This window comes from Herpailurus yagouaroundi, unplaced genomic scaffold (genome assembly GCF_014898765.1).
Source record: "Herpailurus yagouaroundi ecotype Mexico unplaced genomic scaffold, PumYag 139, whole genome shotgun sequence".
Classification (NCBI taxonomy): domain Eukaryota; kingdom Metazoa; phylum Chordata; class Mammalia; order Carnivora; family Felidae; genus Herpailurus; species Herpailurus yagouaroundi.
In genome coordinates this window covers 53,933,632-54,005,720 of record NW_024412394.1, presented here as the reverse complement: position 1 = coordinate 54,005,720, position 72,089 = coordinate 53,933,632, and positions in this window count along the sequence as shown.

Sequence of the window (72,089 nt, the reverse complement as noted above, 5' to 3'; positions counted from 1 at the left end):
TCAAATTATAACCATCATGAAAAATTATTTTGTATTCATTAGATATAAAACTTATATTTATTTATTTTATTTTATTTTTTTAATGTTTATTTTTGAGAGAGAGAGAGAGAGAGAGAGAGAGAGAGAGAGAGTGAATGGGGGAGGAGCAGAGAGATGGAGACACAGTATCTGAAGCACTCTCCAGGCTCTGAGCTGTCAGCACAGAGCCCGATACAGGATTCGAACTCCCAAACTGAGATCATGACCTGAGCCGAAGTCAGAAGCTTAACTTACTGAGCCACCCACATGCCCCATAGATATAAAATATTTTAAGTTTGATATATTTGGCATATATTTGCATACAACGTGAGGTTTGATTTAGTTTCTTAAACACACACACAGGAGATATTAGAAGCTGTATGAAAGAAGACTAAGAAATCAAGCATTATGAAAAAGTAGTGGATAGAGTCTTGGTACAATGAGGCACTCTGCCTAGGTGCGCTTTGCATTAATGTGAAAAGTATGGATGGGTGTAGAAGCAGGTAGAGAACTGAAGGTAAGTTTTGCCAGAAGAAGTAGATATTTCCTGGAGAATTTTAAGCAAGGCTATCAACTTAAGAAAAGAAGTTAGGACTGGAGAGACAATTAAAATTTTGGATAGCTGCTGATTATTTTCTCCCAGGTGGAATTTTCTCACTCATTTTGGTATGTAAAATGAAATATGAAATTAAACTTAGCCCATTGCTTTCATTATGGGATGTGAACTCATCATCAGTGTATACCGTAAAACCTTGGATTATGAGTAACTTGCTCTGTAAGTGTTCCACAAGACGAGCAAACATTTCTAATAATTTTTAAATTGATAAATGAGCAATGTCTTGCAATACAAGTAGTATGGGATGACAAATGTCACATGATCACAACTGAACCAATGGTTCTTTTCTCTCTCTCTCCCTTGCTGCAAGATTGTGGGTAATCATCTCCCATGCTCAGAAACTCAGTATCAGGCCATGGTTTTTGGCAGAAATCAGTGATTTTTCAGAATGTTGGGAGATCCCCACAACTGGCACTAGTGTATTTTTTTTTTTTTTTTTTTTTTTGGTCATTTCAAAGCACCTGTGGACAGTTCTTTGCTTTTCCATACAAGAATAAGCTTAGGAATGCTTTGCTTCATTCTAGGTCAGGCTGCCTGCAGATGTGGACCCTTTCCTCTGCTGCCTTGTTGCCAGTTACATTAAATACAGTATATGACAAGAGTTTATTACTACTGTACTGTAGTCAACATCCGTGCAAGCATATACAATAGCCCCCATACAGAAAAACATTGAAAAGAAAGGTGGTAAACAAAAGGAGATGATTAAGAAGGAAATCATTGAGAAGTGCAAAGGAGGTATGTGAGTGGCAAAAATTGCAAGATTTAAAAAATATATAAAAATAAAATATAAATAAATAAATAAATAAATAAATAAAATTGCAAGATTTTTTTTTAATGTTTATTTTTGACAGAGACAGAGCGTGAGCAGGGGAGGGGCAAAGAGAGAGGGAGACACAGAATCTGAAACAGGCTCCAGGCTCTGAGCTGTCAGCACAGAGTCTGATACCGGGCTCAAACTCACAAACCATGAGATCATGACCCGAGCCAAAGTCGGATGCTCAACCGGCTGAGCCACCCAGGCACCCCCCAAAACTGCAAGATTTTATAAGAAGTGTATGTCTGCATCTTGTCTAAAGAGGAAAAGGAGAAAATGACTGAGGAATCCCTCACTTGAAAAGAGATTAGGGAGATTTGTAAAATGTGGGAAACCGTCCAAAATTGTATAGAAAACACCACCCAAATAAGGCTGTAGCAGTGTGAGTGATGAATCTGTTTAATGATGGTGCAATGTCACATTGCTTCAAAATCCTCAAAACAAGGCAAAAGCAAGTGTCGTCAGATAGGTTCCTTGTTCAAGCTGTACAAAAAGAAAAAGATTCCGTCGAGCCAATAGATAGCAGTGATTCCATCAGTGACAGTGAAAGTCATCCTACACAATAACCCTCCTCTCTTGTCTCCCTCACACCAGCCGCAAAGGTTTTCAAAGGTAAGTGCAGGTTAAATTTCTTATTTTTCTTTATATTTTGTATTTTCTTTATTATTTTGTATAATGTACAGTATTGTAATTCATTTTATATGAATATTTTTTGGATTGTGGAATGAATCATCAGAGTTTCCATTATTTCTTATGGGGAAATTTGCTTTGATATACATGTACTTTGGATTACAAGCATGTTTCTGGAACGAATTATGCTCACGAATCAAGGTTTTTACTGTATATGCATATTGTATGATGCATTGTTACTTTATAGAGTACTATGAACAAGAATAATATAACTTACTTATCATTCAATACTATCATTATTTTAAGGGTACCTGGAATTTGTTTTATTCAGGTATTTTAAGACAGGCAGAGTGGAAATAATTATTATGAAGAAAGATTTTTTTTTTTATATTCACAGGTCCCTGTAAACAAGAGGCACAAAATACTAAAGAGGGACAAACAAGGAAGCACTGAGGCAGGGTGGGTGGACAGAGAGAGAGAAACTATAGGTTGGAGTCTTTTTTGTGGTTATGGCAGGAGAGGGAGAAAAGCAGAAGTTTATTATTGTTGTATGCAAGAAATGAAGATACCTTTAAAGGGGATTGGTTATTGCATAATATGAATTGTGTGACTCTCTGCAAAAGGGCAATGAAACAGTTATAGTTAGGGTGGTAAACAACCTAATGTTGGAGTGGGGTCCATAGTAGGATGCCAAATCATCATCTACAGAAACCATAAACGTGATTACTATAATTGTCTTCTAGGAGAATCCAATCTCTCCCATTAAGAGTTAAAAATCTATTTCTACCTTATCCTTAAAAAAAAAAAAAGGAAGGAAGGAAGGAGTAATAAGCTATTTCTGATTGTGTATTTTTCTACTACTCACATTTATCCTCTAATCCTTTAATCTTACTCTTTTTTCTTTAGGTATATTGACCTCTTTGGATTTTTTTCAGTGGAAGTTTTTCTCTGGGTCAAGAGTTCAAAACTGGATCTCTGCAAATTTACTGTGGTTCTATTCACTTTGCAAAATAAACTCTTCATCTCTTCCTCCTGAATAACACCGAGTTTAGAAACAAAGTCAATATAGGCCATTAAAAATAAAGTCATTGATAGGCCAATATCTCTGCACAATATTTAATGTGCATGCTACATAAAAGAGAATTTAACAAGCAGCTCTATTTGGAGGTTATTGACTTTTAAGGGGAAAAAAGGTTCAGCAGAAGTTGTTGGTATGATTAATTGTAAACATTAGCACTGTGTTAGCAGAAAGAATAATAATCAGAATAGAACATTTCATCATAAAGGTACATTAAATGATAGAGCAAATATGATAATGAACTCAGTACAACAGCTTTCTATATTTTAGATTTATGTTCAGGATTATTTATTCCTAAAAAAGAAATGTATGAAATTTCTATTTTACAAACTGCAATTATCAGAAATGTCCAGGCGCACCTGGGCGGCTCAGTCAGTGAAGCGTCCTACTTCGGCTCAGGTCATGATCTCAAAGTTCATGAGTTCCAGCCCCGTGTCAGCCTCTGGATTTCAGAGCCCAGTTCAGAGCCTGCTTCAGATTCTGTGCCTCTCTCTCTGTTCCTTCCCTGGAGGAACATGCTCTCTCTTTCTCTCTCTCAAAAATCAATAAACATTAAAAAAATTAAAGAAATGTCCAATATATTCTACTTCTTGGCTGGATGACTTCTCCCATGACTGACATGCTGACCTCCCAGACTCACACCAAGCTTAAACACTTTCTCCCTGTAGGCTACCTTCCAGAGCCTCCTAACTTGCTCTTGGTTTTATCTCTATTTTGTGTTCTCAGACTCTTATATTCTTGATTTTTTTCCCAACACTCTGAACTTCTTATCTCATCTCCTTATCTCTCTCTCTCTCTCTCTCTCTCTCTCTCTCTCTCTCTGTGTGTGTGTGTGTGTATAGTACTTTTAGCAAGGACCCTCTTAATCTGCTAGTGTGGAAATATTATTTGACTGTGTCTCCATCAAAAAACTCTTACTAAATGGTTATTGGTTTTTTAACTTCACAATTTCCCTTCAAATGTCTTTTCTTTATCATCCTTGAGGCTCTTCATGCAACATGCTTTAATGTATCTTCTCTTTCTCACCAGTGCTTCCTAAGGAGATTCATAGAGATGGTAACATAATGACTAAGGACAGAAATATAAACTGTGTTGAGGCTATATGAGATTGTTTTAGGTCTTGGATAAGTAAATAAAGGAGGGTTATTTCATTCTCGGTAGGCATTGGGAGCCATAAAGGGACCTTCTGTATTTCATTGGCACTAATAAACACATAGTGGGAAATGTGTAAACAGTGGGTTTCTATACAGAACACATTCCTAAAGGTCATCAAAATCATTATCATTATACAACCACTGTTTTGGTAGCAAAATCTGGGAAATCTTCCCTGGCATTCTCTAGTGATCAGCATCATACACCTTATTATATAAGTCTATCTAATAATAACATTGTATAGTATTAGAACAACTAAGAGTTGGGACACAGGGCAAGAGTATATTTAATGAAGATGTCAAGATACGTAAAACACCAAACTCAGGGTATATGAGAATGTAGGAGGATTGGGGCCTACTTATTAGGAGGGTGAGTTTAGGTAGTCCATTGGGATAAAAGTGAGTGATAAGCCCTGAGTGATAATTTCAGACAGAAGCTACAGTGGTGGCACCCAGACATATCAACATCTCATGCTTCAATTGTGTCACAATTTTCCAAAGTGTTTCAGACCACTTGAGCATGGCCAGGTAATGCTTTTCCAGGCTGTGACATCATGGAATAAATTATTTTATACTGACACTTATAGAATATTTACATTATTTTCTAATAATGTCTTCTTAATTTTTATAGTGATTATAAAAGTTGAAAAGATAAAGTAAATTAAAAATGAATGAGAAGAGAGCACTTAAAGGTAAAAAAGTAAGGTGGCCCTGCAATCCTGCAATTGAAAACAATTCTAACAGTAAAATAAAATTAAAAGAACATTAAAAAAACACTGAGAAGTATCCAAAAGTAGAAAGACAGAAGAAAGTTTGATCTTAAATAACTTAAAATAGTAAGGGTAAGAAATGAATCCTCTTTTCTCCAGGACATTGATCAGCCCCCAGTGCTACGTCTAGAGAAATCACGGACTGGAGGTTACAGCCATTATTGCTGAAGATGTTGGAAATAAAACTTGAGGGCTGGGAAAGCAACTGGTTATATAAAGGGAAAATGTGGTACTGCAACAGTCACAGAAAGAATGAGACCCAATACCCTATAAGAGAAGAAATTTATAAGTCAATATTCCTGATGAACGTAGATAAAAAAATATCCTCAACAAAATATTTGCAAACCGACTTTAGTTAAAAGTGTCACACACCATGATCAAGAGGGATTTCTCGCTGAGATGCAAGGATGGTTCAACATATGCAAATCAATAAGTGTGATATGCTGCATTAACAAAATAAAGGATAAAAATCATATGATCATCGTAATAGATGCAGACAGAGCATTTGGCAAAATTCAATATTGTTTCAAGATAAAAACTCTCAACAAACTGAGCATAGGAAGAACATAACCAAACATAAGAAAGACCATTTCTCATAAATGGAATAGTAATAATAGACTGGGAAAAGGATACTATACAGAGAACAGAGAATAATAAGAAAGCTTGAATTATCCAAAAATTATTTGGGAAAAGTAGTTTAAAATCAAGAATTACATAAGATTATTTTCACAATGGTAATAAATCAGTATAAAATGGCAATATAACATGAATCATATTAAGACTAGTGAGAAAGCTATGTAGATTCAGCTATAGAAATTTAGATATTTACAATTAAGCCAAGATTAAAACAAACTATATGGTACCTCAAATAGTAATAAAATTGTGTTTCTGTGTGTGTGTGTGTGTGTGTGTGTGTGTGAGATTACATATGTAATTTTTCTATGCCTTTTACTGAAATATCATCTCACAAACTATATGTCAATATAGTTTGGAAAATCAAATATAAAAAATATAAAGAGCACAATTTTTTGAAGTTGTGTGAATCCTACTTTTAACTTTGTAGGTGACCAAACTTCAGAACATTTATTAACTCTCTGCATCTCAGTATCATCAAAGATAAACCATGAAAAGTGACACCTGCCTCACATGGAAAAGGTGCAAAAAATAGGTAAAACACCTAGCATGAGACCTGACATATCATCACTTAATGAATGCCAGGTTTCTCTTCTCCACATGCCCCCAATACATACTAAAAATGCTAACACACTCATTCTTTACAATGATTGTTATGTTTCACATATTTTGCACATACATCCTCAAAATATCTCTACAATTTGTTATAAAATTGTTTGCCACGAGGTCTAATCCCAGTTTCTATAAATGCAAATAATTTCAATTGACAGTTCCAGAAGAATAGCAGAGTTCCAGTAAAATCAAATCTTCTTCAAGAGTATAATTGCTAAGATCTATTTTTTAACTGGATCTTAGGCAATGATATCACAATTAACCTCAGGAAGGAAATATTAATTAATGAGCAAAATAATTTCAGGTCTAAATCCTCAGATTTGGCAATGGCCAATTAGGGTAACAGGCAAAATCTCTTAGAAATGCTGTGAAAAAGCAAAGTATAATTATTCTAATTAGGAAATTGCACTGTTCAGGAAAAGAAAATATCACAATATTTTATCTCAGCACTTAGAATGTTGATGTCATGTTATTTACGACAGTAAACTAAGTGCAAAAAGAGAAAAACTCAATTTTTGCTGTTTGATCATTGACAGCTTTCAAGCCCCCTACATTTTCCCCTTCCCCTTTCACCCCACATCTGAACTAGCCTGCAAGAAAGCTGCCTCACATCCTAGCCAAAGTAACCAACCTCCAACTCTCTTGATTTACTCCAGACCTAATCTGAGTCCTTCTCTTTGGAGAATGTTTTTGTTGTTTTATTATGTAATAACTTTTTTTCCCCACCCTCATTGGTGTCTATGTGTCACTTGTCTAACATCTGTATAAACTCTTCGTCTAGAAATGGTTAAAAGGCTCCAAATAAAACAATAAGACAAGCAATACACCAGCTGGAAAACTAATTTGTAATTTCTTCATCTTCTTTGGCCATTTATTTTTCTCTCTACCCCAAGAGTGTAAGAGTGGCTTCCCTATTTAATAGTCATTTTGGTCACTTCAAAAAAACTGAAGTCATTAGATATATAATGCCAATACAAAGAAAGACACAATACTAAAAAAAAAAAAAAAAATGAAGCATGATTATTTTACACATGCTATGTGACATCGTACTTCACAGACCAGTCTCCTCATTTGTATACAGGGAAGAGACTAGTTCCAATGTATACAAAACACACACACACACAAAGCTAAACACTCTGTCTCAGTTATTTCTATCATCTTGAAAGGCAAATCTGTGGACATGTTTGTGTACTGAACTAAAACTGTCCCTGAGGTTTTAACAGGAGACATATGGGAGCCAGATTGTACCTGTCAAAAGTCACTATTGAGAAAGCATTGGTGTGGGAGAATGTATTAATGTTCTTAATTGTTAATGTTTGTTTTGTGACCTTCCCATCAGCAGATATGTGTGCCTCTACTTACTGATACATTCATCCATCTCTCTAATGGCTCTGCCTCTGTAGCTGCTGTTAGCACCAGTTATTCATCACTGCGAGTAGAATGTGTTCTACTCCTGACATGGCCTTCAATTCAGCTGAATGTGGGGTGGGACACGTATCCATCCAGGCAAATTTCTCATTTTTTATTTTCTATGGGGTTTAATACTACTGCAAATTTGAAATTAAGAAACAGAGACTTCTTCTGCCTGGGGAATTTAAGACAAAAGATCTTTTCTGAACTAAAATATAAAGTGACATGGAAGACAAACTTCAGTGACAGATGATTATTTATTGGAATCTATAACTATACAATTTAAATCAAGACTTACTACACTTAGGTAATACTAGAAATTAAACTTAAAAAATACAAAAATAGAGCATTTTTATTCTTAGGAAAGTATAATCACATGGCAGTCCTCTTACTTACACCTTTCACGTGATTTTTTCTATCTATTCCATTCATTTATAGTTTCTTAGAATGAGCTGGCTTTGCAATATTCTCTTTTCCTCACCTGTGTATATTTTTATTCCATTTCTCATGCCTAGAGCTTTATTGTATAAATCTTTTCATTCAATTTCTTAATAATTTCTCTATGAGACCTGTTTCAAGAAGCATAATCTGACCAAGATGTTCAAAAATATGTATATTCATCTCAGTAAAATATATATACAACAATTGATTTTATTGATTTTTAGAAAATTTCTTTTTTGAATGTATTTTAAAAAGAATGTGCAAGGGAACCTGGGTGGCTCAGGCGGTTGAGCATCTGACTTTGGCTCAGGTCACTATGTCACGGTTTGTGAGTTCAAGCCCCAGACTGGGCTTGCTGCTGTCACTGCAGGGCCTGCTCTGGATCTTCTGTGCCCCCCTCTCTCTGCCTCTCCCCTGTTCATGCTCTCTCTCAAAAATAAACATTAAAAAAAAAGGAGGTTGTGTGAAACCATACATAAAAGATAAATTTTGAAAAAAAAAAATGATTCCAGTGTTGTTGAGATTTTAAAGAGAGGACAATTATCTATGCAAAAATGCAAAAATGCAAAGTATATGACTTTACAGGTTCTTTTTTTGACCAGATTCAAATTATATGTGTGTATTTTGAAAAAAAAAAATAATGTTTATTTATTTTTGAGAGAGAGACAGACAGACTGTGAGAGAGGAAGGGGCAGAGAAAGAGGGAGACACAGAATCTGAAGCAGGCTCCAGGCTCCAAGCTCTCAGCACAAAGCCCAACGCTGGACTCAAACTCACAAACCTGTGAGATCATGACTTGAGTCAAAGTTGGATGCCCAACCGACTGAGCCACCCAGGTGCCTCTATATGTGTGTATTTTAATGGCCTGACTGATATCCATAGTTTGTAAGAATGATTGAAGGAATAGATGTTTCTGTTGCATTCCTGAAAGTTAATTTTCCATTGGTATATATTCTACCACAACCAAGTCTGATCTGGATCTGAGGCATAATGAAAACTCTGTCATACTGAATACTGAAGATTTGGGTATGAATTGAAATCTGAGTGGGTCAGAAACACAGTTTAATATAGTGCATCCTGTGTAAGGGACTCTAGTGTGCCAATGAAGCATGGGAGCAGAATGTTTTAGGCATAAGTGACATGACACTTTAGGTGGATGGCATTGCATTTAGTCTATGTCATTGATCTGTTTAGAACAGGATTTTATCCCACTGGGTTAGTGTAGAGCTAGGTCATAACATTGGTTCATCTCCTAAAAATTAGATGTCAAAGTGAACAGGGCTTCAGCAAATTTATAAGCCATCTTTGGGAACAGGACATATATAAAGGAAAGAAAAGCGTACACAACTAGCAGAATGGCAAAGGTTAAGGGGCACCTGACGCCTGGCAGAGCACACATCTAGGATTCATCTTGTATCTATTGGAAATCTGACCAAATCCAACCTAAGCCGAAGTCGGACGCCTAACCAACTGAGCCACCCAGGCACCCCTTAAAAATTTTATTTACTTCTTAGATGGTGGTTCTGCCTGCCCTGTTACTGAAGAAGTGAGTTTATGGATTGGAGACTTTATTTCGCCAGCAGGTCTGTTGCCTATATTTCAAAGCCACCTGTGTGTTTTTGAAAAATGATTAAATCCAAAAGTAACTGGAGGAGAAGAAACATATCCCAAAGGGTATGGAGGATGTTGGGCAGATCAAAATATGGTGCTTTGTTAAATTTTAGCACTTTCGTTACCATATCATCATTCAAAAAATTTGATGCTTTTAAAACAATTATTTTGTGTGTGTGTAAATTTACTATTTTACTTGTGAAAAAAACTACGAGCAGAATTCATAAATGGACATTTGTATTTAAAGCAGGAAAATTATAAAGTGGATTCTAATAACAGTTGTGCACTTGCCAGTGATAGGAGTATGCTAAAATCTTTTATCTGTTAGACAAAGACCAGTGTCCAATACAAATTTCCCCAAAATATGTAAGACCTGTGAATTTCTGATCAGTTCACAAAACCTCCAACTGACACTTTGGCATGGAGTAAAAAACCAAACCTAACAGATTGTCAGCTCTTAAAGACATTACAGGGTAGAAACTTCCGAAAGTATTATATTAAAAAAAAGTATTTAAAAAATTTGATTTACTATTTTTTTAATTTGTTTTTTAACATTTTTATTGATTTTTGAGAGACAGAGAGAGACAGAGTGTGAGTGGAGGAAGGGCAGAGAGAGAGGGAGACATGGAATCCGAAGCAGGCTCCAGGCTCCAGGCTCCAGGTTCTGAGCTGTCAGCACAGAGTCCAACACGGGGCTCGAACCCATCAACTGTGAGATCATGACCTAAGCCGAAGTCGGACACCTAACCAACTGAGCCACCCAGGCACCCCTTAAAAATGTATTTACTATTAAATAAATTTTATTTGATTCTCATCCTAAATATATAATAATTCAATTGCAATGTTGTTCACTGAGATGATAAATAATTTTTAATAAATAACATTGCCAAAATATGATCTAATTTTTTATGGCTTATAAGTAACGAAACTATTTACTTTCATACATAAGAAAAGTCTGGAGTTAAATGTCTAACTATTATATTGAAAAATAAATAATTTTACTACTCAAGAAAAATCTCTGAAATATATTTCTTTCATAAATGACTCCTTCGTCAAAACTGTGATGAGTTCCCAATTATCACTGAGTCCTTTATAAAATTAAAGTTAATGGGAAATCAAATTCAATAGTGTGTGTATAAGTGAGATTATGCATTCATGTTAAGATCTAATCTGGGGTTACTGAGTTTATATTTTTTGCAAATAAATTAAATGAATTTATATAAATACTGAAATTTACCAAAGTAAGACTTTCAAAATGTAATGTACGTAAAATTTAAACATGAATCTATTGAGACAGGGGTTATAATTTCCAATTTGGGGATTTACAATGAACACATACACACACACACACAATTGTCAAATTACATGTGGAAACAAAATGCACTTGAAAGAACAGTGTAATGGTTGAAGTATGGTCTTTGGAACTGACGGACAATGAATGCTGGTTTCACCACTTACTGTGTGACTTGCTATTTACTTAGCTTCGTGGCTAGTTTCCCGTAATCAAAATAGGGGATGATAACAATAACTCCATCATATAGACTTTTTGATGATTAAATTCATTAATTATAGTGAGTGCCAAACATCTCATACGTACCATGGTTAGTTTGCTATCATTGTTGAGCTGTTAAACAGCAAAAACAACACAAAACTAGTAAATCATTTGACAAAACCATATCTTTCTCTCCATTTTTAAACAATATTCCACACAGAAACCAAGGTTATGAAGAAATTAAATGACTTTTAAAAGACCCCCAGTTGTAACAAGAACCAATGTCTCTATTATTTTATGTGCTAATGTTCCCTACTCAAAAAAATCAATAGTATCCAAGGTGAACCAAGACACTAAGTTCATATATTTGGCAATAATAATAAAGCTTCCACTGGTTGGATGCATATGCTTGACAGCATACCTATCTTGGTTTCTCTCTTATTCTTTTTATTTACTCTTTTATTCCCCACAACAACACTTCAGTGTAGGAATTATCAACCCACCTTGATAAGAAAGAAGGCATCAACTCACCTTGAACAAGAAAGAAGGCATAAAGATGTTATTTGCACAAGGTTATCCAACTAATAAGTGGGTGAACAGGGATTCAAACTAAGGATTATCTTTCTCCAAAGTCTATTTTTCCCCACTACATCACTTTTGATGTGGTTTTATAAAATGTAGGCACAAGAAGAACACAAGATAACTTCACAAAACTTTTTTTTTTTGGTATTTTAAAATTCATAATGTCATTACCTGCCAGATAGAATTTATTTCTTAAGATAAATTTATATTTTGTTCTGTTCTAGTTTATATAGTGGTAGGTCCAGAACTGGCCTGCACAATATTCAAGACTGTACTCCCAATTCCATAGATTCCTGTCAGTTAACACTTTCCAGGAACTTTCTGATAGTTTGACAGGGCTATTGATTGTGCAATGTACTGCAAAACCATTGACTCAAGTATTTTAAAATACAGAATATAACCTATTAAGTGTTTGCTATCTTTATGAGGTAGTGAAACGAATCTGTTTAATAAGTCAGGATGTTTCTCATTCGTGATGGTTTATAAACTTTGCTTGTATACCTGTTTTAACCATCCATGCATGTTTAATAGCTCTTTATATAAAGTCTATCTGAAGGTTAATCTAATGTCTGTATTAGGTCAATAGATTCTGTAACAGAAATCTATTCAGATGGGCTATTAAATGATTTCAAAATTACTCAAGCAAGTGATAGGAGTCATTTATTTTACCTTAATTCCCTTAGATTATGGAGAAGATCTTGAAAGAGTGTACAAAAATGTTACAGAGAAGGTTGAAATCTAGGAACCACTGTATGAGTTCATCTCCTTTTTCCCAAGTGAGAAAAGAATATGGTTAATTATAAGTATATAAAATGTTGAAAATGAAGCTTTTCTTTTGTTATAATAATTTTTTAAACAGCAGAATCAATATCTTTTCCATTTGTCTTTAATCCACACTATACATTTATTGAGAAATGTGTATGCCATGTGTGATTAACACTGAATAATTTAGGGGCGCCTGGGTGGCTTAGTCGGTTGAGTGCCCGACTTCGGCTCAGGTCATGATCTCAGGGTTCGTGAGTTCGAGACCCCGTGTCGCACTCTGTGCTGACAGCTCAGAGCCTGGAGCCTGCTTCAGATTCTGTGTGTCTCACTCTCTGCCCCTTCCCCGCTCATGCTCTCTCTCTGTCTCTCAAAAATGAACAAAAGTTAAAAAAATAATAAATAAATACTGAATAATTTAGTGCAATAACAAAAAAGTCACAAGTCTTGCCTTCCAGAGTCTAACAGGTGAATTGTGAAATGGATTACAGAGGTATACTTATCAATAAACTCGAGACATTTATTGAAGATTCAATATGTATAGGCATTACACTATAAAAAATAGGCTTAAATAAGTAAAACAAAACATTACAAATGGTAAGGAAAAATGAAAACAAGCACAAGTAAGTGTTCTATAGTGCTATGTATCTGGTATTATCAGATAAGAAGGATTTGGATATAAATCTGGTGGGGTTGGAGGAGGAATGGAAAGTTGAAAAAGAAGTCTTCTCATTCCCTATCTAATAAGTTCTAAGCTAAGTGATCTGGCTTCCAAAGGTCTCCATGAACGGAACTATATCTACCTTTCCAGCCTCAGTAAATGTCAATCCCCTGCCTCATCCCTTATGTGTGTATATATATATATATATAAAACCTGCCTGAGGTTCAACAACTCACCCCCCTTCATACTTCACCCTGCACATGTAGTGTCATCCATCACTTGCTTTCTTGGATTGACACTACCCTCCACATATTATCACAGAACTGAGGCTCAATTTTGGTTCATTTTATTTTGGGAGATTTCCTTGATGTTATTCAAAGTCTGGTTAGCAGCTATTGGCTCTCATAAAATCCAATGCACGCCCATAATTCTTTTCACGTACTTTGTATTAAGATCGTTTTCCTACATGGATAGAAACTCACATGGTAACCATCTTGAACACAAAGATTATATCTCATTATCTTCACAAGTCTAGCACCTAGCACAGTTTAGGGTTACGAATAGTTATTCAATAGATATTTCAAAACTGAATTCAGATGACATTTATTTGAAACTTCAAGGATGAATAAAAATTAAGCAGGCAAATAAAAGCAATAAGAACATTCCAGAGAGAAGAAACAGAATGTAAAAAATGCAGAGTTGTGAGAAAATACAGTGTTTGATCATCTTATAAAATGATTCAGAAATCAGTTTCATTTTTGGAAATTTGGCTAGTTTGTTATGTTCCTCATAAAAGACAACAATGGTGGGGCGCCTGGGTGGCACAGTCGGTTAAGTGTCCGACTTCAGCCAGGTCACGATCTCGCGGTCCGTGAGTTTGAGCCCCGCGTCGGGCTCTGGGCTGATGGCTCAGAGCCTGGAACCTGTTTCCGATTCTGTGTCTCCCTCTCTCTCTGCCCCTCCCCCGTTCATGCTCTGTCTCTCTCTGTCCCAAAAATAAATAAACGTTTGAAAATAAAAAAAAAAATAAAAGACAACAATGGTTACATGGAAGAGGTATGCGAAATTTATAAGTCTGAGGTTATGAAATTCAGAGACCATGATTTCCCCCTGAATGGCTTTCAATATCCTCATTTTTCCTGTCATCAGTGTGGGAAAGTAAGCCTAGTGAAGAGACTAGGACAGAGAGAAAACATAAAGGAAAAGAAACAAGGTAAAACCCAGCAAATATAAGTAAGAAAGAGCTAGAGATTTTCTAGATATCTATTTGAGCTTAAATATCTTCCCCTAGACTTGAATTTTTAATTGTCTACTGAGCAGCATCATTTCACAGATCCACAGGCATTTTTGTTCTTCCCCAAATCTTCTCCTACCTGAATTAATGTCTTCAGTTGATACATTTATTTCTTACTTTCATAAATATTTATTGATGACTTAGATTGTATCATGTAGTATGCTAGGGATTTGGTATATTCTAGTGAACAAAATACACATAATTTACATATTTGAGGAAATATTCAATCTATGTAGCCCAGAAACCCTGCTAGGTCCCTTCTTATCTCATTTTCCATTTCCATTCAACTACTAGGTCACTAGTTCCTTTCTTTTATTTCTTAGATACTACGTCCCTCAAATAGATCTCTTCTTTATTTCTACAATTACTTTGATTTGGACCCCTAGTCTATTCTCATTTGAATTATAATAGCTTTTTAACAATAGCTTCTCTGCCTTGCACTCAACATGTATCTTCGATATTTCTCTATAAACAGATTTAATCATGTCACTAACCTGCTTAAAATCTTTCAATGTTTCCACTTTGACTATAGGAGGAAGTTATTTACAAAACACCTGTTCCTTCCCTTCTATCTCAACAGAACACCTACTTTTCAAGTTTTCAACCTAACTCTATATGACTTAGGGGATGCTGACCCCAAGCTGAGCTTCTGTAAATGATGTTGATTATCTAAGCAATCACGGTAATCTCTTTTTCCATTGTCAATAATTGTGTTAGGGATAGGCATGTGGTCCAGTTATGGCAAATGAAACACAGTGTGTTTTGAGGGAATTCTTAGATAAATATGTTTTACTCCTAAGAAAGATTTATGAAAGGAAATGACACCTCTTGATGTAGTGCTTGGAACAGCAGCACCCATTAAGCTACCAGCCTGATTATGAAGTGAACACAAATTGCAGTGAAACTCCACTCATCTCCTGAAGTTACCATCTCTATAGGTCACCTTGACTCTGAACATTGAACAAATGTCTTTACTGTTAAAGTCCACCAAGTGAGGATTTCTCTTGCATACATCTTTATGCATGCCAGACAAGGCCTTCCATGACCTGCTCCTGATTTTCAACCTTAGTTCTTGTGAGCTCTGCGTTGAGGATTATGGTTTCAACTAAGTTGACTGAAACAACAAGGTGTGTATACAATGCATCTGGGACCTTGTTAAAATATAGATTCTGCTTCAGTAGATTTGGAGTAGGGTTTGGGATTCTGTTATAGGTTGCACAACGGTGCAAGTCCATGAATCACACTTCCATTAAGGAGGGGTTAGATGACCTGTAAGTACCTTTCTTAAACCATCAATCAGGGAAATGACAAAACCAGCACTGAAGCTGGGTATATCATGAATTATATTTCCAATTCTCTGCCTTATCAATCATTTCTTTATTAAATACTAGCTCCTTTTGAAGTCAGTTAAGTTCTCTAACAGAATGAAAAAAAAAGAGGGGCCATATTGTTAACATTCAGAATCAGAAGCTATATATATATATAATATATATCATATATATATTATATATACATATATTTATAAATACACATAGACAAATATACTTAAATAATTTTTATTTCATGATTATTGTCATGTTTCCTTGTTTGCTCTGTATGTTTCCTCTGAATTAACTTTAATAATCATCTAACTCAGAGATCTAAATGTTATATTTTTCCTAAATTGGGTTATTAATTTTTAAACTCTATGCCTTTTAGGAAGAACTCCTTAAGCAGGAGTTCCAGATAAAGTTTAAAGCAATATTAATTACTAAAAACTAGTTTCCTGTGGTTAAGGAAAGCAAATTACTTAGGGTAATTGAAAATAACTACCTAGTGTTATTAGCATAAAATTCTGTTTTCTAAATTACTGTTAAAAATTGTCTGGCTTTTACAATGTCTTTGTACTCATTGGTTCCAGGGTGCTCTTTTCCTCTGGAGCTGGAAAAATTTGAAATATTGATAATTAGTTTCCACAGAATTCTAACATTTGAAATATTTAAAACATAGGAAAGTTTTCTCTGTCTTCTATTATGTACTTTTCTCTTATGTGAGGAAATGTAATTACAGATAAAACATCAGGAATATCATATATGACAATTGTTACTCAAATCAAGACATTAATAAGTAATGTCATGTAAATATTTAATAATTCATACTTAGAATAACTATAAAAGAACAAATTACTTAAACTTTAATAAGAATGTTAGTGCTTTTCACTGGGACAAGAGTCCCAGAAGTGTCTCAATGTAAATATTTTCTAATTACTTCTTTGTCAAAAGGAGTATGCATTTACTTTTATGATTTTTTTTAATATTTAGTTGACTATAGTTTATTTTTCCTGAAAATATAATTTAAAATTAACCACACATAAATAATTTTAGTTATAAAGGAAAATCTTCATGAGTGAGTGTGGCCATTTTTCCCATTCCATTTTAATTTTTTTTAATGTTTATTTATTTTTGAGAGAGAGAGAAAGAGCATGGGAGAGGGTGGAGAGACAGGGAGACACAGAATCTGAGGCAGGTTCCAGGCTCTGAGATGTCAGTGCAGAGCCTGACGCAGGGCTCAAACCCATGAACCATGAGATCATGACCACAGCCAAAGTCAGACACTCAACCGACTGAGCCAACCAGGCACCCCATTCATTCCATTTGAATTTAATTGAAGACTTACATGCTTAAAAAGAAAATCATGGGAGAAATCTTTTCATATTAAATTTGTCCTAAATTCTTATGCTTATATTACAGTAAATTAACCTGGGAAAATTCTCTTTGTAAATTCCCTTTTTACTAGGAACATCCAAATGTCCCATACTCATAATCATGTGTGAGTATTAACATAACATTATTTTTGTTTATTCAATTATGGCAAGATTGTTTAAAATTATTATATGTAATGGACCATAGGAGATGTTTATAGTTTCTAGAAGAATTATTAAACTCTTCAATGATTTTAATCAACCAGATTAACAATTAAAATAATAATAATAATTGCAAAAATAATAGGAACATCTATTAAATGTGTACCTAACTATTCTACTCTTCACAGCGGGTTTGGTATCATTGTTTTCTTCATACTGTTCTACTATAGAGTACAATAAATTTACCTGAGCAAATTGTTCTTTAAAATTCCCTTCCTCTAGAAACATCCCAAAGTCTAATATTCAGAGTCATACATGAATTTGAATAAAATGTTACCTTGCAACAAAATATCTATTACATTTCTTTTGTCAATTTTGATGTTTTTTCAATTATGATCCAATTATGAAAATATTGCTTTATAATTATTATATGAAGTGGATTCAAGAGATATTAGTGGCTCCTTCAAAGATTAACTTATATAGGGATTTTAATGAATCAGCTTAGCAATTGAAAACAATTATTTTTTATTTATTTATTTATTTATTTTTTTGGGGGACAGAGAGAGACAGAGCATGAACGGGGGAGGGGCAGAGAGAGAGGGAGACACAGAATCGGAAACAGGCTCCAGGCTCTGAGCCATCAGCCCAGAGCCTGACGCGGGGCTCGAACTCACGGACCGCGAGATCGTGACCTGGCCGAAGTCGGACGCTTAACCGACTGCGCCACCCAGGCGCCCCTGAAAACAATTATTAATAGCAGTAACAAAAAAATAATAGACACTTTTACTATATGCTAACCTAACAAGTTTGGTATCATTATTAAATCATGTTTTTCTCCATACCGTTCTACTACAGAGCTATTCCCTTCCTCTGTAACACAGGGTAACTCATAAAAGTATAATTTCACTTCAATATGGTTAAATCTTTAGTTGGTCTCTTCAGACTCAGATGCCTTTTCTCTCTTTACCTGCTATACAAAGAAAATTGGGTTCCATTGTGATTTTTATAGCATTTTTGTAAGAATGCTTATTTATTTCCTTGTATTTTAAACATGCCCAGAGGCTCCATGCTCTATATCTGCAAATTTAAATTTAGGTCTAGTTATTTAGAAATAAATGAGAAAATAAATAAAATATGTAGGATGGATGCAAGCAGATATACAGCAGAGCACAACGCATTTTGATTCTTGACTAGAAAACATGGGAAATTTTGTCATCTTCAATTTACCTTGCTTCATTCTGACCCAAAGTTTCTTGACACAAATAATGATGTATAGAATGGAGATGTGGTTTGTGGAACAGTTTAGATTCTTGTGTGTGTGGTTTTTTTCCCCCTGAAGCAGGATATAAACACAGATGCCATTCTGTTGGAACACTGACTATAAGTTGAACACAAAGGGTCCTGACCTCATTGAAACAGTTATTTATGGTGAGACAGTGTCTGCAAATAGCATCCATTAGGACTAAATGCCTAGTGTATAAGACAGGGAAAAGGCACCTTCACACAAAAATGTAATATCCAGATTAGGTGCCTGCTCCTGAAATTATTGAGTTTAGTAGAAAAAAAAGTTCCATTTGCTCTCAGCCCTGAGAGCTATACAATGTATTCTCCTATCTCCAAAAATCAGCTCTGGGTAGAAAAGATACAATTTTAGTACTAGAAGGAATGCTAATATTGAATGGATTTATTTCAAATTTTTCTCCACAGGGCATTTTCCTCTGAAATCCTTTCATATTCTGAGACATGTCTTGGCAACACATGTGCACCTTTATATGTGCAAGTAATCCTGATACAAATGTTAGAACCTGCAGAATCAAAAAATATATTGAGCAATTAATTTTACTAAATCTGCCAAAATGTTAACACAAATGTCAAAATTCAGGCTGAGGAACATATTCTTCTTCAATACCATCAGCTCTTGAAATTTGATAGTAGTGTTAAGCTTTCAGTAAAGAGTTCAGTTGAGGAGGAAAGGATACATGTTCCAGGCACAATTCAGGGGAATGTTAGATGCATTTCTGATTAAATACCTAAAATATATACATGTTAATATTAAAGTTCTATTTTGTTCATACAGAAATTAAAACTCTTAAGTCAAATGTCTTGTTCAAAAATATTTTGCCCATGAAAATCTATGTTTTGAAATAAGTTCTATCTGAGGAGGCAAAGTTTTAAGAACAGATATACAGATAAGAGAAATTTATGAAATACCTATTATGGTCAAGACCTGCTATCAGATGAGACAGAATTTACCAATATATTTTAAAAATCAATATCTACTGAAATATTAGGACTCAAAGTCCTAATATCTTATCAGAAAGATAAGATCTTCAATACTATGACTTCCAGAGCAGGGAGTATGTTTCTGTTTATTCCCTTTCCAATTGTTCTCTCTTTCCTACCAACTTATTTATTATAATCAACTTCTAATATGCAGAATAAATTCAGCCCTGAACCATGGCAATGGAAATTCATTACTCTTTCTTGGGACACTATTACAATATTGACCCCATTATACTATTTATCTAATTACCCCCAAATCTATAAAGATTACAAGGGTACGAACTTTAGAGATAGTATTCACCACTGGATTCTTATACAACACAAAGAGCAGATAATCATTAGATTAATATATGAATGTAATTTTATACATTGTTTATTATAATTACTTCTTATGTACACATACTATTGATAAAATATTTTTTAATATTTTTATTTTATTAATAAAACTTTTTACATGTTTCTTTATGTTTGAAAGAAAGACAGCATGAGCAGAGGAGGGCAGAGAGGGAGACACAAAATCTGAAGCAGGCTCCAGGCTCTGAGCTGTCAGTACAGAGCCTGACGCAGGACTCAACACAGGGCTCAAACTCACCATCCGTGAGATGACCTGAGCCAAACTTGGATGCTTAACTTACTGAGCCACCTCGGCACCCCTTAATGTCATTAAAGAAGAGAACTATGTCCTGCATTTCTTTGTATCCCTTGTAGAGTGATTTTCACATAGTAGGTTCTCAACATACATATATTTTTCGATCTTTTTTTCTAATCAAGGCGATCTGGAGAGTGATTTTAGGTAGATATCTTGCTATATTAGAAACATAGCCAGATAAGCAAAAAAAGCACAAAAATTTGCTTAAATATGTCCAAATTGTCAACTAGGAGTACTTTGTTTGGGGTTTTACATATCATCTATCCTAATATATTTTAAACATAATGAAATGACTGAATTTCTGAAATTCAGTTACCAAGTTAGGTAATATAAAACTAATCTCTCTGTTTATACATTAAAGTTTTAGTATTTATCAACAACTTGATTTTTCATTTTTAATACTGTTGTGTAGAACAAGGTGCTTCAGATCCTGGAACAAATTGGAACTGTCCCTGCAATGAAAAGCACAATATTTTGATCTTCATATCCAGTTGCTCAAAGCTTGATTCTGTATGCTTTGCTTCTTATCTTTTTTATTGAAAGCAGTTGGTTCTTCCACTACTGTGCATAACACCTAGCTAGTGCTCTGAAATAGGGATTAAGACACTGGTTCAAGTCCCTCCCTTTGGTAATCTATGTTACCTGGAGGGATTTGTTACATTTCTATGTCTCCAGCTCAGCAGTACATAAGAAATCCTTTTACATTGGCATGATTTTGTGAAGCAATAGCTTGAGTTTTTCCTATTTTTTGTCTCTTTATAGTTAATAATGAGGCAAAGAGTGATATTTAAATTTCCAAATGCAAAATAAAATTTATCAATGGAGTTGTAAGTAACTGTTCATATACTATAGAATATTCAATCAATTATAATATTCCAGAGTATGAGTATTAATAATTTGATGTTAGAAACTTGTTTGACTTTATTCATAAAACACAATTTCTAGATTTAGTATTATTATTTATTATTAGTTTTACTTCTATTTTTTTCTCTTCTTCCATATCCTCTTGATATGATTCTTAAGAGTTTGAATCTTTGAAGTTTTCATCTTGATGTAGGACAACTGCACTTGATTTGCTCAGCACTTTAAACAGCTTGTCTATTCTGACTTTTGGTCAGAAAAATACATCTAACTTTTGTGACATTTGTAAATTATCTGTATCACATGCTATCACCAACTCTGATTTAAATATGCAGTTTTAACATATGCCAAGTAAAGGCAGTACCTGATAAAATAGTTTCTCTTTCAGAAAAAAAAATGTAATGTTTTGAGAGGTTTAAAAGACAGGAATTATTCAAATAAAAAATACATTGTGGTACTGCTAGGAATAGTAAACTTTCACTAGAATTAAAACACAAGTTATCAATATCACACAGCAACTTTCCATCATCCTATGGCTAGGCTAAAACATGTCGCTACTAGATATAAACAGAGGGAACTTCTTTTAAGGACATTGACATTTAATTCTATTTGAGGCTTGTTAAAGGTCATTCAATTTCTTTGCTTGCATTTTGCTTTCATTATCTTGCAAGCTACTTTGGTGAATTAATTCATTTAATACTGTGAAGATGAAAATTGATTTGTATCAGATCATCTCATTCTGTAGATAACTTGCTAATTTCAGAAACATTTCATTCTTATTTGTAATGAGGAAGAGGGGGATGGAAAAATCTATGAGAAAGAGAAGATCAAGGAAATTGGATATTATACTAAAGATATTATCTTCCTGAGTTTCTTTTAAAAAGTAATCATGTTTTTATTTTGTTGTAATAGTAAATCTAAGAAGGAGATGAGTACTGTAAAAAACTGCTTATCAAAAAACAAGAGAAAGAAATAAATGTATAAACACGACTAGAAATATCATACTCAGACCCAAATAAAAATATCAGGGTAGATCTGAAGTACGTGTTCAAGCTGAGAACAGCATAGCAAACATGGAGGAGGCAAAATTATCTCTACAGAACCTTATAGTTACAAATGCAAACAAAAGAGGAGTGTAAAATTGATAAGAGAATAGAATGAGCATGATTAGATCAATTCTATTAAAAGCTTTGAAAGACAATAAGTGACTCAATAAAAGTAATCTGCATCCAGGTTTGTTCAGTAATCCACTGGAGGTCTTTGTCAAAATCTTTTGACAAGCTAATTAAAAGCAGACAGTTATGCAGCATTTGGTGTTTACCTTTGTGAAATGAATCAACTCATCTTCAAGTTCCTATATTCATATTTTCTCTATTGCCCTGTCATGATGACCTTTATGGTACAATACTATGAATAAACTGAATATTCATCAAGACAGACTCTGAGTCACATGAAAATAAGATTGCAGGAAAAAAAATTTAACCAGGATTTAACTCAATGAAATAAACATTCACTAAACAATGAAAGTGTCCTGGACAGTGCATGGAGTGAGAGAGCACACAAATAAAAGTCAAAGTCACTGTCCTTGAGGAACCCGTGATACACCACGTGTTTTAAAAATAGATTGAGATTTTCATTGTATTTTCTTCTTTAAAGGTTTTTTTTCTGAGTTAATTAGAAATATTTTCCTCAGGATAATGATGCTCCTTTTATGATACTGAATTCCTCATAGCAATATATATTCACAACAAACAAATTCCAAAAAGGTTACTGGAATAAGGAAAAGATAGGAAAAGGGTTTATTTTGTTTTGTTGCTAGTTTTAATACATATTGTGGAATAATTTTTCAGTGGTTCCATAGGATAATCTGATGCCTCAGGGCTAATATAATTCATATTTTCCCTAGTGCCTGACAAATAAGTGGAAACTGGAATGAACTACTCTTTGTACCAGTAATGTCCTTCAGGGGCATTTTTGCTTTAACAAACACCTCCTATTGAAAGATTCAAAGTAGGCCAACTTTTCTTCTGATAATCCATCTCAGACTCAAGCTCACAACTAGGCCAGGAAACTTGGCCAGGCCAGCTGTTTCTCCACACTGCCGTTTTTGAAAACTCATTTTGCAAGATTTTCAGTGCTTCGAAAAAAATTTTGGAATGAGTATATTTTGAATAAAATGGGCAATCAGAATCTGACTTATGTGCAAGTAAAAAAAAATTTAAGCCAATCAAAGAGCATCAAAATAACTTTTATTCTCTTTAATCTTTGAATATTTTAAATCTAGAAAGAATCAATGCAAATGTTTAAGGTAGAGTGATGTTTCCATGTTCTTGGCATTGGTTCCTGAGTAAAGATTTTAAAACGAAGCCAAGGTAACATTTCTACCACATCAATGTTCTTTCTTTGTTTTTGCTATAATAGACAAGATAGCACTTACGAGGTACCAGTCTCAATACTAAGCACTTCGCAAATGTTACCTTATTGGATTCCCTTAAGGGAATCTGAGGCAGATATAGCTACTATTTCCATTTTGCAGATTACAAAATTGAAGCATCAGTAGATGAAGTAACACATTCAAATGTAACTCAATCATTAGAGGGTCTGATTCTTTTTTTTTTTTTTTTTTTAATTTTTAAGTATCTATTTTTGAGAGAAAGAGACAAAGAGCATGAGGGGGAGAGGGGCAGAGACACAGGGAGACACAGAATGTGAAGTAGGCTCCAGGCTCTGAGCTGTCAGCACTGAGCCCGATGCAGGGCTCAAACCCATGAACTTTGAGAACCTGAGCCAAAATCAGAAACCTAACCGATTGAGTCACCCAGACATCCTGAAGGATCTGAGATTCTAAACTAGGTAGTTTGTCTACAGATTCTTAGCTCTACAACCAGACCCATTGAAGCTGCTAAGTGTAAGTTTTGATACTGAGATAAGTTTTTTATGGTTTATTTTTACTTTAATCAAAGTAATACATGTACGGAAACTTACAAATGCAATAATAATAAACAGCAGCCTTCTGCTGACTACTACTCACCTGATTCCTAATGACTCAAAGCAACCTCTTCTAATTTTCTCTTTTTTTCTGTCATTTACCTATGTAATTCTAAAAATAAAACAAAGCCTACCCATACCATTTTTAAAAAAATTTTCATGTATATGGTGTTTTCTACCTGCTTTAAGAGAAGAGAATCAGTGCCTTCATACCACACACACACACACACACACACACACACACACACATGCATACGTTCCAGCGCTCCCACCAATGGTATTTCATTTTTTTTGTTAGATCAGTATTCATATTGACATCATACTATGTAAATCTTGCTTCTCATTAAGTGACCACAGAGATTACATTTTCATTCCTGTACGACTTTTAATTTTCCCTGAAGTTGCTAATTGCCTCATTTCATTTGCTTAGATTTCTGAGTACCCACCATTAATTTATTCCCAAGTATCCTGACAAAGTATAAATTTTCTTATAATCCAGTAAAACACATAGTTAATCTGTCAAGTGCTTTTATTTCCCATCTCTGGTGACCTCCTTTTCTTGGAGTCCTCTGCCTTCCTGCCCTGATCTGCACTGAAGGGATGGATCCCAGTCCCAGGAAGTCTTTTTCTCGATGATTCTGAGCAGCCATCTCTTGTTTTTCTGGGTTGGATCATTGCACTTTACAGGAGTTTTCAATGACTTCTCCAGTGTTAACACCACCCTCAAAAGCAACCCACCTTCAAAAGCATCTGGTTTCACCAAATCCCTAATCTTTCTAGAAATGATAATGTAAGCAAGTAATAATAGCCCTGATTATCTCTCACACACGCCTACTCCCATTTTCATAAGCATAGACTTTTAGCTTTCTCTCCTCTGCTGAATTTTATCATATATGTTCCAGAGAGTTTCAAAACAGATGAGCCAGGTTCACCTCTAAGTTGAGGAGACAGAGCTGAGAATCTGAGGAACCAAAGTGACTAAAATTCACAGAAGAAAGTAACAGGGACAGTTATATAAAAATGCAATATCAACACAAAAATCAATCCTGTTTCTATATAATACCAACAATCAAACAAAAATTGAAAAGAAAGCAATGACACATGTATAATAGAATCAAAAACATGAAGTACAGACAAATCTGACAAAAGACATGAAAGATCAGTACACTGAAAACTACCAAATCTAAAAATACCTAAATGCATGGAGAGTTTTACCTTGTTCATGGCCAGAAGATCCAATATTGTTGAGATATGAAATCTCCCAGATTGATCTGTCCATTAACTATATATCTCAAATTAAAACTCATTACGCTTTTTTGTTTTTGTGTTGGTTTTAATAGAAACTGACTTGCTGATTCTAAAATTCACACAGGGGGGCGCCTGGGTGAGTCAGTCAGTTAACCGTCCAACTTAGGCTCAGGTCATGATCTCACAGTTGGTGGGTTTGAGCCCTGCAAGGGGTTCTGTGCTGACAGCTCAGAACCTGCAGCTTGCTTCGGATTCTGTGTCTCCCTCTCTCTCTCTGCCCCTCCTTTGCTCATGCTTTGTGTGTGTCTCTCTCTCAAAAGTAAATAAATATTATTTTTTAAATAAAAAATAAATAAAAATAAAATTCATACAGAAAAGCAAAAGGTTTAGAATAGCCAAAGCATCTCTGAAAAAAAGCCAGAGTAGACAGGCTAGTAATAACTGATTTCAATACTTATTATAAAGCTACAGGTAATAAAAACTTCATGGTAAAGACAAAAGGAGAGACACTATGTCATTGGAACAGAATAGATACTATAGGAATAAATCCACACATGTACAAACAATTATATTTGATACAATTACAAAGATGATAGTGGAGAGAGAATATTTTTAATATGATGCTGAAATTTTTAAATATACACATGCAAAAAAAGATTAACTTTTTTACCTACCTTGCACCATATAAAATATTCAAAATAGATATTAGACCTAAAGTTAAAATATATTATAAAAATAATGGAAGTTAACAAAAGAGACTTGGGTTAGACGAGTTCTTGCAGATGACACCAAAAGTATGATCCATAAAAGAAAAATATTGATAAAATGGACTTTATCAAAATTAAAAACCTCTGTTTATATAATATCAGATATAATGAGGTATGTATAAATAAAGAATATATATGGAGACAGAGAGAGAAAGAAAGAGAGAATCCCTAATTCAATAATAACACAAGCAATCTAAAAGAAAACTGGGAAAAGTTTTGAGCCAACACTTCATAAAAAATATGGAAGGCACATAAACACATGAAATGATACTTGACATCATTAGTCACTAGGGAAATGCAAGTTAAAATCATAATCAGATACAAGTATATATTTATTAAAATGAGTTGAATGTAATGTCTGATTCTGCTAAGTGCTGTCAAGGATGGAGAACAACTCGAGCCTTCATATACTACTGATGAGAATGGAAATGGTCCAGTCACTTTAGAAAAGTTTGGCATCTTCTTTTTTTATTTTTTATTTTTTATTTTTTTTTTAAAATTTTTTTTTTCAACGTTTATTTATTTTTGGGACAGAGAGAGACAGAGCATGAACGGGGGAGGGGCAGAGAGAGAGGGAGACACACAGAATCGGAAACAGGCTCCAGGCTCTGAGCCATCAGCCCAGAGCCTGAAGCGGGGCTCGAACTCACGGACCGCGAGATCGTGACCTGGCTGAAGTCGGACGCTTAACCGACTGCGCCACCCAGGCGCCCCAAGTTTGGCATCTTCTTAAATTGTTAATCATTCATCTGCCAGATAACCCAGCCATTCTATCCCTAGGTATCTATTCAAGCACATGTCTATACTAAACCCCATGCATCAATGTTCATAGCTGCTTAATTTGTAAAAGCCTGAATTTAGAAACTGAAATACCTATCAAATAGTCAAGGGATAAATTGTGTTAGATCTACACATTGGAATACTACTTAGCAATTAAAAAAAACTAACTATTGACATAGCAACAACGTGGGTGAATTTCTTATGTGGATTAAAAAAACCATGAAAAAACAGTATATTATATGATTCAATGTATATTTAAATTTCTAGAAAATGCAAACTAATCTAAGGACAGAAAGCAGAGCAATGGCCGTCTGAAGATAGGCAGACATTGTTGGTAACAGGGAGATGAGGAAGAGAGGGATTACAAAGGCACACAAGGGATAGAATTCATTATCTAGATTGTGTTTATGACGTCAAAATATTTCAAATTATACACATAGTGTTAAACAGGTCAATAAAAATAAGGAAAAAAACTCAGGGAAAAAAAGCATTTACTCTCTTATTTGTTGTCTCTATAGGATTATGCTTTTTGAAATTCCAAAATTTTAATTTTTTTTTTTTTTTTTTTTTTTTTTGCAGGGAGGGGTGGAGAAGGGAGAAAGCCTATGGGAGCAATAAAGTGAGGTGAATAATACAGGCATTGTGACCTAGAGTTAGGCCACTGTTGATCTTCTGATGATTTAATTCATCATAAAGAAGATTATCTGCTTACACACCATGGATAGCTGTGCACAACTAAAATCATGGAAAGCGAAGCCCTGGATAAGGGGCAACTATTGTATAGTCTATCTCTTAGTGAGAAATGCTCTGCAGGACAATGGGGAAACTTAAGAAAAGTTGCTTTTTGATACCCTCTAAATTACTTTCCTCCACACCTTCAAAACTTGTGGATGTGGAAGGAAATGAGATTGTGCAAACAAACAAACAAACAAAACAACACTGTAATTTGCAATGCATTATAACAAAGCAAGGTGAACTTCCCATTTAGCCAACTGAAGGAAGGCTACGATTCAGAACCAGGTTGTTATGGTCAGATTCATAAGCATTCTACATAAACAATAGCAGAAGGATTCCTGGAAAAGAGGTTCAGTTTTATATTTGCATTCTTAGATATTTGACAGGAACAGAAAGGGGCCCTAGATGCCACTGGCCCTATCTCCTCAAAGTATATAGGACAAAGATGAAACCCTGTGAGGTGAGGCCATTTGTCCATGGTACCCAGTCACAAAAAAATTACCAGGTTTCCATCAGGTGGGCAACACCTACTGACTCCTTGTTTGAATCTCATTTCACTCTACCCAGTGCCTAGGCTTAGTGGTTAAAAGTTCTAACTTTGCAGCCAGGCTGCCTAACTTTGCATCCTTGCCTCCACTATTTACCTGCTGTAGCCTTTAGATATTAAGGTCTTTCATAAGAATTCATGTCTCTTCCTTTCAGTTACATGGCAAGGTAGCACCTCTTTAAAAGTTGGTGTGACCCTGTGACGTGCTTTAATCCAAAATGTGAAAAGAGCAACACATATCACTTCTGAGGAAGTTTCAGGATCCAGTGCCTGATTTGTCATGTTTATTTCCTCCGGTCAACATGAGAGGGGGAGCTGTTGTCAAAATGAAGACTTGGTCAGTTTGGGTCCTTGAGCAACAATAGTTAGCATAAATCCCTCCCTGTAAACCTACTAATTTGCAGTCCTAGGAAGAAACCTGTTTTGTCAAGCCCCTGAAATTTGTGTTTACTGCAGCTTAAACTAGTTCATCCACACCAATATTGAGTGTGATCTTGGGCAATAGCTTACCTCTTAGTTATTCTGTTACCCTGACTGTAAAATGGGAGTGAGAATAGTATTGGGTTATTATGTGAACTAAATGAGAAAATGCCTGTAAAGCTCTATGAATATGCCAACACATAGTAATGTTTATTAGTAATAAATTATTATAAGCATATCCTTTGAAAGATTGAAAAGCCCAATGATTCCCATTCATATTAAGCTACTATTTAATGAATACTAACTAAAGTCTGGTAACATAATGATACTTTACATAAAATATGAAAAATAATCATCACAACAACATTGTAAAGGTTTATTTGCATTTTAGGCATTATTCAGATCTACAGATACCATTTATGAGCACTGAAAAATATTTGTGTGGCTTTGTTCTTGGCAGCAAATGTACTATTTTGATTGTAGCAAATGTTTTAATTTTCAAGTTTTCATTACTAGGACTTATGTGAATCAAAATATATGAAAGTAGGTTATTCTCAACATGATTAGAGTAGATTTCCAACTTCTTTAGATTTATTCTGGCCACACTAACGAATTGACTCAAATCTGTGTAAAGGTTTACATGCAGTAGATGTTAATTTTTTCCTCATAGGTCAATGATGAATCTCTCCTTCATATGGTCATTCATGGACCCATACAGACAGAGATTTTGCCACTTTGAACAAAGAGTGCCCAGGATTACTTTGCAGCTTATCTCCATTCCAGCATTTTGAAGGAAAAAAAATTTAAAAAACCCACAAAAACCACAAAACATGGAGGAATCTATATGGGAGGTTATTATGGGAAGTCTAGGAGTCCAATACATCATTCTGCCCATACTTTCCTAATTATGACTTAGTCACTCCATCACAATTAAGGGAGACCTAGAAAAGTATTCTAACAACATGCCCAAGAAAAGCAGCAAACATAGATTTGTGTAACATATATACCAATCTCTGCCTCAGCTTTTTAGACCCTGAAATCTCTGATTAAAGAAACTATCCACTCAAGATAGCTCCTAACAGAATAATCCTAATATATTTATTTCAACATTTTCAGCTTGTTAATGTTCTTTCACTTTCATTCATTCTCATTTTCCTCCTCACAACAACCCTCTAAGGGGCAAGAGAGGTGTTATTATTATTCTCCACTTAAAGTGGAAAGAATTGAAATAAGGGGTAAGAGTCCCTGGGTCAAATGGAGCAGAACTACTTAATAGAGAAATTAAGTGGATGTAGTTAAAAGGGATAAAGTGAAGCTATGCTCTATTCCCCAACCTCAAGAGAGGGCTCAGGCAAGACCTAGTTTTAATAAGCCTTCACTCTTAGGGATACTTCGTTATGTATATATCCTCACTTCATATTAAACTTGAACTATTTTGGTTTTTTTTTTCTTAAGAAAAATTGTTGTATGAGATTAATGTGTTGCACATATAAAATTATTGTACTTAAAAAATCACACACATATATATATATATATATATATATAATCTGATATAGACTTTTATTGACCACACCTTTTCTAAAGGTTGGTTCACCCTAGATAGATGAAAACAGCAAGGAAATTATAATTTAATGAACAGGTATATATGTACGAAGGATTCTGCCATTATTCTGTATATATTATCTCATTTAAAGAAAGCTTCAGTACAACAATATTACCTAAAATTTATACAGATGAACCCTGAAGGTAGAGGAATTAATGTTTCTCATGAATTACAAGGTCAGGAATGAAATCTTGAAAGATTAAATTTTTCCTGAAATAATGGTGATAGAAAACTATGGAGTTTGTTCTGGAGATTTTGAAGGCAATTTTCCACAATAAATATCACATAAATAGGAGGATAGCATTTACATAAATCTATGCCAGGTACAGTTGCCAATATTGGCCTTAGGAAAACTAGATGTTGAAGGTCAAAACATGAAAGGAGTCCTGTTGTGTTGATAAGTTGAGAAGTCAAATGATAAAATGCAATTTCAATGTAATTCAATTATTAAAAAAAAGCTGTAAGACAATGGAGGAGTTAATTCTTGAGTAACTTGCATCCTTAAGCGTGGTTGGTCCCTTTATGTCTAGCTGGGTGATTCCTATACCAAGTAATGCATGTGTCCCAAGTACTTAAGCTGAGACCCTAGCAGAAAGTTGACTCATTCTTCAGAGAAGGGGTGGACAGATTGTGGATGCAGAATTCCAAATAGCAGATCTAGAAGTACTCTCCAATTGTTTGGCCTTTATCTACATATGTTTTGAACAAACCATTACACTTGTAGGAAAAACAACTAATGTATGCTATCATTCCAGTCATCTAGTGAATCCAGATGAGAATCTATGTTTTAGAATTTTATTTTAGTCTCTGTCATTCACTGGCTGTGTGATGTTGCTCAAGCCACCCTCTTTGAACCTTAGTTTCCTCATCTGTTAAAGTGAGAGAATAATAACCATCTTTCAAGTCAAGAAGATTAGAGGTATATGTAAAATATCAGAAACCACTTATAGCACATAGTAATCTTCACTAAATACTTATAGTTGTTATTGTTAACATTTGGATGATAACAACAATAATGATAATGATGGTGATGATGATATTTGGTCTCCAAAGCCCAACCCCTTTAACATACCAGAAAAATCTTTGCAGTGGTTATTTGCATTTAGGCATAATAAGCTTAGAATTAAGTTACATTTACTGAAGGCTTTATTTTGGGGAAAACATTTTCAAACATGTCATCTCATTTGATCCACAAATGATAACTCTCATTTTAGGAAGGGAATCTAATACTGATGTCTCATAGCCAATATTATGACTGTTCCAATGCTATTTCTATTCTACCTCAACATTTCTATGACAACATTTCTATGACATATTTACTTAACGTAAATATGACATTAAGATAAAACTGATCCATCAAATTCAATGATATAATTTTACTCAAAACTGTGTCACTATTTTCTATTTATCCAAAGCCGGGCACTGCATACATGTGGCACAAATGAATCACTGTAAATTATTTCCCCAGTATAGATTCAATGTTGAAGTGAATTTATTCTCAGTTAGAGTGGCTTGAATTAAAGGACTAATGAACCATACTCTGAACCATAGAGCAGGAAGAGGCAGGAACAAAGTTTGGATATTACATTTGCCCTCAAGAGCAAAGAATATAATCTCAGAGAGGGGGAAAAAAGTGAACATTTAAAAACCAATCACGAAGAGTGCTCTAATGTAGGTACAAAGCAGTACTAAGAGATTTGCATATCCATCGTGATGATGTGGGTCAGTAGTAGAGACAGACTAATAAGATACCAAACAGACACTAAGAGAAATTAAACTTGTTTTGGTGTTTGTTTGATTCATTGATCTGATGATTATATTAAAAGATACAAGAGAACATCAGCATTTTCATGTTACCCATTCTGGAGATTAGCAACATCATTTAAACACAGAATAACAGATGGAGTTCTATGAGATTCTCCAATAGACCCACTTTCATAGGGCAGACTGGTCCAAATACAGTAAAACCTTGGATTGCGGATAACTTGTTCTGCGACTGTTCTGTAAGACGAGCAAAAAATTCTAATAAATCTTAACTTGATAAATAAGCTATGTCTTGCAATATGAGTAGTACGTGATGACAAACATCACATGATCACAACTGAGTCAACGGTTCCTGAAATTCACTTTGATATATGAATGCTTTGAATTACAAGCATGTTTCCGGAACAAATTATGCTCAGAGACCAAAGTTTACTGTGCTTTAAAAACCATGGTGTTATAGACCTTGAAAAAGCATCTGTTATATAGGCATCCCCAGAGTCATCATTCCCTTGTACCACTTGTGGGGTGTCTGCTGTAGGAGCACAAGCAGAGAGGCAGTGCCCTAGAGCATAAAACCGTAGGTATTCTCAACACTTTGGAGTCTAGTAGGAGAAGCAATGTTCCTACTTAGAAGTTAATTGATAATGACTAGGCTGGACTTTAGGGCCCCAAATCTGGAATCTGGGGCAAGGATTCAGTCCAGGAAGAGTGAGGTAGAAAGTACCATACTGGCAACCACCAGAGGGTCCAATAGTCCTATCGGGAGCATTCCTTAGGGTCTACATATGTCCCTCAATTCCAACCTCCAGTAGTAGGCATGGAATACAGAAATTGCTATTATGCTGTTTCATTGAGTCAGAAGAAGGGCAAATTTTGACTTTGTCAATTTTTCATGAATTCAATTGCTTGAAGTTGAGGAAGCCTAAGACAAAATGGGAATACCATCAAAAAGGCTAGTAGATAAGAACACAATGGTCAGACTAGTAGATAAGTAGATCTAGTTTAGGAAGAAACTACAAGTTTTCTATGTCAGCCTGAAATCACAACTCTTTTTTTCCCCACTAGGAATCATGTTATATTGTTATTCTTCTTCAGGAAAAGCAGAAAAGTCATTCCTAGGATTTGAATTCATTTTCATAAATATATTCCACATAAACTATAATTTCATTTACACAGTAATTACGAGGTGAATGCTATTGCTATACATTTCTTAGCAAATGTATAGAATGTAAAGAATTTGAGGTATATATAGGTGAATGATAACCAATAAAAATCAGCACTGGAACTAGATTTTATGCCCTAGATGCTTCCAACTCCACTTCCCATGCTACCTCTCTTTCTGTCTTATGTCATTCCCTCTTTTGTTCTTCCTTAGGGTTTTTTTGATCAGCCTTTATTCCTAACATAAAATGATATATGTTAATTTGTATTAAAATAATAAAGCACATTTTAGCAAAAAGAATATTGAAACTATACATAATTTCATCACCCACAGATAATTATAACTAATATTTTGACATACTTCCAATATTTTACCTGTGAGTATGGTATGTGTGTGGGTGTATATGTGGGCTTAAGAGTGCAAAAATGTCATCATAAATGCATACTAATTTGGAAACCTACTTTTTTTAACAATATATTTCAAATATTTTTCACATAATTATATGTTTTAGTGTTCAGAATATTTTTATTAAAAATAATACATTGTCTTGTTAAGACTGCAAATAATGCAGAAAGATATGCACAGTGAAAACCAAAAAATCCTCCATTCTATCATAGATACTATTAACATTTTCATAAATACCCCCTGGCTTTCAATGTGTATATATATCCATGCATATAATATACATTATATATATATATACATTATATATAATATACATTTTATATAATAATCTATATAATCTCTGTATATAATAACCTATATAGAATAAAATAATGAAAGAAATGAACAAAACCATGTAAACTCCTTTAATAATGAATGGAGTGATGTGAAGTCCTGGTTTTATTTTTTATTTTTTATTTATTTTTTATTTTTTTTAAACGTTTATTTATTTTTGAGACAGAGACAGAGCATGAACAGGGGAGGGGCAGAGAGAGAGGGAGACACAGAATCTGAAACAGGCTCCAGGCTCTGAGCTGTCAGCACAGAGCCGACATGGGGCTTGAACTCACAGCCCGTGAGATTATGACCTGAGCCGAAGTCGGACGCTTAACCGACCAAGCCACCCAGGCGCCCAAGTCCTGGTTTTAAAGTCAGGTTACATGGAATTAAATCTGGTTGGTTTCAAACACTGTAAAATAAGAGTACTAACCTCAACTATTTCTCATAAGGATTTAATATGTTATTATATGTAGTATCCTTAAGAGTACCTTTGTATGGTCATAAAATGAGTGTTGAACAAATATTAACTATTATTTTCATGTCTATCATGACTATAATTGTCATATATTTAAGCAATGCTAAACTGATATTAAGCATTTGCTTTTTTGGTTTTTAACATTTTCATGTATACCTGATATATAACCATAGAGGACTACTTTTATGCCCCCTCGGAAAAAATAAACACTTTGATAAATAAGTCTTTTGTAAGTAACAGTTATCTGCACAAGCTGGAAAATTAATTGTAATAAAGAAAGATTGATTGGGTAATCAATCAGGACTCTTCTGTTTCTGGAGATCCTTATGAGAGAGGAGCTTACATCAGTGGTGATTAGCTTAAAATTGTCACCAGGTGATTAGTTTAAATGTTGAATTTCTGTAAGGTTATGGGAAACCCTATGTGTCACTTTCCAACATCTCAACGTCCAACCATGTAATGATAAAATTCTGGGATAATTACCTTTTATAATAACCTTTTATAATGCATTTAGCAGCCCATGTTGCCTGGCTTTCACATCTGGGTTCTGAATATAATTTCTTACTAAACCACTAAAATGAACTTACTTTTCCACAATTTATAAAAAGAAATAACCAGATATCACACATGAACAGTTACGTAACAGTAACAAAATGATCAGGCCGTTGACAAGACTATCCCTATTCTACAAGACTGGAGAGGAACTGAGAATTCCAGTGCTGGGTTGGACCAAACCAACATGAATTTGTGTCTTCTTTACTTCCTATACTTCCTTAATTTATTTCCTTAGATAAATTCCTCAATGGGGATTTCTGGGTGAAAGATTATATAGCGTGTGTGTTGATATCATTGATAAACTGCACTATGAAAAAGATGAAATGAATTTGTATTCCTATGAAAAGTTCAGAGAGGAAGGCATCTCTGCATTTCTGTTACGATGGGTGCCATGCTAGGCTCGCCTCCTACATTTCAATAGTGCACAGTTCCCTCCCCCAGGGAGGTTTCTCTTGGTTCAGGGTCTTGTCCATTCTCCCCCTAAATCTTCTCAGAAATCTCCAGTCCCCTCTGGCACCACTGTAGATGCTAATTCACCTCTTCTCATTCCCAGAATTATCTAACAAAAACACATACAGTTATAATTTTATAGCAAGAAAATAATTTTCTTAAATCCTTTCTAAAATGTTGCCTAAGAAGCAAAATATCCAATTTTATTGTCTCTAAATAAAGCTTAAAGAAAAAAAAAATTAACCTGCAGTAACTGATATTTATGCTATCTAAAAGACAACTGAAGGGCATGCATTTATCATGAAGTAACAATCAAGACTGTACCTTAAATCTTGCTATACTACGTAGTACAGCTTGTAATTATGAAAATTGCACCCTGTTGAGTTTTATTGATTAATATTTTTGGCTTAGACCCATATATTCACACATTTTATAATTTGCATACCAAAAAAATTCTACTGTGATAAGAAATGTAACACAATGTCCTAAATTTATCAAAGTATATGTTTAGTCTTTTGGGGTAATACCATTAGTCTGAATCTGTGCTTCATAAGATTTAGTGAGAACTATGTGCATTAGGTACAAAATTATGATACATGATTTTTTTTTCTGTTGCTGAAGAGAATTGGCCTCTTGAATTTTTCTCTAGAGGATTGGTTCTCAAAGGAAGAGGCTCCCCACTTGGAAGGAAGCACTCTCTCCTTTATCTCCTTTGCTTTGCACCTTTAGAGAGACAAAAAGTGTAAGAGTAAGGTTCAGAAGAAAAACAAAAAACAGTAAGGGTGAATTAAACCTGCCACGGTAGACCTTATTTCCCAGAGTTCAAAGGTGTCTATAGCTCTCTCAAATTATTGCCCCTCTCACCAGAACTTTAATTTATATTCTGGAATCAAATGAATAGCTTTTGTGCAAATAAATCAAGTTATTTAGCTACAGACTCTTCATTTCTCCCTCAAAATTTGTGGCCTCTGTATGCAGCTGGTTTAAGGAAAACTACTACTGATGTTGCTGTTTTTGTTTTGTTTTCCAAATATCAAAACTTTAATATGATTAAAAAGAAATTGGGGCACAATTTAGAATTATATAGTACTGCAAAATCACCATTCTTTTTTCTCTTTTACACACACACACACACACACACACACACACACACGGTCCCAAACTTTACCTAGCAACTGAATTCAACCCTGCAGCAGAGTGACCTCAGCCTTGGACAAACCCTGGACCTAAACAGAAAGGAGGCTGTTTGGCCCCACCGCTTAGCACTGACTCAGTATCAACATCACACCTGCTCTACTGGCTTTTGTGGAGAGCTTTTTGTCTGTGTTAATATAACTGTTCTGCATTGCTCTTTAAACACAATTTAACTAACTTCTTTATGATGAGATAATCATATTTCTCCACATCTTTAACTTTAAATTCCTTCATAAAATTCCCTTGAGGGCTTTTGTCTTCCAAACCAAATAATTATACAGTCATTTCTGTTTCTCCAAGTAATGCCAGGAACCATGTAGTTAAGGTAGATACCACACTATGATATTATCATAACATCAAAATTGAGACAGGGTGGTTTAAGAGATAAATAGAAAGTTGTAATCTGAAACGTGCTATTATTTCCCTTAGGTGGGAGGTGCTAGAAAGACATAAATAAGGCATATGTGTTTGCTATTTACTCTAGGCTGTACAAAAGCTGACAATACAACATCACCCATCATTTTTAAATCTATTCTCCAGGTATTTACGATCACTAATATGCATTTACATTTTTTTAAACATTTTTATTTATTTTTGAGAGACAGAGAGAGACAGAATGTGAGTGGGAGAGGGGCAGAGAGAGAGGGAGACAGAGAATCTGAAGCAGATTCCAGGCTCTGAGCTGTCAGCACAGAGCCTGACCTGGGGTTCAAACCTACCAACTGTGAGATCATGACCTGAGCCAAAGTCGGATGCTTAAAGGACTAAGCCACCCAGGAACCCCACTAATCTGCATTTCTGTAGTGATACAGCCAACATTGAGTGTGTAGATGAGAGAATAGCATTGCTTTACAGTCATAAATTCATACCAATGATAAACATAGATTGTCAGAATTTTCCTATTCCTCAGTGATTCCATTTCTTTGGTTTCTAAGGTGACAATTCTTTTGACAAAAACAAACAAAAAAATAGTTTGTTTCCTGTAAGGATTTTCTGTGTTGCTCTATGGACAGAATAGCCAGATGGTGAACACTCACTCTGTGAGTCTCATATTTATCCTTGTACTTAATTTTGTATTAAGACGACTTTTCTGCAACGTACTTTTGAGTGCATCAAAAGTTTAAGCACAAATCTGTGAACTTGGAAGTTTTTCTTCAATATGAAAACTTGTGTTCCATTCCTTATAAATGCATTTCTCTCACCAAAGTTATACATGAAATATAGTAAACTAAGTGCAATGACAATTGATAAGACATAGTTTAAGCAGAATGGTATAATAGTCTCAGGCTAGATAATGAAATGAGAAGAAGCAGAATGAACCATGACCGATGACAAACAATACATGAGGTAGTTGAAACAAGGACTCTGGGAGTGAATCTTGCACAATCTTGACTGAGTTATTCTCTGTGCCTTAGTAGCCCAATAATAACAAACATGCCTAACTCATGGTGCTACATTAAGGATTAGATGGGTTAATATGTGTTAAGAACAACAGCTGGCATTTGGAAACATGCTACTAAAATAAGCTACTATTTTTTGATAGGATTCAGGGCTTAAAGCTATAATTTGACCCTTCCCTTATTAAAGGGGATGTGGCAACCCATCTTCCACTATTTTCTTTCCCCCTAAAAATACTTTAATAGATTCAAACATGATGGCACCTTCCTAGAATATATACAATAAATGAGATAGCCCTGTCATTGAATACATTGCAAATTTGGTTTTGTGTGTATTGGGGGGAGAGTTTTTTCCTAAACTCCTGGGCTGAGATCAATAGAAATGGTTTTTTGTTTGTTTTTGTATGCATTATAGTGTGTGTGTTTACCTACTACTAAGAATTCTCTGAGAGGTTTGAGGTTTTTTTTCCAGCCTAATGGAGATAAAATTAACATAAAACATTATACAAGTTTAAGATGTATAGGGCGATAATTTGGTACACATATATATTGTGAAATATTTACCACAATAAGATTGGTTAACACATCCTTCATCTCACATAACTACTATTTTATTATTGTTGTTGTTAAGGTGAGAACATTAAAGCTCTACTCTCATAGCAAGTTTCAAGTCTATAATATAGTATTGTTAACTATAGTCATGATGCTGTACGTTAGATCCCCAGAACTTATTTATCTTATAACTGAAAGTTTGTACCCTTTGATCAACATTTCCCCATTTTCCCTAACTTACAAACCCTGGTAAACCATCACTCTATGCTCTGTTTCTCTGATTTCGATGTTTTTAGATCCCACACATAAGTGATTATATACATTTCTCTTTTTCTGTCTGGCTTATTTCATTTAGTATAATGTCCTCAGGGTCCATCCATGTTACTGTATGACAGGATTTCTTTCTTATAGCCGATTTATGTATATCACATTTTCTTATCCATTCATCTGTTGATGGACATTTTGGTTGCTTCCATGTCTTAGCTATTGTAAATTATGCTGCATTAAACACTGGAGTTCAGATATCTCGTTAAGATAGTGATTTTGGGGGTGCCTCGGTGGCTCAGTGGGTTAAGTGTCTGACTTCAGCTCAGGTCGCGAATCATGATTCATGATTCTGAGTCCTATGTTGGTGTCTATGCTGTCAGCCTAGAGCCTGCTTTGGATCCTCTGTCCCCTTCTTTTACTGCCCCTCCCCGCACCCCTCACCCCCTGCCTTGTGCTCTCTCTCAAAATTAAATAAACATTAAAAAAATAAAAAATAAAAATGCCTTACAAAAAAAAAGGTACTGATTTGGTTTCCTTTGGATATATACATAGTAGTGGTATTACTGAGTCATATGGTAGTAACATTTTTTTTTTTTTGAGGAACCTCCATAGTGTTTTCCAAAGTGGTAGCATAGTGTAAAGTGGGATTTACATTCAATCAACAGAACACAAAGGTTTCATTTTCTCCACATCTTTACCAATATTTATTATCTCTTGCCTCTTTGATAACTATTCTCACAGTGTAAGGTGATATCTCATTGTAGTTTTGATTGACGTTCCCCTGATGACTGGTGATCTTGAGAACTTTTTCATATACTCATTGGCCCTTGTATGGCTCTTTTGGGAAAATATCTATTCAAGTCTTCTGCCCATTTTTAAATTGAATATTTGTTTTTTGCTTGAGTTGTACAAGTTCCCTGTACATTTGGGTAATAAGTCTTTATCAGATATAGGTTTTTTTTTTTAATTTTTTTTCAACGTTTATTTATTTTTGGGATAGAGAGAGACAGAGCATGAACGGGGGAGGGGCAGAGAGAGAGGGAGACACAGAATCAGAAACAGGCTCCAGGCTCCGAGCCATCAGCCCAGAGCCTGACGCGGGGCTCGAACTCACGGACCACGAGATCGTGACCTGGCTGAAGTTGGACGCTTAACCGACTGCGCCACCCAGGCGCCCCTTTCAGATATAGGTTTTAAAAATATTTTTCCCATTCTGTAGGTTGCCTTTACATTTTGTTAATAGTTTCTTTTGCTATGAAGAAGGTGTTTAGCAATCTCACTTGGTGGCTTTTTTTTTTTTTTTTTACTTGAGCTTTCTGTGTCATATTCCAAAAAATAATGGCCAATGCTGATGACAAAGAAATTTTCCCCATGATTTCTCCTAGAAGTTTTACAGTGCAAGGCCTTACTTTTAAGTCTTTAATCCATTTGAAGTTAATTTTTGTGAGTGGTGTAAAACTACAAGTCTAATTGCAGTCTTTTGCATATGGTAATCCAGTTTTAAGTAACCACTATTTATTGAAGAGACTATCTTTTCCTCATTGTGCATTCTTGGCTCCCTTCTCAAAAAGTGGTTACATATATATATGCTTGGGTTTATTTTTGGGCTCTTGATTCTATTCCATTAGTATATGTGTCTATTTTAATGCCAGTATCAAATTGTTTTGGTTATCATAGCTTTGTAATATAGCTTGAAATCAGGTAGTGTGATGCTTTTATATTTGTTCTTTTTCAAGGTTGTGCCTATTCAGGATATTTGTGTTTCTATACAGATTTTAGGATTTTTAAAAAAAAATTTTGTGAAAAATGCCATTGGAAGTTTTTAAAGTTCTTAGTTAAATTCCAGCTAGTTAACATACAGTTTCAGGTATACAGCATAGTGACTCAACACTTCATAAAACAGCTGGTGCTCATCATAGCAAGTGCACTCAATCTTCATCACTTATTTTACCCATTCTCCCACTCACCTCCCCTCTGGTAACCATTAGTCTGTTCTCTATAGTTAAGAGTCTGTTTCTTGGTTTGCCTCCCTCTCTCTTTATTTTTTGCCTTTGCTTATTTGTTTTGTTTCTCAAATTCCACATATGAGTGAAATCATATGGCATTTGTCTGACTGACTTATTTCACCTAGCATAATAATCACTTATATTCCTTTATACTATATATATCACTTATATATTCCATTAAATATATATCATATATATCTCTTCTTGTTTATCCATTTATTAGTCAGTGGACACTTGGGCTGTTTCCACAGGTAGGCTATAATGCTGCTATATAAACATCAGGGAGCATGTATCCCTTTGAACTAATATTTTTGTATTCTTCGGGTAAATACCTAGAAGTGTAATTGCTGGATCATTGGGTAGATCTATTTTTAACTTTTTGAGGAAACTCTATACTGTTTTCCAGAGTGGCTGCACCAATTTGTACTTGATGCACTTGTTGCATCAACAGTGCAAGAGGGTTCTCCTTTCTCCACACCCTTACCAACACCTGTTGTTTCTTCTGTTGTTGATTTTAGCCATTCTGACAGATGTGGAGTGATATTTCAGTGTAGTTTTGATTTGTATTTTCCTGATAATCAATGTTGTTGAGCATCTTTTCATGTTTCTGATGGCCATCTGTATGTCTTCTTTGGAAAAATGTCTATCTGTGTTTTCTGCCGATTTTTAATTTGATTATTCATTTTGGGGTGTTGAGTTGCATAAGTTCTTTATATATTTTGTATACTAACCCTTTATCAGATGTCATTTGCAAATATCTTCTTCCATTCTGTAGGTTGTCTTTTAGTTTTGTTGATTACTTCCATCACTGTGCAGAAGATTTTTATTTTGATGAAGTCCCAATAGTTTATTTTTGCTTTTGTTTCCTTTGCCTCCAGAGACATACCTAGAAAGAAGTTGCTATGGCCAATGTCAAAGAATTGCCTGTGTTCTCCTCCATAGGATAGGTGTGCATAGGATTTTTATGGTTTCAAGTCTCACATTTAGGTTTTTAATCCATTTTGAATTTATTTTTGTGTTTAGTGTAGGAAAGTGGTCACGTTTCATGCTTTCATATGTTGTTCTCCAGTTCTCCCAATACTTTTTGTTCAAGAGATTGTCTTTTTCTCACTGGATATTCTTTCCTGCTTCATTGAAGATTAATTGACCATAGAGTTATGGGCTTATTTCTGGGTTTTCTATTCTGTTTCACTGATCTATGTGTATATTTTTGTGCCTGTACCATATTGTTTTGATCAGTTCAGCTTTGTAATATAATTTGAAGTCTGGAATTGTGATGCCTCCAGCTTTGTTTTTCTTTTCTTTTCTTTTTTTTTTGTTTTATAATTTTTTAATTTTAATGTTTATTTATTTTTGAGAGAGAAAGAGGGAGAGAGAGAGAGGGGGAGAGAGAGAGAGAGAGAGAGAGAGAGAGAGAGAGAGAGAGAGAACAAGCAGGGGAGGGGCAGAAAGAGAGGGGTACACAGAATCCAAAGCAGGCTCCAGACTCTGTCAGCATAGAGCCCAATGCAAGGCTTGAACTCATGAACCATGAGATCTTGACCTGAGCCCAAGTCAGATGCTTAACCAAATGAGCCACCCAGGCACCCCATGTTTTTCTTTTTCAAGGTTGCTTTGACTATTCAGGATGTTTTATGGTTCCAAATAAATTTTAGGATTGTTTGTTCTAGCTCTGTGAAAACACTGGTGGTATTTTGATAGGGATTGCATTAAATGTGTAGATTGCTTTGGGTAGTATAGACATTTTAAAAATATTTATTCTTCCAATCCAAGAGCATGAAATTTTTTCCCATTTCTTTGTGTCATCTTCAATATCTTTCATCAATGTTTTATACTTTTCAGAGTATAGGTCTTTCACCTCTTTGTTAGGTTTATTTCTAGGTTTCTTATTGTTTTTTGGTGAAATTGTAAATGGAATTGATTCCTTAATTTCTCTTTCTGCTGCTTCATGCATTGAATCCATACATAGCTTTGGGCAGTACAAACATTTTCACAATATTAATTCTTCTGATCCATGAACACAGAGTATCATTTCATTTATTTATATCTTCTTCAATTTGTTTCATCAGTCTTGTAGTTTTCATTGTTAAGATTTTTTACTTTCTTGGCTAAATTTATTCCTAAGAAATTTACTATTTTTGATGATATTGTAAATTAGATTGTTGTCTTTATTTCTTCTCAGATACTTTGTTGTTCATGTATAGAAACAAAACTAATTTTTGTATGTTGATTCTATATCCTGCAACTTTACTGAGTTTGGTGACTTAGTTGTAATAGTTTTTTGGTGGAATATTTAAAATTTTCCATATACAAGATAATATCATAAACAAAAGGGACAATTTTACTTCTTTCTTTCCAATTTGGATGAAATTTTTTCCTCTTTTCCTTGCCTAATTCTTTTGTCTAGGACTTCCAGTATTATGCTGAATAGGAGTGGTGAGAGTGAGCATACTTGTCTAATTCCTGATTTAGCAAGACAGCTTTCAATCTGATACCAATGAGTATGATGTTAGGTGTGGGTCTGTTGTACTTTGCCCTTATTACGTTGAGGCATGTTCCTTCTATACCCAATTTGTTGAGAGTTTTTGTCATGCACATTTTGCCAGATGCTTTTTCCTGCATCTGATGAGGGGATCATAAGATTTTTGTCTTTTATTCCAGTAATGGGGGTATTTTACATTTATTGATTTGTTTGTATGGAATCATCCTGTATCCCAGGGATAAATCCCATTTGATTATTGCATATGATCCTTTTAATATGCTATATATTTGTGTTCTCTTATAGCTCTCTGAGCATCTTCAGAACAATTATATTGAATTTTTTGTTGGGCAATTCATGTATCTTTATTTCTTTGACATCAGTTACTAGAATTTTACTCTGTTCCTCTGGTCATGTCACCAAATTTCATTTCATTTCATTAAATTGCCCTAATTCTTTGTGATCCCTGTAGCCTTGCATAGGTATCTGTACATTTGAACAAGCAGGAACCTCTTCCAGATTTGCTGGAATAATTTAAGTAAGGAAAGGACTTCACTTTTTGGTGGGGGCACCTTGGAATAGTTACCTTGGGTCTAGTAGTGCAGGGAATGTAGTGCGGGGGCATTCGATGTCTCCAGGTCAGAGGAGTGTGATGTCTCTTTAGCTCAGGCCACTGGGGTATTTCAAATAAATAACTATGTGGTTCTTAGTAAATGCTCTGGGGGTTCAGTGGTAGCTGCAAGGGATGTTGGGGTCCTCAGCAGTTCCTCCATGTCCAATGGCCAGTAGCAGGGACCAGAGCAGGTAGTGGTGGTGGCTGGAGTCAATGGTATACACACACTCAGTTGCAAGAGCCAGATCTAGGTGCCTGTGTAGTCAATGGAGCTGGTTGCAGACACATATGTGTCAGTGGGAGCCAGGGCAGTAGGAAGGAAGGACCAGGGCTAACTGTAGGTGCACCGGCTACTGCAGGAGTTCTGGAGTCAACACGCACTCCTGTTGTTGCAGGGTCTTGCCACAGATGTGTGCATAGCAGTGAAGGCTGGTGACAGAAGTTGGGCCAATGGTATGCAGGTGCATAGCCAGAGGGTCCAGCTGCAAGCAAGCCCAGCAGAGCAGGCCAGTGACAGGAGACAGGGCCAAGCTGGGCCCATAAGCATCTCTGAGGGCCCAGTTGTCACTGTGCATACTTGTGGCTACAAAGTCTCCCTATGCACATGTTCATGGTCATGGAGGCCAGTGAAGGGAGTTGGACTAGAGGGTGTAGGCGTACAGTTGTGGGGCAAGCTGCAGGTGAGCCCAGTGGTGCAGGGGCTTTGGCTGTCAGTGTGCATTTCATGGTTGCAGGATCTCACCACGGGCATGCACATGGCAATGGACCCAGTAGCAGTTGTCAGGCTTGCAGTGTGCAGGTGCACAGCTGGAGGGTGTAGACCCCAAATGTGCACACAGCAGTGGGGGTCAGACACCGAGACCTAGGCTATGTCTTGTACTTGCACAGCTAGAGGCATGAGCTACCTGCCTGTGCAGATCCTGGCTCCTGTGGGATAGGAGGGAGAGGAAGTAGGGAGGGTGTCAGAAAGCTGTCATCTGTGAACATTAATACCTGTGGAGAGAAAACTGGTGCAATCTGTGCTGGCCATTGGTTTCTTCAATCGTGAAAGCTGCTGGGGCCCTCTGCAGGGTGGGTCACAGGAACTGTGGTCATTCTCACAGTATGGGTAATACTGGCAGCTCCTGCTGTTCTTCCTTTTCCCTAGCCCTCTCCAGAGGTCTCAGCTTTGCCAGTATCTGGGTGGGTGAAATGCAAACAGGTCCTTCATACAGTGCTCCAAAATGGTGGGGAAGCTGGTCGCTCACTCCCTTCTCCCTTTCCTAGTGAGGAGAACTCTTTCTAGCTGAGGAGTTCCCTCTTGTCACTAAGCAGTGTGGGCCTGTGAGGTGGAATGATACAGGCAGAACGAAATTTTTTTTCCTTCCCTTTTAGTGTGATTATGCTCAGGTTTTTTGTTCCCTGTGTTGCTGAAGCTTCCTAAGTGGACTCCTGAGCATACCCAGGGCTATTTTTGTTTGTGGATAGATGTCTAATTGTTGATCTTTGTGGAGGAAATGAAGACTGAGGTCTCCTACTCTGGCATTTTGGTGATGTCACTCCTGTAGGTTTACTTCTTAAACATTAATATTATTGGAAAAAGCATATCTATACTTAATGAATATTATCAGTTATAATCTGTCATATCATTCCAAAGCAGAGATATATTCTGCACCTAGGAAACAACGTTGAATAGATTATGACATTGTCATTGAATTAATAAAAAGTGAAAGGTAATCTAAAAAACAAACACGAAATTTTCAGAAAATTGACAAGCAAAGAGGCAAAGTTTTTATGTGCTAAAACCAATCATTAATACAATGAAATAGATCAAAATACTTTTTAATAATTAGGAAAATGTTATAGGGAAAAGTAAAGTTTACACTTAATCTTGAAGAATGTAAAGAATACACTTTTGGTTATAAGTAATGGAAAATCCAACTAAAATTCACAAACAATATAGGAACTAAAATGTTTCAGGTCAGGCCTGAGAGCTGTTGAACACTGTCATCAAAGTCCAGTGACTTTGCATCTCTACCCTGTGTTTCTCACAACTAACTGCTTCATCCTAAGTTTGGCTTCACTCAAGTTTCCACTACAGGTGCAAGAATCTTTCAGGGATGCCTACAGCAGGAAAAACATGTCTCTTTGTTGGAATATTCCCAGCAAAATAAACGGCTTTAAAAATGGCTCAAGTGTCTGACTTACACAAGTGGATCACAAAGTGAGTGGCAGAACTATTTTGCCAAATAAAGGAAATTATATGAGGGAAAAATTGATCAATGGGAAACAGTTTTCCATGGGTCTCATAGTTTTTGCACATCTTGAGAGCAACACACTGACTAACCTTTAAGTGTCTTTTTGAGGATTTTTATGTAGTGAGCATCTTTGGAAGATAAAATTATGTCTGTCTCCAGAGCAAAGAGTGGGTTATCCTTAGCATTTCTCCCTCTCATACCCCAGTCCCAATCCACCAGAAAATGTTAGCTCTACCTGATAAATATATCCAGAATCCGACACCTTTGCACCTTTTTCATATTTCTATGGTTGAAACTATGCTCCATTACCTTTTGCCTGAATGACTGTAGTTTTGCTGCTTCTACCTTTCCTACTCACTCCTCTACAGTTTATTTGCAACACAGAATATAATTGGTATTAATATATATATATATATGTATATATACACATATATATGTATGTGTATATGTATAATTTAAACCTTTTTCTCAATACTCTCCAGTGAATAATTTTCAAAATCTTTAGAGCAGCCTACAAGGACCAACATGATCTACACTCTCCCATTCTCATTACCTGTCTGACCTTATTCTTTATTACTCTCCGTTCCATTCATTCTGCTCTGGCCACACTGCCTTCCATGCAGATGTTAAGGCATGCCTGGCATACTTCTTCTTTAGGCCCTCTGCATTGCCTGTTTCTTTCTCCCGAGAGATGTTCTTCCTCTAGCTATCTCATGGCTAACTCCCTCACTTTTTAAAGGTATTTGCTTATTTATCACCTTCTCCACTCCTGACCATCTTATTTACATTTACAATGTCCCTTCACTCCCACCCCAAGCCTCATCCTTCCTTATCTCTTTTTTCTTGTTCCACATTATTGATCACCTTCTAACATGCTATACAATTTGCTAGAGTCTTTATTCTTTTGCTATAATTTGAAGTCAACAGTACATACTTTTTGTCACTGTTTTCACTGATGTTTCCAACCACCTAGAACAGCACCACACACATAATCAGTGCTCAATAATCAATAGTTTAACGAATGAAGAATGTACTCCCCTCAACTTTTCTGCAGAAAAAGGTAAAACATAGTTTTATACACACAAAATTCCTGGTCATATTTGTGCTGCTCCTTTGATTTTCTTAATAGAACACATTTTAACATTGTTCCAGAGTGCTCCCACCAGGATAAAACCTTTCCTGGTATGATTTAAATTTTGAATATACTGTTGGTCATGACCTAGGCATATTTAGGGTCTCAGATAGAAATGACCTGTGTTCTGAAAACCATGTTGGAACTGATTAGCAATGTTCTCACATTGAAGACAGAAAATATAACCCCCTGTGGAATTTACAGTAAACGTGTATCCTTGTTTGCTGCACATTTTCTAGTTCCTCTTAGAAAAATATTTAGCAAGTTTCAGGTTACAGCTTTCTATTTTTCTATTAAACAACCTTGTCTCCATTTTGATTATATGATTATATCATGGTGTCCTGTCTTCTTTAAGTAGGAAGACTCTATACACGTTTGGGAAATTGTAAAAATGTATAATTATTTAGACTGGAAAAAAGCACAAAAGTGACTTGATAAGGCAGTAAAAATTAGGGGAATACAGAAATATCATTAGTTCTTCATTGTTCTGTTCTGCTAAAGGAGGAACTAAACAAATAGTAGTGTGGAAGTTAAATTTCACGTTATAATTTTACAAAGTAAAAGTTAAATTAATAAATGTTAGGACTTCTATGTGAAATGCCAATCATAGTGTTCATGTTAAATCTACAGTTCAAAACTGCAAGCACATCTAAAAAAGCTATTGTTGACTTATAACACTTTATGAGGTGATAAGATAATTAAATTATACTGTATGAGTTTTTTTTTTTTTTGTTTTGGTTTTTAGTAACAGTGTATAATCCTACCAGACATATGTGAAATTTCCTGGCTCAAAGTTAATACTCAGTAAAATATCAGCTCCTTTTATTAACTTGCCTCTATGCAGTCTTGCCAACATTTCGTATTAAAATAAAATTCCAATGTGAAAAGTAAAATAAGGTATTTTATTATTGTTTTAATGTGCATTTCTTTGTGATTAAACACTTTTTCCACACATTTATTGGCCATTAGTACTTCTTATGTTCCTTGCTTAGGTCTGCCTTTTATTTTACTAATAGAGTGTTTATCTTTTGCTTATTGATTTCTTAAAACTTTTATAGAATAAGAATATAAAGCTTTGATTTACATATATGGCAAACATTTGCCATTTGTTTATGATATCTATTTCTCTTTACTTTAGGATAATTGCATTTTTTTAATAGGCAAATCCATCAATCTTTCCTTTGCCAAAATACTTAGTAAGACCTTCCGCAGCTTGAGATCAGACATATATTCTCCTATACTTTTTAAAAGCTATTTTCTGCTTTCATTTGTTATAGTTAATCTGAAATTTATTTCAGAAGATGGTACAAGGTAAGAATCTATCTGGTTCTCTTCTAAATAGACAACCAATCTGTCTGAATTTAATGACATGATATTTATCTTATAGAAGTAAAATTAAGCTGTAATTGTTATTTGGACTTAATTGCAAATAACACAATTCTTAATTCTTAAATGTCTAAAATAGAGATGTGGGCAATAAAAATTTATTTTAGGGTTTAATTACTGAATGCCTTTATTTAAGTTCTGGATGAAGAAATCCAAAATGTGCACATTAAATGCATTCCATGAATGTATTGATGGGAGAACATTGCTATTCCAGAAATTGATAATAAAAATGATACTTTATAGAAATAATTGTCCGGAATATGAAATAAAATTCAATGGGGTAAGAATAGACAGATCAATCAGTGGAACATAATATAGAGCACAAATGACTTACACAAATACAGTGGGCTGATCTTTAACAAAGGAGCAAAGGCAATTCAAAGGAGAAAGGAATAGTTTTTTTAGACAAATAGTGCTAGAACAACTAGACATCGTTGTGCAAAAAAAAGGAAGCTATAAATGCATATTACTATGTGAAAGAAGCCAATCTGGAAAGGCTACATACTGAATGATTCTGAGACAGGAAAACTGAAGGGACTGCAGGAGAGAAAAAAATGTTTTTTACCTTTGCTTCTTTTCCCAGCTTCTAGGACCTGTATCCCCACCACACTCTACACATGCTTTGTAATGCAAATAGCGTATGTTCTCCTTTTAAGGGACAGGGAGTTAATGATTCATTAGAATAAATAACATCTCAGGAATGACCTGGTGAGCCAAGCTATCATATGTGCATTCCAGACCACTGGAGCCAGATATCTCCAAGACCCCTGGTTCTAAGGAATAGTACCTGGGCCCTTGTCTTTGTTCTAGCTGGTTCCTGGATGCCTGGAAGGACACATACACCAGACCTCCATCCTCAGTAAAAACTCCCAGACCCTGAAAGAAACAAAACTCCTTCCTTTCCTTTCTGAATCTCCCAGGCACTCACTCCATCTGTTATCTGCTCTCTATATATCTTAAGTAAACTCTACTTTCACCTTCTGCTGGTTCATGTTTGATTTCCATCCTGCATAAAGCCAAGGACACTCTTGGCTGGTCCTATCATCATTAATTTCAACCATGTGACATTCTGGAAAAGGCAAAACTATGGAAATAGTAAAAAGGTCAGTAGTTGCCAGGAGGGGTTAGTGGGCAGAGTGGGAGGAGGTGAATAAGCAGAACACAGAGAATTCTTAGGGCAGTGAAAATACTGTGTGCTACTACAAAGATGGATGCATGTCATTATACAGTTGTTCAAACTCATAAAATGTACAACACCAAAAGTGAACCCATAGTGAACTATGGACTTTGGATAATTATGATTTTGCCAATATCGATTCATTTATTGCAACAGATATGCCACTCTGGTGAGTGATATTGATAAAGGAAGAAGCGATGCATGTGTGAAGGAAGAACTCTCTGTACCTCCTTCTCAAAAGTTTTTTATGTGAACTTAGATCTGCTCTAAAAAATAAAGTTTATATATAAAGGGGAAAATGAATCTAGACACATTCACCTTTCACTAAAATGAACTCAAAATGGATCACAGATCAAAAGAAAAAAGGCAAAACTATTAAAGTTCTAGAAAATAACAGGAGAAAATCTAAATTATCTTGGATTTTGGAGGTGGATTTTATTTACTTATTTTTTAAAGTTTATTTATTGTTTACTTTGAGAGAGGGAGAGTGCCAGCAGGGGAGGGGCAGAGAGAGAGAGGGAAAGAGAGAATCCCAAGCAGGCCCCACGCCATTAGTGCAGAGCCTGATGGGGGGCTGGAACTCACATACCTTGAGATCATGACCTAAGCTGAAACCAAGAGTCAGATGCTTAATCAACTGAGTCACCCAGGTGTCCCTGAAGGTGGATTTTAAAGACTACACCAAAGAGACAATGCATGAAAGAAATACATGATAAGTTGAACTTCATTAAAATTAAAAACTTCTGCTCTGTAAAGACACTGTCAAGAGAATGAGAGAATAAGCCACAGACTGGGAAAAAATGCTTATAAAAGACATGTCTGATCAAACTGAAATTCTATATTTACAAAGAACACTTAAAACTCAATAATAAGAAAGTGAACAACCCAATTAGAAAAGGGGGTAAAAGACCTCTAACAATTTTGTATGATCTGTCAGGAAAACTATAACAGAAAATCCTGTATAGTTTCAGATGTTAAACTAGCACGATCAGTAGGAGAGCAGAATCCTGTGTAATCAAGGCTTATCCAATCATTAATACACTCAGAAGGATGGAGAAAGAAAAGTCACAAGGGAAATATATAGGTGGATCCAGTGAGTGTCATAGCAACAGAGTGGCTCTTAAATTAATATGCCCAGCTGAGGAGAATTCCATTTTATTCAGTACCAGTCTGGTGTAAGAGAAGCTGGCTTAACAGGGGTAGGGGGTGGGGGGGGAAGCAAAATTCTCCATATGGCTAAATAATGTCATTTAGGTAAGTGAAAAACAAAGTTATAATCAACAGCAGTTTAGGGTAAGCCATTATTTAAAATGTTTACAACTGAGTGTGAGAGAATGCCATGGAGTTCTCTTTTGGAAAAGGTGTAGCTTGTATGAAAATGACACTCATATGGTCTTTTCTTTGAAATTGATACTACTCATAGCCATATTTAAAGACTATGGGCAGGTTTGGGATAGAGCTTTTTTAGAAACTTTAGGAAATTGAGAAGTAAACTCAGAATATCTTCTCATTACATCTTCATCAAGATCTTAAAGTTTCTTAAATTTTGTATGTTAATAAATATATTAAATTTGCATTTATATACTTTATTAAAATGTCTAAAACATACATACATACATACACACATACACAAACACACTTGGCTAAAGTCCAATTAAAGTAATAGGAGCAGGATATTCTTTCTGAAATGTAGTTATTGTGCCTGAAGTCCAACAGTACCAAGCACATTACTTATGACAGCATAAATACTCTTTACTGATCACAATTATGAAAACAGTAAGTCTGCACTCTAAGACAGGGTTACAATTCATTTGGTGACAGTGACCCAAACTACAGGAATGAAAGCAGGGAATAATTCATGTTAAATACAGAGACCCATGTAAGTTAACTGTGCTCAGTTCCTCAAGAGCTTTATTAGTATCTGTGGAGTATATTGTCATAAGTGGTTTCTTTTCCAAACGATTAACTGATGAAGTTGATTTATATAATGTGTCTAGAACACATAAAAGTGAGATGATTGATAATTTGGTCTTATTAGCATCTACAGTGAGATGTAGAGTGAAATGAGATACTCTAAGAACAAGTTTAACATTTTAGTTACAACTAGTATATTGATGTAACAAGAACACTGAAGAACATTGGAATATAAATGCATAGTAGCTACAGTCAAAGAGATAATAATAAAGCATACCAAAGGGATTTTTAAAAAGCAGCTTACTTATTAAAAAAAAGAACATTAAAATCACAGATTTTTTTCTTGTTACCAGTAAAAATCAATGGCAGAAGAGAATAGAATAAAATTGATGTGATAAGGAAAATAATTTTCAGCCTAAAACTGTTTACAGCCAAAATATAATTTTTTAAAGAGGGAAGTAACTAGATAGCACATGAAGAAATAAAATAAGATGGACTAGTTTCTTCCCATTTTAAACATGTAGAAATTCTGGTTAAAATTTGACTACAAAATGATTGAATATGTAGAACTATAAAAAAAATGAAATTTCTAGGGTCTAGAAATAAAGTGTTGGAAAACATTCCCTGTGGATTTATCACATTGGGGTATATCTTGTGAGGGAGAAACTGTCATTTAGTTCCTATATTTTGAAGGGTGGCTATATGGCAAACAGCTTTGAAAGACAGAGATGGTGTTTCCCTGATAGGAAAGGCAGATTTAGTTAAAGCCTTGGAAGATCAAGATAGTGCCTTTGGAGAAAAAGTCAGGTGTGCTAATCACTCATTGTAAATGATTCAAGATCCATAAACTCATGATTCCTCTCCTATAATACACCCACTGAGTGTTCAGGTTTCATCAGGACCTCTGCATTTTCTTGTAGGATTTAATGAATGGTAATTCAACACACACACACACACACACACACACACACACACACACACACACACACACAAATACTGATACTCTGTTTACTACTACTGTTTTGAAGAGTAGACTGTCCTTTACCTCTGATCCACAAATCTTATGTCTTTTGCCAGCAGTCATGAGATTATGGCAGGTTGCCTTGAGAATTTGAAAGTATGGTAAAATCTCTGATCTTTCATAGTTCTTGACAGAGGGAAGTCATGATCTGAGCAATCATTGTATGAATTAGTGCTCTGGGAAGCCCAGAGAAATACTATATACAGATAAAGTCTTTAGAAGGCAGAAATTGGAATTCTTCACATAGTCCAGAATCCAACTGAATTTTTCACATAATCCAGAATCCAACTGAATTCACAGAGCTACATAAGGAAAAGAAAAACTATAACCTGTTTTTTGGTTTAGGAAAGTTTGACTCTATATGGAGATGTGAATGAGGCAAAAGCCTTACTAAGTAATAGAAACTCCATGGCTACATCATGCACGGATATATGGACAGAATTTCCACAGTGCACATGGTGTTGGAATCTAGGACATGAGATAATATCACAAAAACAAGTAAAACCCCCAGGGCAAAAACAAGGTCAAAATCACTCTCTAGAGATATCTCCTTATTTTAGGAATATATTGGAATCTCATAAAATATAATCTCCTACTGAGAATGAATTCAACAAGAAATATGTACAACTACATACAGAAGCAACTCTCCATAAGGAGAGCTGGTAGATTAACTAAATAAGGTCATTACAACTCCAGGACTAAGAGATAATAAAGTAATCTGTAAGATAATATAAAATAAGTATGTTGAAATGATGAAAATATAAAAGAAACAATAACAACAACAAAACAAAGTGAAAGAACAGAAGCACAAATACAAACAGCATATACGCACGTGCTGAATCAAAAAGGAGCTACGTTGAAATTCCAAACATAAAACGAATTGTTGATATAAAACCACACGTGGATTAATTTGATATTAGATACAGAAGATGAGAAGATTGGTAAACTGAGAATCTGAAGAAATTATATAAAAGTGCAATATATGAACAAAATCAAAGCAAATCAAAAACAGTAGAATGAAAAAGCCCAATACATATCTAATAGTTTATTGACTTATTCAATAACTTGTTTACATATTCACACATATAAATGTGTATTAATGGTCAATTTATTTACAGTTCTTATAAAATGATTTAAAATTTGAAAAAAATACTTTCTTAAACATGAAAGGTAGAGATAATGTTGCAGTTTAGAGATTTTTGAGACACTTTTACTTTAAAGATAAACTAAAACTGCAAGGTAGACAACTTGAAAAAAACACTGTGGTCAATTTTATTTTGTGTTTGAGTTTTAAAACAACACATTAAGATTATTTTGTTTATGTTCTTGTTTTCAGTGGCAATCACAGAATTTTCAAAGGATGGACACAAAAGAGCATGTGGTTAGAAGTAGTTTAACACAATCATGGTGCACCTGGGTGGCTCAGTTGGTTAAGCATCTGACTCTTGATTTAAGCTCAGGTCATGATCTCAAAATTTGTGAGATCAAGCCCTGCTCTGACAGTGAAGAGCCAGCTTGGAATTCTCTCTCTCCCTCATTCTCTTCCCCTCCCCCGCTCTCTCTCACATGCCTGTGAGCACTCTCTCTCTCAAAATAAATCAATAAACATTTTTTAAAAATGAGAGAAGTAGTTTAGCAGAATCAGACATGTTGCTAGAACTAGAAAAACATGGCTAACCATCAAAGCTAAGATGGAAATGGGAAACCAAGTAGTGCACTCATAGTGGACAGCACTGAGAGAATGACATGGAATTGTGGGAAAAGCAGGGTCAGGACAGTGGTTCAAGACTGACATTGAACTGCAATCACATTATAGGGAAGTGTTTCCAAATGGCACTTTGCAACTTAGTTCCTACTATACTGATGAATATTGTCATTAGGTAGGCTATACATTTTTCAATGGATAGTGCCCTATGTTTTTATATATAAAGGTATATAGACGTAATCTGTAATATATATATTCTACATAGTCTCAAACATGCTTTTAAAAATTTAACAGTGATTACTGACTACATGTTGTCTAATAGTGTTAAAAGAAATATTTACGTAATTTAAAAAATAGCTTCTTTTAACTGCAGGAGTAATAGAATTACAAGTATTAGATGGGGAGGTACAAAACCCAGTAACAAAAGTAATTTACGTATGTGTGTATGGCAGAGAATGATAAATAAACATGAAAACAATAAAATTATTTTAATATGCAGGAATACATACAGATATATGTATATAACTGTTAGAATTTACTCATACTAAGTTACACTGTTTGAGCCTTTGAGATTATTCTATCATTCTGATCATATTAAGGAGCAAAAGGAAGCAATAAAATGATCAAATAGAAAAATATGTTTCACTTGCTTTTTAGAAAGCTTGATCAATAGGCCTATTGATTTTCTTGACTTTTGTCCATTAAAGGAAAACAATATATATGAAATAATATATTAAATATAGCTTCTAATGTCCAGAAATGCAGTGTTTGTACATTTGGTTTCAATTTTTATGTGTTCCTACCAAACTAGTCATATTATAATCAGTCTACCATAACTGTGCATCTTTCCTTCCATGCTGTAACATTTGTAAGTGAAGAAAACATCTGCTTTCAGCAGAATGTTAAAGTTGATTGGGCCTTAAGAAACATATATTTCAATTCTAGCAGTTTACATATGAAAGAACTGAGTATCTGAGAGTTTGAATTATTTTCCCAAGGTCATATATCTAGTTAGAAGCTGAATTGGTTACTTTCAAAAATCACTGGAGTTGAAACAGAGTTCTTTATGTACAGCCTCAAGGAAATGCAATATTTATACCAGTGAAGAGAAAATTAGAATATTCTTACTCCTCCACATGCTTTAAAAATTTCATCTCCTTTTGATTTTTTACAAATCTTTAAAATACTTTATAATCTGGTTCTCAAATTGACATTGGGTGAAAAGGAATATTTAAGATGGTCCCTGTTAATGCCCTATAGAAAGAACCATCATTATTCTACAGTAAAACTAGAGAAAATGAAGATCCCATAAGACAAATACACACTGGATGCTTTTCTACTATTTCTTCTCAAAAAAAAAAAAAAAAGATTGGGTTTAAGCATTCTTATCTGAATCAACTATTATCTTTTTCTCTATGTGTGTTTATTTAAAAATAACTTCCATATTTCATTTTATCTTTCAAAGACCCTAAAAGAAGCTAAATACGTCACACAGTGCCCTTATGGCATAAGCACATGGGTCAGATTTGGAACATTTAATTACAGTGATTTTGGTTGTGTTCTTATATTTACTTTCATTTTCTTCTAGTTTGATGAAAAGTCACCTAAGTTCATAAACTATTCATGAATTCCCTAAAGTTATACATATACAGATAAAAAGTGAAAAGTTAGAATAGATTTGCTCCTATCATTGTAGACTTAGCTTGATAAAAAGGCTGGCTGGCTCTGAAATGATGCCCAAAGTTAACCTATCAGAGCAAGATCCAGAAATATTGCTTTCTCTGTTTATAAGAATAGATTGCTTTAAGTTGTCAAAAAATGGGCCTTAGCACGACTCATAATAAGTTACAAGTGATGTTAATTCATCCTTTAAATAGAGATGCTGCTGTTTACCTCAAATAATTTTTGTTGGGATTAAATGACAGTGTATGTAAAGTGCATAACCATGTTTGACACCTGGTAGCCAATTATCCCTTGTTTGTTCACTCTCTTTATAGATTTATTCTCCTTAATTGTATATGCTCAAACTTCTGCCAGCCTCTACTTATTGAAATACTGCTACTTTTATCTGATATCTCTTCACAGAAATTCCTAGTGCTTCTGGTGAAGTGAATCACATCTCCCTCTAAGTACTTTTTACACATGGCTTGCATCTCATTTGTATTATTTCCCTTTCCCTTAGTATTAGATTTTGTTACATCTGTGTCTCTTTGGAAAGTAATTGCTCCTGTATCTGATATAAAACTCAGTATTGTACAATAAATGCCCTCATAATTTTCAGTAAACATATATTTGTTCACTGAGTTAAAATACTGCAAAAGAATTAACCCTACTGAGGAGGGTGTCATGCCATGTCTACGTAATGTTTTATATATGATTAGCTAGAGGTTTTGTTTGTTTATTTCCTCAATAGATAGCTAGAATATACATCTCCGTGTTGTCAAAACATTGTCAAAGAAAATTGTTAATGATTTGTATATGTTTACATTGAATTTAGCCTTCAAGTTTGAGTCTACATTATCAAAATTGCTCAATTTGTCTACTTTGTGTAAATTTTATTTGTGCCTATGGTAATTTTGTTCAAAGCATTACATTTAATTTTAACAGCATAGTCAATATGTTGCTAATGAATTAAAATCTGTAGTAGGCTAACTCTGGATATAACTTCCTTTATAACTTATATATAAATCTAGTATAATTTCTAAGAGCTAAGGAGAAAAGTATCCTGTGTATCATATGTAATAATGGCTAGAAGCATGTGTTTTGATACCTAAGAGAAAAAAACATACATATGCTTTTTATTAAAACGTAAATTCTCCCAATTTCACTTGTTAGATCTTAACTTTTCACTTGAATCTTGTTACATCTAAAGTGACAGGAAAAAAATGACTGATTTTATTTTATTTTAACCTTAGTTCATTGGCATTCAAAAATGTAATCAACAAAAATCTCTGAAAAGGAAAGAATTAGAAGCTTTAGATTTAAATCCTTAATGTTTAAATATTTGGCTTACAATACAAGAGAATATGAGAAAGCATTAGAACTGGTCTCAATATCTATTTACTTTAGCATATAGTTTAGTTTCAGTTTGTTTTAGATTAGTTTGCTTTCAATTATACCAGTATCTGAACTTCCCTACATGTTACATGTCATCTACTACTGCTGGAGTATACAAATGTATAGTTTAATAATGCCTGAAGTGTTTAAAAAGAAGGTAAATAATGATTGCTATTTGTGATAAGTTTATCACAGATTTGCAACCTTATCTCCTCAGTAGATTAAAAGTAGGTGTTTTAAAATTAAAAACCCTAAATGAATAGATCATCCTAGGTTGTGAATCTTCCTTGTGGCCTTATTCTTCCAGAACAAAATTTGTTTGCATTCTGAAACAGATATTTAAGTCACTTTTGTGAGACCAATTGGACTTGAACTGGTTGGAAATATATTTAAAAATTTAGGAATCCTTTTCATGGTATAATTCTCTAATATCTAAGGTGGATTAGTTTGGGGAATTTTCATAGCAACAAGAAGATTAGTTTTCTTGGATATCTATATTATTTACCCATACAAAAATTTCATCATCCGATAGTGCCTTTCAAAGGACATAAATCCCTTAGTCACTGCTATAAATTTGACCTTTATTTTCTCAACTTTTTAGTCTTCTAAAGCTGGCTATGTTATCCTTCTACAAGTCAGAAAAATCAAAAGTACACCATTGACCAGAATTATCTACAAAGAGGAATAGTTTACAGCAATGGATACGGACTATACAGAGTGTAAAAAATCATGGATTATTTTTAAAAACTTAAGACAATTTCCTAACAATAACTTTAAAAACAGTGTAAAGTCAAGTCAGGGACAGAGAAAATTCACTATAATTGCATACTTAGTTGCTAAAATCTGTTCAACTTAATACAATGTTTTACACATCATTAAAACGTAGGCACTTGTTATTATTTTTTAAAATGGTTTGTTATGTTCTTCATGGATATCTCATTCTAATATCTCCCTCACTTCCAACTGATTAGTCTATATAATTCTTTGCTATTTTAAGTGAGCATTTGCAAAATGCTAAACATACATATGTTTATACAATATCTGTAACATTAAATTCTATGTACATATATGTATAATTTCCAATTTCATATCACTTCTCACATAAGTACATATATACAAAGAATAAGTTTTGAAAAAGAGAGAAAATTAGCACAATAATATCATGTACCTTTACAATGTGAAAAACGTAGTGAACATTTTAAAGGAAGTTTTTATGAGTATTTGAGATAAAAGTAAAGAGAAGAAAGTTGCTTTTGTACAATAGCATACTTGTTTGGACAAATCAAATGTCACCCAAGGTTTAGAAAAAGGAAATTCTAATCTTGTTGATTCAAGTCTTAAAGTGTTGTAAGATATATAGTTTTAATTTCAGAGCAAATGTATGTAAAATTACCATTAAATGTATATACAATTACCATTTGTTGACAATTATTAGGTATGGGAAGTCATTTTCTAATTTGAAATTGGACAGCCAATACAAATTTGATGTTATAAAAAAGTACAAATAATTTGGTACTCGATTTCTCTCCTATGCATGTAATAAAAACTATAAATAAATTATTTTTTCTTATTTACATGGCAAAGTAATGAAATATTGCATTAAACTGTTGAACCACATTATCTTGGTTGTCTGGATTACCAGCAATTTATAATTTATTTTTTTGTATTTTCCAAATGTTATATGATAAGTATATATGACTTTTATAATCAGAACAGATCTTTTTCTCTAAAGAGAACATTTTAATTTAACAGCTGTTTAAAAAAGACTGCCTTCTCATTCAGTGTCTTACTGGAAAGGCCTGAATGGCAGTACAGCAGCTTCTTGTCTCTGCCTTCGTATTTCATCTCTCCAGCATATGTTCTATTTTAACATGGCTAGAGCATAGATTATGTACATGGAGTGGTTTTGAGTTGTGATTTTGTACTGATTTGAGGTTATAAACTATTCCTCTTTGAAGGTACTTCTGGCCAGTGCTGAGCTTTTGACTTCTAATCTAGTCCATTGAACATGATAATTAGTATACAAGGATATTGTGGACAAAATGAAGAAAGCTACAAATATCCAAACTATCTAGATCACCAACTGTATTGTATTATTTTAATTCAAAGTGCTATAACCTTATAAACATGAATGACATCATTGACTATGATTGTTAATATGAACCTCAAGTTTCATATTATTTTCTATCTGCAAACACATCAGTGAACCTAAGTTTGTGTTAACATAACTCTACATAATTGTGATGAAGGGTTGCTAACATCACATATGATATTTGTAGAATTATTCTGCTAAGTATCTACAGCAGGAAGATTTGGAATTGCCTTTGGCCACTCATCATGCAAATTTAAATGTAAATCTTGTTAGAAACAACCCAAAACAAACTTTGCAATTTTCTTCTCCAAAAGAGAATAAATTGGGTAGTGTGTGAATCACCTAATCTGAGTAAAAATTATTTAAATGTTCTTTTAGCCATTTTGCAGTTTGTACCACACAAAAGTGAATTTTTTTTTCTATCCCTGTTATTTGTATTCTTATCCCTAGTGTTGAAGTGCATTTATTTAGTCTTTGGATTATACTTTCTGTTTTAAGTAAAACATCTGTGTGTTACCACCCGTCTACAACCACCCCTGCAAAAATGTGGATCCTGGCAAGCTAACAAGAACGAACTGACACACCAGATATACATAGCTGTAGGTGGGCTGAAGCCTTCCATCTGTGGTGCACGCCACTTGCGGTCATTTGACGAAAGTTAGATAAACTGGAATAATATGTGCAAGGCAAAATTAAAACTAAAAAGCTAACTTTACGATATTGGCATCTTTCCCTCCTCTTATCCTTTGATTATGTTGCTAAATAAAGATAAAATAAATTTTGATTATGTGCTACAAAATTGCTTTCAAGCAATTTCACCAAATAAATATCATTACTGCAATTTTAGCAACAGAATTATAAGATCGCTCCATTTATGTAAAAATAATATGGTATTCTTTAAGAGGTTAAGATATTTTCCTCTATTTTTTTGAAACTTTCCTAGCAATCTGATACGGTTTTAAGTGTTAGATTATAATTATGAGCTTTTGAAATTTTACTGTGCATAATTTCACTATATGAGAGTTTCCCTATTGTATGGCACTGGTTCAGGCACCCCAGGTTACTATCAGAATGGTTTTATTTGATTGCAATAATCTAAAGTCTATCAATTCATTATAATGTCTTTCTAAATATAAGCTTTTGTAAAAAGAAAATTGTAATCACGGGAAATTAATTACTTTTGTTATATATAAATGAGCAAGCCTTTCTAAGCCATATTATATAGCTTATTTCAAATATTTATTTCCATCTTATTCAAAAAATAAATGTTCAAACAAAAGACATTCGCTTCATCATTTTTATGTATGAATGGTTAAAATGTGTAAACTTATTTTTCACATTTACAAATTAGAACTCTTTCTCATATTTTAACAAAGGCTTTATAATACAAAAATAATTTTAAAATGTGAGAAACTAGACCTAAAGTTATATATATTTTTTTCTGGGCCAGGAAATCATGAAACTATTTTCTATGGCAACCTACAGCAACATGAGCATCACAGTTCAGATCTCATTCTTTAATACAACTTTACTGAGGTGTAATCTGCAGTTAAGAAAATGCATGCATTTTAACTGAAAAATCTGATGATTTTTAACAAACACATATTCCCATGTAAATACTACCAAATAATCATGACATAGAATATTTCTATCACTACAAAATATTGTCTAATGCAACTTTGGTGTTAGTTACTCCCCCACCACTCCCATCTCTGGCCCAGACAACAATGAACTATTTTCTAGCAACACACACCATGAGTATCTGTTCTAGAATTTCTTTTAAATGTCTGGTTTTGGTGTCTGTTTGGTGTCTGTTTTGTTTTCTTATGCTTTTTTCTCTGGCATTTAAAAATGTATATTATATGCATTTGTATTATGTATCTTGTGTGTATTATGAATGTATTTTTTCATGGGTGTTTTTTAATGTATATTAATAATTTGTTCCTAAAAGTAATATTCCATTGTATGAATACAAGGTAATTTTTAATTCATTTAAAAAGAGCTACATTGTTTTCAAAAGTGGGTATACCATTTTCCATCCTTACCAGCAATGCATGAGTGTTCCAGTAGCTCCTGATCCACAACACCTGGTATTGTTCATATTTTTACTTTTTGCCATTTTAAAGGGTCTGCTGTGGGGCTCTTGTGGTTCTAATTTGCATTTTGCTGATGACTAATGGTTTTAAATAAGTTTTCATGTACTTTTATGGTATGCACATACATATGTTTTAATTCATGATGTCTCCATTTATGTCTTGTGCCCATTTTAATTCATTTTTATCTTACTTCATTGTAAAAGTTCTTTTTATGTCTTCTAGATTGCAAATCTCTATGTTTATGTATTCTAGAATATAGTCTTTTGTACTGTGCACATTTGTGCACAGCTAGGGATGGCAATATCTTACAGAGAGAGTTTTTTTTTGTTTTAATTTTTTTCAAATCTAATTTATTATTTATTTTATACTTAGTGTTCGTCAGGGATTTGTCAAAGAAATATTTTTCTACCCAAGTTCACAAATATCTCTCTTTTGCTTTCTTCTCTATATTTTATACCTTGAGCTTTTACATTTAGGTGTACTCTGTATTTTTGAATTAATTTTTGCCTACGGTGAGGAGTAAGGGTTAAAGTGTTTACCTCTAGCTCTCAAGCATATATTTGGCTGAACCAGGGCCATCTATTGAAAGAAAATAATCTTTTCCCTTGTAATTTAATCCTAATTCCTCATTGAAAATGAAGTAACCTTATATGTGCAGGTATTTATAGGGTCTCCATTTTATTTTTTGGTATATATGTCTAACATAATATCCATTTCTCATTATCTTAATTCCAGTGATTTTATTTTATTTTATAATTTTTTTTAAATATATGAAATCTATTGTCAAATTCATTTCCATACAACACCCAGTGCTCATCCCAACAGGTGCCCTCCTCAATACCCATCACCTACCCTCCCCTCCCTCCCACCCCCCCATCAGCCCTCAGTTTGTTCTCAGTTTTTAAGAGTCTCTTATGCTTTGGCTCTCTCCCACTATAACCTCTTTTTTTTTTCTTCCCCTCCCCCATCGGTTCCTGTTAAGTTTCTCAGGGTCCACATAAGAGTGAAACCATATGGTACCTGTCTTTCTCTGTATGGCTTATTTCACTTAGCACAACACTCTCCAGTTCCATCCACATTGCTACAAAGGGCCATATTTCATTCTTTCTCATTGCCACGTAGTATTCCATTGTGTATATAAACCGCATCTTCTTTATCCATTCATCAGTTGATGGACATTTAGGCTCTTTCCATAATTTGGCTATTGTTGAGAGTGCTGCTATAAACATTGAGGTACAAGTGCCCCTGTGCATCAGCACTCCTATATCCCTTGGGTAAATTCCTAGCAGTGCTACTGCTGGGTCATAGGGTAGGTCTATTTTTAATTTCTTGAGGAACCTCCACACTGTTTTCCAGAGTGGCTGCACCAGTTTGCATTTCCACCAACAGTGCAAGAGGGTTCCCATTTCTCCACATCCTCTCCAGCAACTATAGTCTCCTGATTTGTTCATTTTGGCCACTCTGACTGGCGTGAGGTGATATCTGAGTGTGGTTTTGATTTGTATTTCCCTGATGAGGAGCGACGTTGAGCATCCGGATGTCTTCTTTAGAGAAGTGTCTATTCATGTTTTCTGCCCATTTCGTCACTGGATTATTTGTTTTTCGGGTGTGGAGTTTGGTGAGCTCTTTATAGATTCTGGATACTAGCCCTTTGTCTGATATATCATTTGCAAATATCTTTTCCCATTCCGTTGGTTGCCTTTTAGTTTTGTTGACTGTTTCCTTTGCTGTGCAGAAGCTTTTTATCTTCATGAGGTCCCAATAGTTCATTTTTGCTTTTAATTCCCTTGCCTTTGGGGATGTGTCAAGTAAGAAATTTCTATGGCTGAGGTCAGAGAGGTCTTTTCCTGCTTTCTCCTCTAGGGTTTTGATGGTTTACTGTCTCACATTCAGGTCCTTGATCCATTTTGAGTTTATTTTTGTGAATGGTGTGAGAAAGTGGTCTAGTTTCAACCTTCTGCATGTTGCTGTCCAGTTCTCCCAGCACCATTTGTTAAAGAGACTGTCTTTTTTTCCATTGGATATTCTTTCCTGCTTTGTCAAAGATGAGTTGGCCAACTTTTGTGGGTCTAGTTCTGGGGTTTCTATTCTATTCCATTGGTCTATGTGTCTGTTTTTGTGCCAATACCATGCTGCCTTGATGATTACAGCTTTGTAGTAGAGGCTAAAGTCTGGGATTGTGATGCCTCCTGCTTTGGTCTTCTTCTTCAATATTGCTTTGGCTATTCGGGGCCTTTTGTGGTTCCATATGAATTTTAGGATTGCTTGTTCTAGTTTCAAGAAGAATGCTGTGCAATTTTGATTGGGATTGCATTGAATGTGTAGATAGCGTTGGGTAGTATTGACATTTTGACAATATTTACTCTTCCAACCCATGAGCACAGAATGCTTTTCCCTTTCTTTATATCTTCTTCAGTTTCCTTCATAAGCTTTCTATAGTTTTCAGCATACAGATCTTTTACATCTTTGGTTAGATTTATTCCTAGGTATTTTATGCTTCATGGCACAATTGTGAATGGGATCAGTTTCTTTATTTGTCTTTCTGTTGCTTCATTGTTAGAGTCTAAGAATGCAACAGATTTCTGTACATTGATTTTGTATCCTGAAACTTTCCTGAATTCATGTATCAGTTCTAGCAGACTTTTGGTGGAGTCTATCAGATTTTCCATGTATAATATTATATCATCTGCAAAAAGTGAAAGCTTAACTTCATCTTTGCCAATTTTGATGCCTTTGATTTCCTTTTGTTGTCTGATTGCTGATGCTAGAACTTCCAACACTATGTTAAACAACAACGGTGATTGTGGACATCCCTTTCCTGTTCCGGATCTCAGGGAAAAAGCTCTCAGTTTTTCCCCATTGAGGATGATGTTAGCTGTGGACTTTTCATAAATGGTTTTATGATCTTTATGTATGTTCCTTCTATCTCGACTTTCTCGAGGGTTTTTATGAAGAAAGGATGCTGAATTTTGTCAAATGCTTTTTCTGCATCGACAGGATCATATGGTTCCTATCTTTTCTTTTATTTATGTGATGTATCACGTTGATTGATTTGTGAATGTTGAACCAGCTCTGCATCCCAGGAATGAATCCCACTTGATCATGGTGAATAATTCTTTTTATATGCCGTTGAATTCGATTTGCTAGTATCTTATTGAGAATATTTGCATCCATATTCATCAGGGATATTGGCCTGTAGTTCTCTTTTTTTACTGGGTCTCTGTCTGGTTTAGGAATCAAAGGCATGCTGGCTTCACATAATTAGTCTGGAAGTTTTCTTTTCCTTTCAATTTTTTGGAATAGCTTGAGAAGGATAGGTATTATCGCTGCTTTAAACGTCTGTTAGAACTCCCCTGGGAAGCCATCTGGTCCTGGACTCTTATTTGTTGAGAGGTTTTTGATAACTGATTCAATTTCTTCGCTGATTATGGGTCTGTTCAAGCTTTCTATTTCCTCCTGATTGAATTCTGGAAGTGTGTGGGTGTTTAGGAATTTGTCCATTTCTTCCAGGTTGTCCAGTTTGTTGGCATAGAGTTTTTCATGGTATTCCCTGATAATTGCTTGTATCTCTGAGGGATTGGTTGTAATAATTCCATTTTCATTCATGATTTTATCTATTTGGGTCACCTCCCTTTTCTTTTTGAGAAGCCTGGCTAGAGGTTTATCAATTTTGTTTATTTTTTAAAAAAACAACTCTTGGTTTCATTGATCTGCTCTACAGTTTTTTTAGATTCTATATTGTTTATTTCTGCTCTGATCTTTATTATTTCTCTTCTTCTACTGGGTTTGGGGTGTCTTTGCTGTTCTGCTTCTATTTCCTTTAGGTGTGCATTAGATGTTGTATTTGGGATTTTTCTTGTTTCTTGAGATAGGCCTGGATTGCAATGTATTTTCTTCTCAGGACTGCCTTCGCTGCATCCCAAAGCGTTTGGATTGTTGTATTTTCATTTTGTTTGTTCCATATATTTTATAATTTCCTCTTTAATGGCCTGGTTGACCCATTTATTCTATAGTAGGGTGTTCTTTAACCTCCATGCTTTTGGAGGTTTCCAGACTTTTTCCTGTCATTGATTTCAAGTTTCACAGCACTGTGGTCTGAAAGTGTGCATGGTATGATCTTAATTTTCTTATACTTATGAAGGGCTTTTTTGTGACCCAGTATGTGACCTATCTTGGAGAATGTTCCATGTGCACTCAAGAAGAAAGTATATTCTGTTGCTTTGGAATGCAGAGTTCTAAATATATCTGTCAAATCCATCTGATCTAATGTATCATTCAGGGCCCTTGTTTCTTTATTGATCCTATGTCTAGATGATCTATCCATTGTTGTAAGTGGACTATTAAAGTCCCCTGCAATTACCACATTATTATCAATAAGGTTGCTTATGTTTGTGAGTAATTGTTTTATATATTTGGGGGTTCCCGTATTCGGTGCATAGACATTTATAATTGTTAGTTCTTCTTGATAGATAGACCCTGTAATTATTATATAGTGCCCTTCTTCATCTCTTGTTACAGCCTTTAATTTAAAGTCTAGTTTGTCTGATATATGTATGGCTACTCCAGCTCTCTTTTGACTTCCAGTAGCATGATAGATAGTTCTCCATCCCCTCACTTTCAATCTGAAGGTGACATCATGGTCTAAAATGAGTCTCTTGTAGACAGCAAATAGATGGGTCTTGTTTTTTAACCATTCTGATACCCTATGTCTTTTGGTTGGCCCATTTAGTCCATTTACATTCAGTGGTATTATAGAAAGATATGAGTTTAGAGTCATTGTGATGTCTGTAGGTTTCATGCTTGTAGCAATGTCTCTGGTACTTTGTCTCACAGTATCCCCCTTAGGATCTCTTGTATGGCTGGTTTAGTGGTGATGAATTCCTTCAGTTTTTGTTTGTTTGGGAAGACCTTTATCTCTCCTTCTATTCTAAATGACAGATTTGGGGCGCCTGGGTGGCGCAGTCAGTTAAGCGTCTGACTTCAGCCAGGTCACGATCTCGCGGTCTGTGAGTTCGAGCCCCGCTTCGGGCTCTGGGCTGATGGCTCAGAGCCTGGAGCCTGTTTCCGATTCTGTGTCTCCCTCTCTCTCTGCCCCTCCCCCGTTCATGCTCTGTCTCTCTCTGTCCCAAAAATAAATAAACGTTGAAAAAAAAATTAAAAAAAAAATAAATGACAGATTTGCTGGATAAAGGATTCTCGGCTGCACATTTTTTCTGTTCAACACATTGAAGTTTTCCTGCCATTCCTTTCTGGCCTGCCAAGTTTCAGTAGAGAGATTGGTCACAAGTCTTATCGGTCTCCCTTTATATGTTAGAGCACATTTATCCCTATCTGCTTTCAGAATTTTCTCTTTATCCTTGCATTTTGCCAGTTTCACTATGATATGTCATGCAGAAGATCAATTCAAGTTACATCTGAAGGGAGTTCTCTGTGTCTCTTGGATTTCTTTTTTTTTTTTTAATTTTTTTTTTTTAACTTTTATTTATTTTTGAGACAGAGAGAGACAGAGCATGAACAGGGGAGGGGCAGAGAGAGAGGGAGACACAGAAACTGAAACAGGCTCCAGGCTCTGAGCTGTCAGCACAGAGCCCGACACGGGGCTCGAACTCACGGACCGTGAGATCATGACCTGAGCCGAAGTCGGTCGCTTAACCGACCGAGCCACCCTGGTGCCCCTGAGTCTCTTGGATTTCATTGCCTTTTTCCTTCCCCAGATCAGGGAAGTTCTCAGCTAGTATTTCTTCAAGTACACCTTCAGCACCTTTCCCTCTCTCTTCCTCCTCTGGAATACCAATTATGCGAAGTTTATTTCTCTTTAGTGCATCACTTAGTTCTCTAATTTTCCCCTCATACTCCTGGATTTTTTAATCTCTCTTTATCTCAGCTTCCTCTTTTTCCATACTTTTATCTTACAGTTCACCTATTCTCTCCTCTGCCTCTTCAATCCGAGCTGTGGTTGTCTCCATTTTATTTTGCAGCTCATTTATAGCAGTTTTAGCTCCTACTGGCTGTTCCTTAGTCCCTTGATCTCTGTAGCAAGAGATTCTCTGCTGTCCTCTATACTGTTTTCAAGCCCAGCGATTAATTTTATGACTATTATTCGAAATTTACTTTCTGTTATATTGTTTAAATCCTTTTTGATAGGTTCATTAGTTGTAGTTATTTCCTGGAGATTCTTTTGAGGGGAATTCTTCCATTTCATCATTTTCAATAGTCCCTGGAGAGGTGCGGAACTGCAGGGCACTCCCCCTGTGCTGTCTTAAACAACTTGCGTTGGTGGGCGAGACCACAGTCTGACCTGATATCTGCCCCCAGCCCACCACTGGGGCCACAGTCAGACTGGTGTGTGCCTTCTCTTCCTTTCTCCTATGGGCGGGATTCACTGTGGGGTGGTGTGGCCATCTGGGCTACTTGCACACTGCCACGCTTGTGGTGCTGGGGATATGGCGTATTACCTGGGGTGGATCGGCAAGGTGCACAGGGGCGAGAGGGGCAGGCTCAGCTCATTTTTTTTTGGAGATCCGCTTCAGGAGGAGCCCTGCAGCACCGGGAGTGAGTCAGACCCGCCGCCGGAAGGATGGATCCGCAGAAGCACAGTTGGGTGTTTGGGCGGTGCAAGCAAGTTCCCTGACAGGAACTGGTTCCCTTTGGGATTTTGGCTGGGGGATGGGCGAGGGAGATGGTGCTGGCGAGCACCTTTGTTACCCGCTGAGCTGAGCTCTGTCTTCCGGGGCTCAACAACTCTCCCTTCAGTTGTCCTTCAGCTCTCCTGCTCTCTGAGCAGAGCTGTTAGCTTATAACCTTCCAGATGTTAAGTTCTGCTTGCTGTCCAAACACACTCCATCCGGCCCCTCCGCTTTTGCAAGCCAGACTCCGGGGCTCTGCTTGCAGAAGGGATGCCCCTCCCACCAGTCCGTGTATCGCGCACCACCTCTCTGCCCTTCCTACCCTCTTCCGTGGGCCTCTCGTCTACACTTGGCTCTGGAGAATGCATTCTGCTAGTCTTCTGGTGGTTTTCTGGGTTATTTAGGCAGGTGTGGGTGGGATCTAAGTGGTCAGCAGGACGCGGTGAGCCCAGCGTCCTCCTACATCGCCATCTTCCTCCTCTCTCTTAATTCCAGCAAGTTTATAGTAACTCTTGAGAAAGAAAATCCTTCATATTTTTTTTCCTTAATTTCAAAAAAATTTGTGTCACAATAACCCCTTGGATTTCCATGTATGTTTTAGAGTCATCTCTATTTTGGGACAAATAAAAGAAAAATTCTTCAAGAATGTGATTGGAATTCCACTGAATCTATAGGTGAATTTGTAGAGAATCACCATGTAAACAGTATTGGTTCTTCAAACCCATGGATGTTTTGTTTTCAGAATATCTGTCTGCTCATATTTTAACTTTGCCCTTTCAAATCATATTTTTGATGCTTTTATAAATGACATTGTCCTATAACATTCATTTTCAATTGTTTATTGTAGTATATATAAATATAATTGGTTTTTATATTGACATAATATCTGTGTCCTTGCTATATTTATTCATTGGTCATAGTAGTTTTAGTTACATTCCTTAAATTCTTTCTGCCTGCCCTATCATAACTTATGCAAAAAAACAAAATAAAAACCAAAAAATATTACTTTTGCTCTATCTTACCAATTTTGCTATGTTTTATATTAATCTCTTAGCTCAAAGTATTTTATAATTGACATGATTTCCTCTTTGAGTCATCCATTCATTTAAGGACAGATTTTCATTTTAAGGAACTTGGGGGTTTCACAAATTTGGGGATTTTCTGTTCTTGATTTTTAATATAATTTTGTTGTAGGAAGAAAATATGCTCTGTGCATATTAATCCTTTTATATTTAATGAGCTTTGTTTTATATTACTATATGTATTATCTTATGTACCATTAACAATTGAAGAAGAATAATTTGTATTCTATCATTATTGTGTATAGTGTTTTTAAAATATAAATTCATTAAATTGGTTGATGTTGTCGAGTATTTATGCAGGAAGAATGTTGAAATTTTGAACTCAGATAATACATATGCCTACTTCTCTTTTCAGGTCTGTCAGTTTTGTGTCACATATTGTGAAGCATTTCCATTAGGCAGACAAACATTTGCGATTGTTTTGTCTTCTTTATTTTTGACCTATTTATTTTGATATGACCCCTTTATCTCTGGTAATATTTTTTGGCCTAAAATCTCCTTAATCTGATAATAATAAGCTACTCCAGTTTTCTTCTAATGCATGTATACTTATGATTCATATATGAATATATTTGCAGTATTTTCCCTTTCATCTTTTTTACTTTTTGCCTGTCTGTTTATATTTCATGTATTTCTGTTGAAAATTCATACAGTTCTGTCTTGATTTCTTATCCACCCAGATAATCTTAATCTTTAAGTAGACTGCTTTTTAACTGAAGTGCTTAGACAACTTACATAAAACACATTTATCTGTATGACTGATTTTAAATGTATCATTTTTTTTTTACTTGTTCCACCTGTGTTGTTGTTGTTGTTGTTTTTTTCTATTGTGGTTGTCTCCTGTCTTCTTTTAGAATACTTCACTATTTTTAGCATTCTATTTTAGTTTCACTATTGACATAAAATATACCTTCTTCATTTACAGCTACTTTAACATTTTCAATAGACAGCTTTATTACAATATACCATAAAATAATATTTTCAAACTTAAATTGCAGTGTAAGAAACATAGTAGTATACTTCCATTTACTGGCTTCCCTATTTTGATACTGTTTGCATACATTTTACTGTTTCTTCTTCTTCTTCTTTTTTTTTTTTTAATTGTCGAGTTAGCTAACATACAGTGTAGTCTTGGCTTCAGGGATAGATTCCTGTGATTCATCACTTACATACAACACACAGTGCTCAACTCAACAAGTGCCCTTCTCAATGCTCAACTCCCATTTTCCCCACCCCTCCAGCCCGATCAACCCTCAGTTTGTTCTCTGCATTTAAGGGTCTCTTATGGCCTGCCCCCCTCTCTTTTTGTATCTTATTTTTCCTTCCGTTCCCCTATAGTCATCTGTTAAGGTCTCAGATTCCACATATGAGTGAAATCATATGATATCTGTCTTTCTCTGACTTATTTAGCTTAGCATAATACATTCCAGTTTCATCCATGTTGTTGCAAATGGCAAGATTAGTTCTTTTTCATCACTGAGTAGTATTCCATTGTGTATATATACCACATCCTCTTTATCCATTCATCGGTTGATGGACATTTGGGCTCTTTCCATAATTTGGCTATTGCTGATAATGCTGCTATAAACATTGGGGTACAAGTGCCCCTTCGAAACAGCACACCTGTATCTCGTGGGTAAATGCTTAGTAGTGCAATTGTTGGGTTGTAGGGATGGACTCATGCAAATTTATTAAGCTAATATTAAATTAATTATTCCAGATTAATTAATCTGCCTAAAATTTGTACTAGTTTGCATTTTGCAGCATCTAGGAACGCATTTTGCATTTACAATTTGGCGTTATTCTTTTGTATATGAAGAGTTAAAGCTTTGATAATCAAGGAACAGTAACTAAGCAGAAAATATAGACAATCCAAACTTACTTCTTACTTCCAGTTTTCGCCAGAATAGAGGAAACGGTACTGAAATTACCTTCCCATAATAGAAAATTGAAAAGATATATGAAACGACTGTTTTCAGAAGTTGGACAGTAAGCAGTGACAGAGGGACAGACTTCAAGCTTTAGGGAGCCCAATAGCTGGAATCTGTGAAGCCGATTACTGGAGAGGAGGTAGCTATATAAAGAAAGAGCTCCAGAAATCTATGTGGGGGTAACCCTGAGTCATTGAGTAAATACTTAGAGGCCTATGTGTAATGTAAGAATTCATAAGACCTGGAAAAGAAAAAAAAATCAGGGAAAGAATAGTAACTAGGGTGATTTAAGATAAAATGCTCCCTAAATTCAAACTGGGCTGGAAGATGTTCAAGTTCCAAACTGCCAGATCAAAGAGTATTAATTGAACAAATATATTCTGTAGAGACATCAAAAGGATCACACTTTGTAGTAAGGTTAACTAATCCTAAAGTAAAGGTTACACAAATTTACCCTAACAATACCTGTAAGTATCAAACTCATACTCAGTAGCTTAATTGCCTGCCTCTCATATCAAAGTTGTTCCTTCTTAAAAGATGCTACTCTTAGAAGCATTCGATTGGAAATCCTAAGCCAACAAATAAATATTAAAAATTATAGTTCTCGGTGAATTAAACATATGCAACAGTATAAGTTTAATAACATAATGCCAGGGTACATTTTTATAAGAACACATAGAAACAAACAGCAAAGATGA